Source organism: Neltuma alba, unplaced genomic scaffold (assembly GCF_004799145.2).
Source record: "Neltuma alba isolate B1F8T4 unplaced genomic scaffold, ASM479914v2 tig00007157_pilon, whole genome shotgun sequence".
Classification (NCBI taxonomy): Eukaryota; Viridiplantae; Streptophyta; class Magnoliopsida; order Fabales; family Fabaceae; genus Neltuma; species Neltuma alba.
Window position 1 is genome coordinate 115,557 of NW_021634693.1, and position 72,089 is coordinate 187,645.

General features: G+C 34.1%; 6 protein-coding genes across 6 annotated transcripts in view; 3 read left to right on the plus strand and 3 right to left on the minus strand.

Annotated features, from left to right (window-relative positions):
- Positions 1-3,031: 3,031 nt before the first annotated feature.
- Positions 3,032-6,428, plus strand: LOC114751924 (uncharacterized). Its single transcript, XM_028940624.1, has one exon. It carries the CDS (start codon positions 3,367-3,369, stop codon positions 5,797-5,799), a length of 2,433 nt encoding a protein of 810 aa, XP_028796457.1. The 5' UTR covers positions 3,032-3,366; the 3' UTR covers positions 5,800-6,428.
- A 15,411-nt stretch (positions 6,429-21,839) lies between these two features.
- On the plus strand, positions 21,840-28,488 carry LOC114751906 (nucleolar complex protein 2 homolog). The gene is made up of 11 exons (XM_028940600.1): positions 21,840-22,013; positions 22,249-22,298; positions 23,116-23,196; positions 24,198-24,740; positions 25,602-25,904; positions 26,268-26,597; positions 26,691-26,897; positions 27,016-27,102; positions 27,746-27,840; positions 27,929-28,063; positions 28,200-28,488. The coding sequence occupies exons 1-11, from the start codon at positions 21,932-21,934 to the stop codon at positions 28,441-28,443; spliced, it is 2,157 nt and encodes a 718-aa protein (XP_028796433.1). The 5' UTR covers positions 21,840-21,931; the 3' UTR covers positions 28,444-28,488.
- A 9,710-nt stretch (positions 28,489-38,198) lies between these two features.
- On the plus strand, positions 38,199-38,980 carry LOC114751911 (uncharacterized). The gene is made up of 2 exons (XM_028940605.1): positions 38,199-38,255; positions 38,354-38,980. Exons 1-2 carry the CDS (start codon positions 38,199-38,201, stop codon positions 38,978-38,980), a joined length of 684 nt encoding a protein of 227 aa, XP_028796438.1.
- Positions 38,981-48,175: 9,195 nt separating this feature from the next.
- On the minus strand, positions 48,176-52,161 carry LOC114751922 (leucine-rich repeat receptor protein kinase EMS1-like). Its single transcript, XM_028940621.1, has 4 exons — positions 51,602-52,161; positions 50,552-50,812; positions 49,391-50,272; positions 48,176-48,867 (listed from the first exon to the last, which is right to left on the minus strand). The coding sequence occupies exons 1-4, from the start codon at positions 52,029-52,031 to the stop codon at positions 48,386-48,388; spliced, it is 2,055 nt and encodes a 684-aa protein (XP_028796454.1). The 5' UTR covers positions 52,032-52,161; the 3' UTR covers positions 48,176-48,385.
- An 11,749-nt stretch (positions 52,162-63,910) lies between these two features.
- Positions 63,911-66,299, minus strand: LOC114751923 (chlorophyll a-b binding protein CP26, chloroplastic). The gene is made up of 6 exons (XM_028940623.1): positions 66,077-66,299; positions 65,901-65,985; positions 65,564-65,614; positions 65,326-65,446; positions 64,854-64,988; positions 63,911-64,321 (listed from the first exon to the last, which is right to left on the minus strand). Exons 1-6 carry the CDS (start codon positions 66,282-66,284, stop codon positions 64,061-64,063), a joined length of 861 nt encoding a protein of 286 aa, XP_028796456.1. The 5' UTR covers positions 66,285-66,299; the 3' UTR covers positions 63,911-64,060.
- Positions 66,300-68,610: 2,311 nt separating this feature from the next.
- Positions 68,611-72,089, minus strand: part of LOC114751908 (ATP-dependent RNA helicase glh-2-like) — a 3,733-nt gene continuing 254 nt past the window's right edge. The window contains exons 1-3 of the mRNA XM_028940602.1: positions 72,071-72,089; positions 70,053-70,227; positions 68,611-69,003 (exon numbers count right to left, since the gene is read on the minus strand). The exon at positions 72,071-72,089 is cut by the window's right edge and continues 254 nt beyond it. Coding sequence (XP_028796435.1) covers positions 68,910-69,003; positions 70,053-70,227; positions 72,071-72,089 — 288 coding nt within the window. The 3' untranslated portion in view covers positions 68,611-68,909. The remainder of the gene's footprint in view (positions 69,004-70,052; positions 70,228-72,070) is intronic.

A 72,089-nucleotide genomic window follows, 5' to 3' on the forward strand; every position in this document is an offset into this window, starting at 1 on the left:
CTCCACATATAAGCTCTCAAAAAATCATATATTTTTAATATATATTTTTTATTATAATCGACAACAATTAAGCTAACAACTAACACTGTGTATCTTATGTATCATTTATGCCTCCTTTCATTGAAATTTGAAAGCATTAAAGCATCAAAGGCATAAAAATATATAATGTTATATGTAAATTTGATTAATTAGAGAACATAAATGTGGATTTTTTTAATAGGTATAAAATAGACACATCTGCAATACATTTTATACACTATATATATATATATATATAGGTTAAAAACCCCATCCTTTATATCAATATATTTTATAAATTAGATTTTTTTTCCTCATACAATACATGAAATAAATAATAACTTGAAAAAGTGTGAACTAGTTCAGAGAAAAGTTTAATAAATCGCGAGGTAAAAACATGATGAAAAATCGTAATTAATGTGTGAGATAAAAAGCAAGAAATAAAATTGTTTAAAAATAGGCAAAAAGTGTTTAAAAATAAATAAAAATAAACAAGAATATTTATAGACAACATCAAAAGTGTCCTCCTACTCCCACGACAACATTTTATACTTTTATTTATTTATTAGTTATATAGATATATAGATTTAGAGCAATAGGCCTTTTGTTTTAAGCTTAATTTGTGTGTGGTTGTGTGTTTTTGTCTCATATATAGAAGGAAAAAAAGAAAACAAAGAATCTCAAACGGGCACTATTAATGATTAAATTGTTACTTGTTCTTTTTGAAATTTTTTTGATCCTGGGATTGGGATTATCTTCTGTTCACACACCAATTAAATTGTAGATTAAAACATTTTTATCTTCAAATGTATAAAAAATAAATTTTGAATTATTTATTTACATGACAGTTACATGAGTTAGGTCTAATAATTGACCTACGTAAAATTACCTTCAATTAAACTTGTGGATAGATAAAACCAAGTTGTATTAAAAAGAGAGGGAATTATTGTAAGCTCCCAAGGAAGAAATAAGATTACCAGAAAATAATAAGTAAGTAGTTAAAACCTGTTATCATTTCTTATACTCACAAACTGCTGAGTTGGTATGAAATTTTTTTAATAAATATTTTTCTTATTTTTATGACCTTAGAGTAATTCCCTCTAAAAATAATATAATTCCTTTACAAACACATCCATTTTCGTTCATAGTTAAATTTATGATTTATAAATTATGATTATACAATACAAGTCTTTACACGGGAATTCAATACGATTAAATATAAGAATATGACTTACATGGGAAAAATTTATAACAAAAAATGGGATGAAATATATATATTTATTTATATAAAGGAACAAGTTAAAGACTCACAAACTTAATAAAGAATACATTAAATTCTGAATTGAACATTTTATAAACCTGATGTAAGAGTATATTATATGATACTGCTTATTTACTTTACATCAAATATAAAATTACTTTAAAGCTTAATAAAACTTTTTTCCTAAGATGATAAAAAATAAAGTTGGGGGGGTTGAAAGAACAGGAGCGAAAACGATGGCAAGAATTGTTCGTCAAATTCTATGGAACATTATGGCTGGTTGTTGTGCTACAATCTTATTAATTATCATCCATCACTTCATTATCTGCCTTAATTAAATTAATTAATGAAACTTTTCTTTTCTTCCCCCCCCCCTTCCTTTTAATAAATTATGTCCTTCCACTCTCCTCTAATTTTAGGAAATATTATTTGTGCATGTTTAGTAAAGACTTAACATTAAAAAAAAAAACGTAAACTAGTAGTACTATTTCCGATCTTTAATATAAGATCTCGTTTAACTTTTATTTGATCCTAATTATAAGATCCTAATTCACTTTATGTCTTATATTTATACATTTTTTTTAAGGTAGTATCCCTAATAATAGTAGTTCTAACCAATAAATTTGATTAGCAAATATATTTTAGGAAAGACAACACCTGTTTATTACAAATAACTAACTTAACTTATTTTTTTTAATCTATTCTAATTAGTCAACTAGCTTTTGTAATTAGGACCGGAAGTATAATAGAAAAAAAGTCCAATGAGTTGAATTTAATAATGAATAATTTATAAATAGCTAAACTTCTATTACCACTATAATAAGAAAAAGAATGAACAAAAGAAAAGACCAATCTTATGTACCCACTTACAATAATTATAGGATATGACTTGCTGTGAGCGAATCAAAGAAAGTAGGATGCCATTAAAGAGGTAAAAATATGTTAACCCAAAATAATAAATAAAATAAAGATCAAGGGGGACAAGCAGTGATAATAAAATAAACGTTTTAATATAATTGTTGACTTTTAAGTCTATTAGACTATTACACTTTTTCCTCTTTTTCCTTTCTTTTTTTCTTTTGTGTTTTACTTTGATGCAACACATTGGTATAAAGTGAACATGATAAAATATAGTTCAAATGAAAATTTTCTGCTACTATAATTTACCCTGTAAGGTTATCTTATTTAGGATTTAAGAGTTACCATTTATTCAGTTAAAAAAATAAAAATAATTACCATTTATTCATATAAGTCAGAAAATTATCCATACTTTTAAAATTATTGAACTATTAAAACGTATTTGGTATTATGACTATGAATAATCCTAAATTAAAAGAAAGTTGATCCCTCCTAAATTAGATCTTAAATTTAATATAAGATGTAATAATACGCTGAAATCTAGTTAATCATTAATATTAGGTATCAAATAGATTTTAATAATAAAGTTAATTCCAAGTGTACAAGTGGGGCCAAAAAAATTTGCAACTTTCGAATATTAAAATTAAAAGTAAATAATAAAATGGGTTAAATTAATATCATAATTTTCCCCACCCTAAAATGATGACTGTATTATTGACATGATAATGGTGTCATTTATTTTATTTTTAAATTATAATATATTTTTTTAACCCCTTGAAAAAAAAAAGGAGTTTTTAGTTTTACCTAATCCCCACAGGAGAGAAACAGACACCAATAAACAAAGGTGAACATGACTTTTCTTTGAGTGTGAAATACAAATTTTGACTCATTTCTACTCACTCCTTCTTCACTCACCCCCCCCTGAATGAATATTCCTGAACCATCAACAGACTCCAACACCACCTTGGTCTCCTTCTTCTTCCTCCTCTCGATCTACATGCGTATCTCCTCTCTTTCTTCTCTACTAACTGTCTCTTCAATCTCCTCCGAAGAGTCTGTGAGGAGGTTTCTGTAGCCACCTTTTCCAGCGTCTTGTTTTATACTGTGTTGGCATTTCTTGCCATTGACAATTCCCTTTCGCTTTGCTTCTATCGCCGGTTTTCTGCATGGGACTCCGGCTGAACCCACTAGCTTTGACGCCGTCTTTGGCGGCGACCCTTTATGGTTAGATGCAAGAAAACGAAAGTCACACCTACCATCATGGTTCGAGTACTACTAGCTCGACTCCCGACGGGAGCCCCGTTTTGACGTTGAATCTTAGAGAGCGTGAAGAGCCTGTTTTTTACGCCAATTTGGACCCGCTTTGCCCAATGGCTTCCACGACCTCCACATCCACCGAGCCGCTTCCTTCCATCGACGATATAGCGGTCAAGGCCGTGAACAAACGGTATGAAGGATTGGTCACTGTGCGAACTAAAGCCATAAAGGGCAAAGGAGCTTGGTACTGGGCGCATTTGGAACCCGTTCTGATTCGAAATCCCGATACCGGGGTTCCAAAATCCGTGAAGCTGAAATGCTCTTTGTGTGACTCTGTGTTCTCGGCCTCGAACCCGTCGAGAACTGCTTCGGAGCACTTGAAGAGGGGCACGTGCCCCAATTTTAGCTCCGGTTTGAGGCCCAATTCGTCGCTCTCGCCGATGCCGATATCTTCAGTGGCTTTGCCTGCTTCCAACAATCACAAAAAGAGAAGCTCTCCTCAAACGGTTCCGACTTCTCCTCCTTCAAGTTATCAAAATAATTCCTTGGCAATGGTCGAGTCCTCTCGGTTTTACGGCGAATTGAGTTATTCACAGGTGCAGAACTCAGTTGGGATAAATCAGCAGCATTTGGTGCTTTCTGGTGGGAAGGAGGATTTGAGTGCATTGGCCATGTTTGAAGATAGTGTGAAAAAACTCAAGAGTCCTAAGGCCTCACCAGGTCCTGTTCTAAGCAAGGAACAGATTAACTCTGCTCTGGAGTTGCTCGCGGATTGGTTCTACGAATCATGTGGGTCTGTGTCGTTCTCAGCTCTTGAGCAGGCCAAATTTCAAGCCTTCCTCAGCCAGGTGGGTTTGCCGACAACAACTCTGCGACGTGAAATCTCGGGTTGTCGACTTGATGCTAGGTTCAATGAGGTCAAAGCCGAGTCAGAAGCCAAAATAAGAGATGCTATGTTTTTTCAATTATCTAGTGATGGCTGGAAGAACGAGAACTGGTACAGCTTGTGTTGTGGGGGAGAGAATTTAGTGAAGTTTACTGTTAATCTTCCAAATGGGACTAGTGTGTTCCAAAAGGCAGTGTTTACTGGGGGAGTCACGTCCTCCAAGTATGCGGAGGAGCTTTTATGGGAAACGGTCGCAGGTGTAAGTGGAAATGTTGTGCAGAGATGTGTGGGAATTGTGGCAGACAAATATAAGGCCAAAGCGTTGAGGAACTTGGAGTTTCAGAATCACTGGATGGTAAATATTTATTGTCAGCTTCAGGGGTTCATTAGTTTAATCAAGGATTTTAACAAAGAGCTCCCACTTTTCAGGGTTGTGACTGAGAATTGCCTTAAAGTTGCAAATTATATAAACAATGAATCTCAGGTTAGGAACATTTTTCTCAAGTACCGGATGCAGGAGCTTGAATACACGGGGTTGCTTCGAATTCCATCGCCCAAATGTGATTATTTGAATAACTTTGCATCTGTCTTTCCAATGTTGGAGGACATACTGGGCTGTGCTAGGGTGATCCAAATGGTTATGTTGGAAGACTCGTTTAAAGTAACATGCGTGGAGGATCCACAAGCGAGAGAAGTTGCTGCAATTGTTCAGAGTGAGGGATTCTGGAACGAATTGGAGGCAGTTTATTCTCTTGTAAAGTTGATCAAAGCGACGGTTCAAGATATTGAGGCTGAGAGGCCACTGATTGGTCGATGCCTGCCTCTCTGGGAGGAAACAAGGACCAAAGTGAAGGAGTGGTGTGCAAAGTACAACGTTGCAGAAGGACCTGTGGAGAAAATACTTGAAAAAAGATTCAGAAAGAATTACCACCCTGCTTGGTCGGCTGCATTTATACTCGACCCACTTTACTTGATCAAAGACGCTAGTGGGAAATACCTTCCTCCATTCAAATGCTTGACGCGTGAACAAGAAAAAGATGTAGATAAGTTACTAACAAGGCTAGCTTCAAGAGAAGATGCTCATGTTGTGTTGATGGAGCTCATGAAATGGAGGTCAGAAGGGCTCGACCCACTTTATGCACAGGCTGTTCAGATGAAACAAAAGGACCCTGTGACTGGGAAGATGAAAGTAGCCAACCCACTAAGCAGTAGACTTGTGTGGGAAACTTGCTTGAGTGAGTTTAAGTCTCTAGGGAAGATTGCTGTAAGGCTTATTTTTCTGCATGCGACCTCATGTGCGTTCAAGAGTAATTGGTCTTTCATGAGAAAAGTAACTGCAAATAAGAACTCCCGAGTTGGATTGGAGAGAGTTCAGAAGATGATATACATTGCTGCTCATGCCAAACTTGAAAAGAGAGACATTTCTTGTGAGGAAGAAAAGGATGCAGAACTCTTTGCCATGACGGGTAGTGAGGATGGAATGCTGGCTGAAGTCTTTGCTGAGGCACCCGTAGTGTAATGTGCTCCTTTTCTTTTCAAACTCCTGTAGAATTCTGTAACTGTAGGATTTATCATATTCTTTCCTGAACTTGTTTACTATGGAAAAATTTTCGTGATTGTGACTGAAAAAAAGGAAAAAAAAAAAAAAACCAGATAGTGGAAGGGTCTCAAAAACCCAGTTAGCGGCTGTGGTATCACATTTTATTTTATTAAATCATCAATCTTTTTCCCCGGCTGTTATTTTGGGTTTTTAGAGTTTGTGGAAGAACTTCAGTTCATTTATGAGAAAAATAACCATGCATCCAGGAAGAAAGCCAGAAGAATGTCATAGAAATTTCCTCGAGTGCTTTGTTCTGAGAATTATTCTTATTCTTGTATTTCAAAACGAACTTTTCACTTAAAAGCTGCGGTACATAAGATCTTATGAAATGCAGATAAAGAATTGGCCTCAGTGAACGACGTCGTGTCATTCACTTCCTCGTGTGGGAAATTTGAAGCTTCCGGCTGTTGCTGAGATACCCGATAAAAAATTTAGTCCTCTTCACTTTATGTAAAATGGATGAAATCGGATACTCTCATATAGTATATAGGCAATAGCATAATAATGATGGTCATGTAAGTAAAGACATAGACACTTTCTTTTTCGTTCTTTTGGGATTATTATTTAACGTCTATTTCTCACCTTACATGACCATTATGGCATGGGAGATTATCCAAATCCTTTATGTCCTTTTGGTTTGGATTTATCTTTAAATTTTCATGGTTGATTTTATAAGTCCTTAACACTGATGAGATCTTGGAATCACACACAGGTGCATAATCCAGCAATTAAGACCACACTAATTATATGGCTGTGTGAATTGAGAAAATACTAAAACAGAAGGAAAGTTTATGTTTGGAGCAACAGTTTTTAATTAGAATAAGTTCATTGAAAGGCATCATTATATTGAAAGAAAGGGAGAGGGGTTATCATGATCTCTTCATATAAAAGGCAAAAACGATGCTGCAATAGTTAGTGGCCCTTTGTTTATTCTTCTTCATTGATGGTTCATGTCTTGACATGCCATAACACGATCCTGTTTTCTAAACTCTTCTTGTGATTCATGATATATGGTGTGAATTTAACAAAATGAAATATTTTACTGTTTTGCTGCCTGATCTACCGTCCCATCACCTCATAACACTACAGTGCTCTACTTTTTTCGGGCTCTTTATATCTGATCTTGGTTCTAAACTGAGTTGACAGAAGAACGAAATGTCTCACTGTTTTGAGCAAACTGTGCCTGGTATAGAAGATTTGAGGTACTCCTCGTGATCTATGGTAAAATCTAGATCTCTGAGTTTCCTTATTTGTGAACCACTTGAACATTGACCTGTTACTTGCTGTTAATGGAGCTAACCCGACTATTTTGCTTGACGAAGAAGGGATCAATTATTATTCTTGTTTTGCTTCCGTTGAGAGAATACTTAGTTAACTAATATACGTTGCCCAGTGAAAATAGTTCAAAAGGACGCGATGTGCTGAAGAATATAACAAGTTAAGAGATATCCTAATCCATATGAAAACAAGTAATAAAGCACGAATCCACTCTCAACTGTAGTTATAAGCGCAAGCATCCCTCATATATCTTTTGCCCCTTAATCTAACTTTTTCCTGAGATTCTTGCAAAGAGGAAACTCGCTTTCTGGCCATTGTTCGGCCTAGCTATTCAAGGCTTGAAATTTTTACTTTTTTATATTTCTGTCTCAGCTGTTTGATTCCAACTTAAAAATTGATTTTGATTATCAAAGAACAAATAATTTTTCATGAATAAGGATGCTAAAAAATGACACTGAAGTTTCACTGGCTCCGAAAGTTTGATTGTTTCCTGTTTGCTGCAGAGCTGGAATGGCTTGAATGAGTAGGGTGGGTGGCTAACCAGAGTTGGTGATGACGTGGGTCAACCTTGGAATAACATGAGAGAGAATCTCTATAACCAAAGAAGCAGTTCTAGTAGTAGATGTCACCTGGCAAATCTCGTGTTCGTTTATGAAATTGGAGGGCCCCACCATGGGGAGTGGGGGTCCGTGTTAGTGTCGTGGTCAAAGAAAAGTGAGGTATGAGTGGCTTTCCTTCACATCAATCCATCCGCCCTTTTTCTCTGTTATGTGTGTGTGTCTGTGTTTCTTGTTTTTTTCGCTTAGCCCACAACCTTTGGTAACTTTGGTTTCAAACATAAAATTTTGTGATAATTCACTAGTTCATGGGGCCTTATGCAAACTATTGTCTATCTAATTGTTGAAATTTGGAGGTTTTCTGAATGAACCGTTTGAGTTGTCATGATTGCTAATAAAAGTCTTGATGAAAGTGGAAGCAAGGAGGGCTGTCGGCATAAGAAGATACATGATATGGTTGAAAGGGTATATTGTAACGTCATGGAGCTGTTTTTGCATGTAAATTAAACGGGTTTAGTCTTAACCATGGCCATGTTCAACTGGTTTGAGTTCTTAATTCTGATGGTGTTAACATCTCTTTTTGCCTCTTCCTATCATGCAGTTCTTTTTTCCCTTTTCTTGGTGCCCATACTTCTGGAGAATATAGAAACTGATAGATTTATGTTCTCGAATTGGACATAGGCTATCAAACTAGAGCAAGGCAAGCATTGTCCTCTTTACTTGTAAATAATTGCATGAACGTTTCCTTCGTGAGGTGGTTGAAATCTATCTCTGCCTCTTCATGTTTATTTGCATGTATGATTTTATTTTGAGTTTTGAGGTGGAACATTTAAATCCTTAGTTGTTATATATCACTTGGATCTTGGTTGTTAAATAATTTTCTATCGTGCTATGGCTGTCTGTTGCCCACAGAATATTATACTACCTTTTTCTTGCAACTTCTGTGCTTAATAAAAATCAGACCCCATGGGGTCCTTTTACTGTAATCTGATAAAGCAGCTTGAATCTAGCATTAACCACCCTATCTCCCTCCTTTCTTCATGTTCTCTAGCTATGGATTTATATTTCTTCACCTACTTCCAGGAAAGGAATAATGGAAGTGTCCCTTCTTGACCCCCGTTGATGACCAGCAGTAAGTCAAATAATTATGTGAATAACTGATAAACAAACAAAGTTTTAAATTTAAGTGTTGCGTGAATAGGGGGGGAAAATTACTTCAATAAATTTTTCCCTTATTTGGAGCCAACACAGCTTGAATACCGATTATTCAATAATATCTGAGATTGAATAACTCGCCCATTAAGGAAAACAAAGAAAAAGATAAAAATAATCATGAACCAAATTTACCTAAAAATTTCTTAGTGATGGAATGAATAACCAGCGTGGGATGAAGTCATTAGAAGAGTAGAATGCTGTATTGCTGATATCATATATATATATATATATATATTTATATATGTTTAAATTGTTCATGATACTACATAATTTGGTGTAATGAAAGTGGATGATGTCGGCAAGGGCAAGCAATTCTGACTGCTTACCAATGAAAAAGAAAACCTATATTACTGGTTTTTGCATTGGTTGTATGGTATAATTTCATTGTTCATTCCAGTCTGGTTCTAGGAGAGGGAGAGAGGGAGGATAGTGATGATTGGGGCACAGGACAAGACCATCTTTTTACAAGAATCTTCATACTTTCGATGTCTCCTCATCATTAATCTCCTTTATTCATAATGTCTCTGCTTTTTCCTTCCCACTCACTTTAAAATTGTAGATCATGTATCTGCCTATATATGTGTATACGTACATAGCAGCTGTGAGATGATCGTCTATTACAAAATTATTTTCACACTCAGCCCTTTGTTTCTTCTCATAAACCTGCCGGTTTTTTCTTGAAGCTGTCACTGCCTTTTCATTTCCAAAGTAACAAACCTCTTCCCTCATCCTGTATCAGTATGAGGATTGAATGATTGATTGATTACCTGAAGTTACCAAAGGTAAAAATTAATAAAAGTGGGATTCATTTATATGGGGACTTAAAAAAGGTGATGTGGGTCCCATCTATGTCTTGAAAACATTCTCTATTTCTCTTTTCTTGTTTTCACCTGAAAGTTAAATTCAGGTAACTCACAACAGCATCTATTTATCTTGAGTTAGGTGGGTTAATGATTTTGGTTTTAAATTTCTTTCAATCATGCAGAGAGGGGGGCATAAAGTGAAAGGGTAGAATCTTGAAGAAGAAGGAACATGTTTGATTGTGGTAGTGGTAAGTGATTGTATTGTAGACAGGAAATATTGCTTTACCAAGTACTTTGGCTTTTTTTGATGTCAATGGGGTAACCGACTACTCTAAACCTTTGAGAGCTTTTTGGTATTTTGTTTGATTTTAAAATTTTTAAGAGTCTTAAATGTGTCATGATGGCAATCATTACTTTACATTGTCATCAATTCCTTTTAATTTATTATCCTAATTAGTCCTGGGAGGTTTGAATTTGAGGTTATTCTTGTCATGTCAAATGGGGTGCTCTCCTTGCTCAGAAATATTTCAGGTTAATAAGTTAAAAAAAGATTAAAAAATTATTTTAAAAAACTGTTATTTGTAAGGATCAAAGTTGGTGTGAAAATTTAACCGATTTAGTACCAAATAAGGTTATCATACTCTCTGTCTGCATGAGATTTTAAAAATGTAAAAGAAAGTTGCACTTGAACAGTAAATAATAGTTGAGGAGATCTTAAAAACCATTTTTTCATTGGTGATCAAGAGAATATAAGATAAGTGTGTGAGAAGGGTTTTGTCTTGCTTAACACGAAAATGCTTATAAACACTTAAAAGAAGCTTTTTTTTTTAAAAAAAAAGCCTTAAAGTTGGGAAGGATGAGCATCTCATGCATATTTTTGTGAGGTTGGATATCTTACGTTGGTATAGTATTCAACATAAAATGGTAATGTTATGTGACTTGAGTGACGGCAAAATCAATAATGTAAAGGAATATTATAAGTCTACAACAGTATGATTCGTTCAGCCAAAGTTATGCAGTAGGGATTATCTGATTTATTACTACTATAATCTATTAAAATCCTGACCATATTAGATTATTTTACTGTACTAACTAAACACCTAAATCGGCAAAATGTAATAAGACAAATAATAAGAAAAAACAAAATTAAGGAAAGTGATACTTTAGTTCAGTTAACAAATGTCTTGTGACTAATATCAAAATGAAGAAAATATCTCAGAGCCTGAGGCTCATATTTAAAACTTTATTGTGGATATTTTGATTATCGATAAATGTGCAGGTCTTTTTTTTTTTTCCCCCTTTTGGAAAATGATAATACGGTGGCACTATGGTTTCAAAGAGTTCAAACATCATTCTCTCACAATATATACTATCAAAGACAAATGAAATCTACAAAGATCCAGCGGGGAAGTGTTGGAAAAGTCTATTTTTCAATTTGTTCTATTTAGCCAATTTAATTAGTGTCCTACCGAATTAAATAGCTTAAAATTTTTACTTTATTTCTTTCTTTTTATATATATATTTTACCAAATAGAAAGTTTTTTTTCCCTTGTAAAGATATATCCAATACCTAAAATATTTAATGGTTCATCCAGCACTCTAACTTATTTTTTTAAATGCTTTTAGCATTATAAAATATTTTGTGATTCATCTAGTATTTTAAATTATTTTTTGAAATGCATTCAATATTCTAAATACCTTAACTCTGAAACCCAAAATTTGAGTGATTAACATACCTTGAAAAATATTTCATGGCGCTAGAAGAACCACCATCTAAAAAAATACTTAGTGTTCGATGAATCCTAAAATACTTTAAGATGTTGAGTATATTTAGAAAAATATTTGAAGTTACTAGATAAACCTTAACCTTTTTTTTGGGTAAGGGATGCGAAGTATTTTTCATCAATTACCTAAGGAAAAATTAGTATACAAAACCTTGATATTTTTATTTCTTTTTTAAATTAAGTTTTTATTTTTTTTTTCTTTTTCTGAATCTTTGCAATTTCCTCAGTCATATGCATTGGTCTTTATTATACTCATAATTTGTTAATTTGTAAGAGAAATGACATTATCAGCTAATAACGTAGCTCTCACTCAATATGCATCCTGATTAATTTTGTCACATGAATCTAACTAAAATCAAAATTAACCATAATGACTTTTCTTATAATTTTAATAACTTCTGAATTTGAATTTTAAATTTTCATTTCGGTCTTAACTTTTTGATAGTGTTTTAGAATGATCCATTTGGAAGCCCTTATCAATGTGAATTTGACAAAACATGAATTTGGAGCGTTTGAAACTAAACATTAAATGGGATTGTAATGGTACTGCCTAAATTTGGAAGACATATAACTTTTTGAGTACAATCCATTGTTTGCTATCTGTATCGCATGAAATGAAACTTTACAGCTTCCTCTTCTTAGTGCTTGACCCTACAAATTGTGTACTCATTTTTCCACACTATTTCATCATATCTAATCATATATAAAGAAAAAAAATGAAAGATTTTTTTTTTTTTTCCTTTTCTATCAATCTGTTCTATGGAAGGTAATATACACTTGCAAGCACATATAGCTTCTCCCCTCTCTTACTATTTCCCCTTTTCTTTAATTATTCTGTTTAATTTCTCATGTTAATTTCTTTAATTATTTTAAGAGATATCTGGTGTTGGGATTTGATTTGAATGATAAACAAAATTAGAAAGATAAGAGAGTAGTGTCATTATTTGCTCTTGTATATATGAATGGCTCAAATGTGAAGAGAGAAGCATAGAAATCATCAATAAAAGTTGATCCCGTTCATTAAAAAACTTATCCTACATCTCATAAAAATGTATGTTCAAATTTTAGTAATGATTTTATTAGTGGGTGATCTATGAGTATATCAATAAACATTCTTTGAGTAATAAAATTTAGGAGAAAATTAGTCAAAACAACCATAATTAAATAGAAAATTAATTGTACAAATATCCGTGAAATTTGTTTAAGGACCTAGGCATAACATATCTTCAGTGGGTAAAACTCTTCCTCGGTTATATACAATCTATCATCAATTACATATAAAACAGAAGATATTTATATATAGTTAAAAATGCATTGCACACAACTATATCAGAATTGCACTTGTTAAAGAAAAGTTGCACCCCAGGATGTTAATTACCTTGGCACAATTATTTTTTAAAAAAATTTATTGCAATCTTAATAACTTCTCAAAACTGGATTAATTTTTAATTTTTATCATGTAGAAAAGAAGATAAAAAAGAATAAGGTAATAATATTGGTACTATTAGTCACTCATGGAGGCTCATAATTGAGATTGATTAAAAGAGGGAGATGGGTCCTAGCATAGGAGAATGGAGAACAAGAGCATAAATAGTTGTTTGATAATTGGCATATGAAGGAAAGAGAAGCTATTCAAATAGTAACACATAATAGCATCAATCACCAACGTTTTTAGTACTCAATTGGATTACCACTACTTTAGAAAAAAAAAGTGGCCTACCATTTTAATCATTCACTCTCTCTCAAAAACCCTATTATATCCTTATTCTCAAAGCAATGCCATCTCTCTCCATTCAACTTTCTTCCCAAAATTGCTTATTCAATTGTCCAATAATAAACACACATTTGATTGAGGCCCAAAAAAAAAAACATTGTTGACAAAAATCATATCAAATCAATCAATTTATTACACTAAAAAAGGTAATGAATTAATCATGGCACAAAGCTAGCCAAATTAATACAACATTATACTAAAAGATGTTCACAATGTTTATGCATACGGATTTAGCTTTTTAATGTGCAAATGGTTATTAAAATTAGTATACAACATTATAATTAGGCTATACAAATTGCAACATGTTGCTTCTAAGTAACGATTTAACATTACCACAATGGCATTTTTGTCTATGTCATGGAGATTTGGCATAATTTAATGTTAATTGTCGAAAGCTTAACACAATTTTTTTCCCTTAATATGAGCCTGAGATCAATTACAAAAACAAGTATAAATCAAATTTGCGTCCGCATGACTTTCTGATGTATGATCCTATGTGTTAGGATTTGAGCAACATCTCAATGAAATGAGGCACAAACTAAGCAATTTGTTATTAAATGGGCCAACGAGTGTTATTGGGCCATTTCAATGGGCCTGAGTTTTGAAAGGCTTCGCTTAACAATGTGTTGGGCTTCCCTTGGGCTTTTGGGCTCTAGTGGTCTGCAGATTTTTCATCCATCTTTGGATTCCACTATGAGCTATGCTTTCGCTCTGATATGATTATCAGAAGTGTTTGATATATGCCAAGAAAATTTGGTCCAATTAATAAAGAATTGGCTTATAACTTATAAAGTCAAGACTTTGAATCCTACTAGTGATATGAAGACTTTGTTAGTATGTGACTTGTAAGTACTTTTGCAAACGTTCTGAAGATATGCTCTGGCCCTGGTAAGCATTAGAATCCAACTCACCTAAATTTTATATATATATATATATAAAAATTTTATACTATTCTATTCCTTTTTATAAGTCACTTGTAGGAAAAGTTTTATTTTTAAATATAAGTCACTTGCAGGGTAGTTAATGAGTTTTTTTCCAATTTTACCCTTGCTGATTTCATAAATGCAAAGAAAGATAAAGTAAATATGTGAGAGAAAATACAAAACATATTTTTAATACACTTTCTTTAATAAAGACAAATATGAAAAAAAATTATCAATTTGATGCATTTCTTAGTTTGTGGGGCTAGAGGTACAAATGACTTGTAAATAATAACAGAATGGGAAAATATCATGCATGCAACTATTTCAATTGGGAAAAGAAATATTGTCACAAATTACACGCCTTTTCATATAATTTCACACTTCATATTGATAAATTTCTTTTTTAAAAGTAAATACTTTGAAAACATCCTAATTATTTATTTTCTGCTTATAATTGTAGAGGAGAGGGATTACTTAAATTTCACGCTTGTCATTTATTTGATGATCGATTTTTTCCTTTCTATTACATTGAAATAAAATGAACACGTCTCGCATTAAAGAAGCATTTGAAGCGTGATTTGACAAGGAACATACTCTTCTATTGACTTGTTTTCAAGAGTAACATGTATGCTTAACTACTTTCTGGAGTTAACGTAATCGAAAATGGATAAATAAATATTACTTAGAATCATCAACGGTCTTGTAACCTAATAACATACTTCTCTAGTCCTATTTATAAGACAGAGAGAGAAGATATTTTTTGGTTCTATTTATAGAATACTGAGAGAAATTTGTTTGTATAGATTTACAATTTTAACCCTAATTTATTATTGTGTTGACTTTATTTACATGAGATATAATGAAGATTAAATAGCAATAAAGTTGGAAAGTTATTAAATTTTAAATGAGAGTTAATGAAGTTTAAGGTTTTTCTTAGTATGTGTGAAACATGCTGTAAGTACCTTATAAATAAGACCTGAAGAGTATTAAATCTTCTTATAAGTGGGATGTTGTGGGTTTTAATCTCGAATCATTAATGCATATCCCTTCTAGGGGTGCACATGGGTAGGGCAGGACCCCTGTCCGATGCCCGGCACAAAATATGAATGGGCTGCATTTTGTAGCCCGCTGTCCGGCCCTGCCCATAGAAGCCCTGACCATTTTGGACTAGGTATGGGCGGGCTGGGCAGGGCGGGCTTCGTTGCCCAAATAGTGATGACTTGCCGATATCACATGTAAAAAAACTTGCGTCCATAACTAAAAATTACATTTCACAATTTTACATTTTCGCACATTGAAATTATCCAGAAATAATTTAAAACAAGTCTTAGCAAATATCTAAATAAATAATATTCATAATCCATTTAGAACAAAACAACTTTCAAGATTGTAATTAAAACCTTGAAATTCAAACGGTTTGCGTCAATCTTCATAAAGTTGAGAAAAGAATAAAACATTTTAAAAAATTGAAGAGGGGTTGAAGCACATTGAGATATTCTATTGAGGGTTGGAGATGGCGATGTAATAGAAGCTTGATTATCCATTCAAGTCGCAAAAATTAAATGTTACCTAAAAGATTGTAAAAAGATATTAAAACTGAAGCAATGGGTTAAAAGGAATAATATAGACCATATAAAAATATGGTGAAATAATTGTAAAAAGATAAATAAAAAAATCTTAAAATCTTATAATAATTTAATATAACCACTTTTAATATGCAAACATTTATTATGTGATACAATGCAGTTAGTAGTCCATACAACTAAAAGACTTCTTTCCATCATATGATTTGTTCATAAAAATTAATACCAAATAACTAAATATAAATTAAATAAAAAAATAATACATATAATTCAGATAATTAAAACCTAATTTTCTTTCTCTGCTCCTACCCCAATCTTGTTTTCTATCTTGTATAAATATTCAAAATTGTTGATTTATATAAATATGTAATGTATGAACTTCATTCTCTAACAAAATAAGTTGTTAATGGCATATAAGGGAAGACGGACTTATAAATAGCCAATATTACAACAGCAACACACAATAAGATGTACTCAATAAAACTCATGAAGAACAAGTTAAAAGCAAGATACTATTGCTTTTTTAGAAAAATTAGATCCTTAAGATGGAAAACTAATAGACATATAACAATAATAAATTAAATTGCAAAGAGGAGGGAATAACTTTTTTTTGGGGTAAAGAAATGTAATATATTAATATTATTTTATAAATTATAATATATATAAATATAATCTGGGCAGGGCCAAATGGGCAGGGCAGCATGTCCTGCCCGATGCCCAACCCTGCCCATGAAATGCCCAGCCCAAAGATGTCCAATTTTTTATGGCTTCTTTTTTTCAAGCTGGGCAGGGCAATTTTTTATTCGGGCTTGGGCAGCTTAGCTGGCATTTGGGCTTCATACACACCCCTAATCCCTTCAACCAAAAAAAAGAAGAAAGAAAGAATCATGACACTTACGCTATGTTTGGTACGGGGTTTTCGGAGGGAAGGGGAGGGAAGTTGCTCCCCTCCCCTTGTTTGGCTGGTATAATTTTTTAGGAGGGGAGGGGAGCTCTTCCCCTCCCCTCGTTTGGTTAAGATGTTTTTTAAAGAGGGGAGGGGTTCTTCTCCCCTCCCCTTCCCTTCTAGCCTCCCCTCCAAAAGTGGGGTTTTTTGGAGGGGAGGTGAGAGATGATATTTTAATTCCTTATATGCTCTTTCGATTTGTTAACCTCTAATCAGTCATAAACATTTCTACATAAGAGAGTTCTTTTGAGCATCTAATAAGAGGTTATTAAGATAATTATTTCCAAATTAGTGAGCATTTGTAACTTTTTTTCTCTTCTTCTAATTCTAAGAGGCCGTTGATATTTTCTTTCACCTTCAGGTCTTTTCTAAGATTGAAATCTATCACTTGTGACTTTTTGTCTTGATATTCTATAAGTGTATGACTGTATCTTGTAAATCAAAATTAGTGAATTGTATTATATATATATAGTTATATCTTAACAAAATAAAAAGTGAGAAAATTCATTTAAATTTTATGAGGCTAAAATAGTCAATTTTTTTATTAGAACAAAATAAAGTATTATTAAAATTGCTCCCTCCCCTCCCCTCCAATCAATCCAAACAGGAGATCATTAAAATCCCTCCCCTCCCTTCCCTCCTCCCTCCCCTCCCCTTTGTAGCTACCCTCCCCTTTCCTCCCCTCCCCTTCCCTTGACTAAAATCCCTCCCCTCCCCTCCGTCGAGCCAAACATAGCGTTAGAGTGTGTTTGGTTGGAGGGGAGGGGGGGAGGGGAGGGGAGGGAAAATGAGCCCCTCCCCCCATTTGGTTAAAAATTTTGGAGGGGAGGGGAGCTAAAATGTCCCCTCCCCTCCCCCATTTTGGCTCCCCTCCAAATTGGGGGTTTTTGGAGGGGAGCCAAAATTTTGGACTATTATGCCCTTATGGTTTTTTTTAATATTCCACTTCTACCCATAAAATATATTATAATATTTATTTTAAATAAAAAATATATTATCCTAAGTAAAAAAATAAAAAATAAATACATTATTATAATTAAAATATATTATAAAAATTATTTAAAAATAAAAATTATTTAAATAAAAATTATAAATATAAAATTAATTTTTTTTATAAATATATTATTTATTAAATATATTTTAAAGTTGGAAAAAAAGATAGCCTAAAGAAATAAAATTTCATTTTTCTTAGAGCATATAAAATTTGTTAATTTGATTATTTTAAATATATTATTATATTAATTAGAATAAAAAATTACTATACCAATTTTTTAATACACATATTAACATGATAAGACTGAATTTATTAAATTATATAATTTAAATTAAGATGTAATTAATTTATATAATATATCAATAAAAACCATAAACTAATATATAAGGGTAAAATGGTAAATTGATTATTACTATCCCTCCCCTCCCCTCCTTGAACCAAACAAGGGATCGTTAAATACCCTCCCTCCCCTCCTTTTTAATCAAACCAAACAAGGTGAGGATAAAACCTCCCCTCCCTTCCCCTCCTTCCCTCCCCTCAAACCAAACAGGCCCTTAAGGAATGCATGTGAATCAATTTCATGAAACCAAACTGGACTGAGCACTTCTGAATTTTTTGGCTCTTTCAACTCGTGGACGTAGGGATATTTTCATTACTAATATATGAATTGATCTTGTTCTATAATACGGATGTTTAAAGGTATGGACTGAGTTTAATGAGCTGGTTGAGTTCTGTTTGTAACAATTTGCCTCACCTTTGAAAAAGGGGTCAATTACTCAATTAGGCTTGATCACTTGATCTAAGTGAAATCAGGATGCCCCTTTATGGTTGAAAAAGAAAATTGAGGTCAGTAAACGTATTTTTGGTTTTAATTATTTTACTTGGATTTAATTGAAATTTTTCTCAATAAAAAGCAATGACCAGTCCTAATGTGATTTGCGAATTCATACCATTAATCTTGACAGATATTCTACTAATTTTTGAGTTCTTAATCTGTTTTTTTTTTTAATTAAAAAATCTTTGATCCAGATAATCTTTGATATTCGAAATTTTAAACATCTTTTAATGTGCCTAAGGTTTTTTGTAACTGCATGAATCTCTAGAAATCATAGTGTGTATTAAAATTTTCACGATCTATTAAGAAAAGGGAAAATGACAATAAAATACCACATGAATTCCAAAAAGACAAATAAGGGACCTGAATAAGCAAAATGACATATAGGGGACTGGGTACCAATCTGGAATTCAGATTTTTGGCCAAAAGACCAAAATGCCCTGTCTGAAAGTGAGAGAAAGGAGAGAGGAAGAAAGCGACGCAGTGAGAGAAAGGAGAGAGGAAGACCGACGGTGATGAAATGCGGGAAGAAGGAAAGAAGAATGTTGGAAATGCTATTATCTTACTCCTTCGCATCACCATTCTGTAGAGATTGTTGATTTGGTGGGTTTTGGTTGTGGGAAAGAGGATTTGTAGTGAGAGAGGGAGTGAACCTGCGGGGAAGATGAAGTGGAAATCAGAAAACAATGACAAGCAATTACGTTACGTAACTGCTGTCATATGCCTGCTGGTTTTTGGTAAATCCCACTACGTGAATGGTAAATCCCACTATGTGAATGGTAAATTTTACTATACATGTAGTTAATTATGAATTTTACAAAATACATATTGTGATTTACAACTTTTGTAGTGAAAGTGACTACTTTGTTAATGGGTTTTGCAACCTGTTTTCAGGAGATAAATAACTTATTTGTAAAAACTAATAAAATTTCACGCTAAATTTGACAAAACGTATAGTGGGATTTACAACTTCCGTAGTAAAAATGACCACTTATTCAATGGGTTTTGTAACTTGTTTTCAGGAGATGGGCAGCTTGTTTCTAAAAACTAATAAAATTTCATACTAAATTTGACAAAACACATAGTGAGATTTACAACTTTCGTAGTGAAAATGATCACTTCTTCAATGGGTTTTGTAACATGTTTTCAAGGGATTGGCAACTTGTTTCTAAAAACCAATAAAATTCTATGCTGAATTTTACAAAACATAGAGTAATATTTACAACTTTTGTAGTGAAAATTACCACTTCTTAAATGAATTTTGCAACTTCTTTTCAGGGATGAGCAACTTGTTTCTAAAAATCAATAAAATTTCACGCTGAATTTGACAAAACACATAGTGAGATTTACAACTTTCATAATGAAAATGATCACTTCTTCAATGGGTTTTGCAACATATTTTCAAGGGATTGGCAACTTGTTTATAAAAACCAATAAAATTATATGTTGAATTTTACAAAACATATAGTGAGATTTACAACTTTCTTAGTGAAAATGATCACTTCTTAAATGGGTTTTGCAACCTCTTTTTAGGGGATGAGCAACTTGTTTCTAAAAACCAATAAAATTTCACATTGAATTTTACAAAACACACAGTGAGATTTACAACTTTTATAGTGAAAATGACTACTTCTTAAATGGCTTTTGTAACTTGTTTTCAGGGGATAGGTAACTTGTTTCTAAAAACCAATAAAATTTCACGTTGAATTTTATAAAACATATGCTGGGATTTACAACTTTTGTGATAAAAGTGACCGCTTTGTTAATAGATTTTGCAATATATTTTCGGGGATGAGTAACTTACTTTTTACCACCAATAAAATTTCACGCTGAATTTTACAAAACACATAATGGGATTTACAACTTTTATAGTGAAAGTGACCACTTTTTCAATAGGTTTTGTAAACCTGTTTTCACCGGAAGAGCAACTTGTAAGCATAAATAAATCATTCAGTGAACGTGCACCTGAAGTACATCACAATAAACATTGAACTATTAAGTTTCATAATTAACTACATGTATATTAAAATTTACCATTCACGGAATGGGATTTACCATTCACGGAATGGGATTTACCAAAAACCAGCAAACATATGACAGCAATTACATTACGTAATTGCTTGCGACTATTTTCTGATTTCTGCTTCATCATTCACCAAATACTGAATATGAACCCTCAAATGCAATAATCCTGTTCCTATTTCACCATGAAACAGCCACAAAAATGAATAATCCAAATCCCGCCATCAACTTCTACTCACTCATGAATAATTCAAATACTTCAGCGACCTCTTCGACGACGACAATTTCAGGGGGTACAAGTTATTTCAGACAGGGCAATGTATTTTAGCGATGGTAACCAAATTCAGCGATGGCAATCTACTCCTACAATGACGGCAACGTGATTTCGAAAAAATCCTTTTTGGTGACTGCAGGAACTTGGATTTAGTTTCGTAGAAGGAAATCAGTTTCTCCCTTTCTCTATCGCATGAATACACTGCTCAATGTTCAGAGACAATCAGGGCAATTCGGTCTTTTGGCCGAAAATCTATATTCCAAATTGGTACCCAGTGCCCTATTTGTCATTTTGCTTATTCAGGTCCCTTATTTATCTTTTTGGAATTCAGGTGGTATTTTATTGTCATTTTCCCTTAAGAAAATTATAGGGGATTATGTGAGTTAGACGAAATAACTTGCCAAATTTGGATTAATAAAATCTAAACCTACCAGAAAGTGAGATAGTCATATGGCATAATTATGTTTTAGATCATCGTCATTTATTTATTTTTACTAGGTATCAGTATCTTTTTATTGGAGACAATTCTGTTTGAGACACTATCGGGTGTTAAATATTTTTTAGCAAGAATTTAAATATTGATTTGTTACATTATGAGGACTAGTTGTTTTTTTATATCCATACAGAATGAAATGAACTTAATAAAAAGTTAAGATTAAAAAAAATGTTTTATGCACACGCACACAGCACCGCAGTGAGATTCCAACTCGGAAAAGGAAATAAAACAAGAAGTTTTGGGCCCTTGTTCTGTTTCCCTCCCTCCCTGGCCTTTTCATTTTCCTTACGATTTGTCGCCAAAAAAAAAACCACTTTCAGTTTCAGTTAAACCCTGGAGAAGTCCTTTTTTCTCCCTCGGCTGCCTCCTCCATCTGACTCTCTTTCCCCGGCTTCATTTTTCCGTGGTATGTATTAGTGAGCGGGGCTCTATCACTTATTCCGTCACTTCCTCCAGTCGAGAAGTTCCCATAGTAGGATTCATTGTCCTCGATTCATCCCCGTTATCTGGGACCCTTGGATTTGTTCTTCCTCTGCTCCCCTTTATTGCGGTGTCACGCTTGTTGCCATGGACGTTGAAGGTTCTCGCAAGAGAGGAAGGCCTGAAGCTGCCTCTAGTGGCAATGGCAGCCTTAAGAAATCCAAGACAGGTTTGTGCTTACCTCGGACCTCTTGTATTTTGGTTATTGCCGGAAAATTTCTCCATGTTATGTTCATAATAATGCTTGGATTGCGTTTTCCTTTCGTATGCCTTATGATTGACACGGCTCTGAGTTATGTTGCAAGTAACTGTACGCCATTTTATCTAAATTTATATTTACTGGTGATTATCTTGTTTTGGTGATGCAATCAAGCTTGAAGATTTTTTCCCCCCCTAATTTGTAGATAATCAAGCAAGGGAGCATATTGAACAATTGCAGAGACTTCAGCAAAAGGTTAGAAATTTATATGTCTTCCTTTCAAACTAACACCAGTTATATCATCCCATCATTTCCAGATAGTGCTTGCAGTAATGGTTTAATTTTCATGATTTTACTATTTCTTATTTGATCTCAAGTTTCGTCTAAAGACGTTTACTGGTCTTGTATTTGTGGTTGAAGACATAAATTTCTTGAACTTTAGACAGATAAGAAGAATGGCTCTGGTGTTGTTTCCATGCAAACCATTTGGTTAAGAAATTACCTGTCATTCTATGTTTTTACTGGCGTTACTTGTGCCCTGCGGAAGCAAGTACCGTTCTTGCAGATTCTCTTTCGGAAGTATAGTCTGAAGTGCGAGTAAGTTGTCTATGTTGTAACTGAGTCTGGGATATTTGACGAGTTTAGAAATTTCTGCTTCTTTGTCTCATTGCTGTTGATATGGTGGTTCCAGGATTTGTCCTTTAGCAGTCATCCGTATTGTGCACCTATAGCATAATATACAGTTTAAGTTTTCTAGTTTGCCCGTCCAACTTTAGGCATAATGCTGATCGTGTATTGTTGTAAAACCTTTGTGGGGAGTGGGGAATTCACAAACAATACTGATATTTTTTCTAGTAGGAATAGATTCATCTGTGGGAGAACTTAGGCTATAGGCTGACAGCTGCTTTAGATTTTGTAATTTCTCTTTTGTCTTATCGAGGTAAGGTAATGCTGAATGGGTTGAATTGCTTTTTCTTTCTTTCCTTATGATAAGATGAATCATATTATTAGCCATTCTGTATCTCTATGATAAACTTTTAGGGTGATGTTACTAATGAATTTTTCATCACAGGACCCAGAATTTTATGAGTTCTTGAAAGAGCATGACAAGGAGCTTCTACAATTTGATGATGATGATGGTGCTGATATTGATGTGAGTATGCAAAATATTTCCTCTTTTGTATATCATTATCTGCTTGACCCATGAATTGTAACACATGAGCCTGTGACATGTTTTCTAATTTAAATTTTAAAACTATTTATATCTGAGTTTTAGTGTCTTTTTATATGCTCGTGGTTCAGTGTTTTCTGGTTTTGTTTTGTCTTAGGATTTTCCACCTTGAAAGTAATCTATAATAGTTCTAGTACGCCCCTGACAACTACTAGGACCAAACACAGAAAGTGCGATTTCAAAGAACAGAGAGGGAAGGACGTCTGTGGACACCTACTGAAAAGTTTATGAAAAACCTTAGAAATTGAGATGCAAATTGAATGTAAGCTGATATTGACTCGAATTCAATTTCAAAGTTAAGCAAAAGCAGAGGAAAGATGGCATTCAATATATGCTTATTCATGTTCAAACTTTAGTTCTTTTTCAAATTCAACTAATCAATTTAAAAATTTTTCAATTAAAGCAATAAATAGCAAATGAAATTTGAAATGTGAAAATTAATAATTAATAATTCTGAAAGACATTATGACTGGTTGAATTACAGCATATTTGGTTATTGCAAATGAAAATAATTATTGAAATTGGAGTGATTCCAAGTACAAATGCTTTTTTCTAAAAGGGCCATTTAATACGCATTTAATTAGGTAGATAATTCCAAATGATTGCATGGAGTGGAACTTAAACTATGGCATCAATGTCAGAGTAGAATCTGGCAATCTGCCCCATCGGTTTTCCCACGTGTAGGCTTGAAATTGGGACAACTGAGCTCTATTACAAGCCCTAAGTTGATTCACTTTTATATATATAACTGATTATATAAGGTTAAACGAAAAATAAAAGAAATGAAAAAAAAAAAAAAAAAAGAGCCTACAATGGAATGGCTGATTGGCCAAAGTTGTTAATCACGTGATTCTCAGCTGTGTATTGATTATTTATGGGGTCTTATTGTTGGAATTATATCAAACCTTTCCTTATTTTTTCAGGAAGAATTTGATACTGATCTGGAAGATGGAGGTCTACAGCTAGATGAGAAAGCCAAGAAGCTTGATTTTTCAGAAAAGGAACAAGGACTTAAGAAAGCCTTAACCACTGCTGAGGTTGATTCATGGTGCAAATCGATCCAAGATAATGGGAGCTTAAGTGCAGTTCGATCCCTGATGAAAGCTTTTAGGACTGCATGCCACTGTGGTGATGACGGAGGGGGAGAGTCTACAACAAAACTTAGCATCATGTCCAGTAGTGTGTTCAACAAAATAATGCTATTTGTACTGAATGAAATGGATGGGATACTACGAAATTTGTTGAAGCTTCCTTCTTCTGGTGGAAAGAAAGAAACTATACAAGATCTAATGGCAACAAAGTTATGGAAGAACCGTAACCATTTAGTGAAGTCCTACCTCGGAAATGCCCTCCATGTTTTGAACCAGATGACTGACACAGAAATGATATCCTTTACTTTACGCCGGCTTAAATATTCTTCCTTGTTTTTGGCTGCTTTTCCTACCCTCTTAAGGAAATACATTAAGGTATGAACTAAGCACTGTTTGTCTGCTTAATGTTCTTTATAGTATTCTTTCACATAACCATCCAGCATCATTGCACTGTTTCTGTGAAGTTACATTGCATATGTTTTGCACAGTAATTAACTATATTCTAAAGTAAATTAAATTAATGATGTAGTTTTTCAAAGATTACTTTCAATTTGGTCCTCGAGATTTTCTCCTTATCAAAACGGTCCCTTCATCAAGCAATCACTTAATGCATGGGATCCTAAGTTGTTAACTCATAACCTAGATTTCGTTTGTGCAAAACTGCTTCCCTAAATGGCACAGTTTTTATAGTCGTTTTACTTTGTGGTATTTAGTTAAATGAAATCATCCTGGGGGAAATTGCCACTAGAGCAAGTCCATGTGAATTATTGACTACATCTGCTCCAACAGAGGGACCATTTTGATTGTGGTGAAATTTTTTGACTACTCGGCTTTATCTCTGGAGGGCTATGTTGAGAAGAGAGAGGTTTTTAGTTACTAAATCACTGATGTTCTCTTATATTATATACATCATATGCACAAAATCAACCCCCTAAACTGATCTTAATAATTTTGAGAAAGTCCCTCCTTTTGATTATACATATAATTTTCATACACTGGAATTTTTTGGGGGATATGAGCCTGGGATTTTATGGCACATTGTTTCCCTGCATAAGCAAGATCGAAAATGATAGTATCATCATGATTACACTGTTACATATGATTCTTTTTCCAATAAGTATGTGCTTCTCTTATGTTGCATGTGATGGCAATGTGACAATAATTACCTTGGGCATTTGGCATTATATTTCTCACCCATTATTGATGTAATGACTTGTTTTCCGGATGATCTACCAGGTAGCCCTTCATTTCTGGGGGACAGGGGGTGGCGCCCTTCCAATTGTTTCATTTCTATTTTTGAGGGATTTATGCATCCGTATTGGATCTGATTGCATAGATGATTGCTTCAAAGGAATGTACAAAGCCTATGTTTTGAACTGCCAATTTGTAAATGCAGTGAAACTTCAACACATCCATTTTCTTCGGAATTGCGTCATTGAACTTTTAGGTGTGGACCTTGCAGCTGCTTATCAACATGCCTTTGTTTTTATCCGGCAGTTGGCTATGATTTTAAGAGACGCTCTAAACACAAAAACTAAGGTACTGTAAACATTTAGTTACATACGTCATGTTATTCACTGTATGACTAGTCTTGTGATGCTTCATTTATGGAATTCCTTGAACTAGTCAGTTTTTGATTGAGTAGTGCCATTTCATCTCTTCTTGATATCATTTTTCATGTATTGCCTGCTATGCTCCCTTCAGCACCTTTTAATTTTTGAATCTTGATTGGTACTTGTGTCAAGGCTGCAATCTTTTGCCATGTCTCTTCATCAAAACATGATAATTTTTCTTGAGTACCTAACTGTGATAAGTAATTTGTGATCAAAATGATTGTACATGTTTTTATCTTGATATATTAGTAGTACTCATTTAGCTCATCACCTGAAATTTATTCTTTAGGAAGCATTCCGCAAAGTGTATGAATGGAAATTTATGAACTGTCTTGAACTCTGGACTGGTGCTATTTGTGCCTACAACTCAGAGTCTGACTTAAAGCAACTCGCGTACCCTTTGACCCAAATAATATCTGGGGTGGCCCGTCTAGTCCCCACAGCCAGATATTTTCCCCTTAGATTGAGATGCATCAGCATGCTAAACCGTATTGCAGCTTCGACAAATTCCTTTATCCCAGTGTCCATTCTTCTTTTGGACATGTTGGAGATGAAAGAATTGAATAGGCCCCCAACAGGAGGCGTTGGCAAAGCTATTGACTTGCGAAGTATACTGAAGGTAACGATGAGCACTAGGTTTTCGTTGAACAACTTTTTTCTCAGTCTGATCCTTGTCATCTCCATCAAACTTTTGAGATCTCTAATGTATCAGGTTAGCAAGCCAAGCCTGAAGACTAGAGCATTTCAAGAGGCATGTGTTTCTTCTGTAGTTGAAGAGCTTGCTGAACACTTAGCACAATGGAGTTATTCTGTTGCATTTATGGAATTGTCTTTTATTCCTCTCGTGAGGTTGCGCAGTTTTTGTAAATTGACAAAAGTTGAGAGGTTTCGGAAAGAAATGAGGTTGCTTATTCGCCAGGTATCTATGTGAAAAACTGTCATAAAATGCAACGATACTTTTCAGATGTGCTTACATAAATTTGCATTCGTCTAAGCCCGAGTAATATGTCTCTAATTTTGCATTTCCCTACCTCCAGATTGAGGCTAATTCTGACTTTGTGAATGCAAAGCGCATGTCAGTTTCCTTTTTACCTAATGACCTTGCAGCAGCATCCTTTCTTCAGGTTTGCATTCCTTAACTTTTGTGGCCCTTGAGTTTCATTTGTTTTCTTGGTGAGTGCTTTTTTACTTCTCTAGTTCATTAACTTGTTTAGTATTTCCAGTTTCTAATATAGGAGCTAGCTGACTAATTTGAGTAGATTAAGGGAATTAATTAAGTTAGTTATTTGTAATAAATAGGTGTTATTTTTCTTAGAATACTCTTGCTAACCATGTTTATTAGTTAGAACTATCATTTGATTGAATCTTTAACATATGCAATTATTACAAGGACTAACTTGGGAAAAATAGATAGATATGAGAGATAAAGTGGATTGAGGTCTTATATTTAGGATTAAATTAAAAGTCAAACTAACTGTATATTAAGTAGCAGAGGTAGTATTTTTTAGCTGTTTTTCACTCGGTTATTCTTCAGTGTTCTATATTCTATTTGCTCTTGAAATTGCATGCGCAAAAATATAACAGAACTTTTTTCAATCTGGCAAAATTTTCATCTACCACAGCCATTACCCTGCATCCCTTTTTTAAATTTGGTAACTGCATCCCTTTTTCTCTGAACGCTCAATTTTAGTGTACTTAAAGTAAGACAGCTCTTTGGGTGGTTTATGCAATCTCTGGTAGATGATTGAAAAGTGTAAATTTTCATAGGATGAGAAGGAGACTGCTGTCAGCCCTCTGTCCAAGTATGTTGTAACTCTCCGCCAGAGAGCAGAGAAAAAGAATGCTTCATTGACAGATTACAGGTTCACAATCCCGTTCGGTCTCATGTATTACGGTATTCAACATGTAATTCTGTTTATAATAGCTCGCTAACATGATGAGAATTTCCAGTGTTCTTGTTGGGGAAGAGTCCGCTGTTTTTGGTCGTAACATACCAGAAAGTGATGAAGATGATGATGATGCCAGAAAGAATGAGGAAGGTGCTTCTGTCTTCAATTCGTCTTGGTTACCTGGAAAAGGCTCCAAGTATGACTCTCAATTTTGCCTCAACTCTCTGACTAATGAACATGGCTGCACTAACAACAAGCATTTACATATTTCAAGAATTTTTCACGTACCTTGTACAGTTGTACTTTTGTCTCAGAATTGCTTTTGCTTGCAGGGTAAAAAATCCTACAGAAACAAAGAAAAAGAAGAAGCAGAAGCAAAAACAGGTAGCAACTGATGAAGATGTGGTTGAGGACTTGGTACTCAGTTCTGATGAGGATGATGATTTTCCTAATGAGAGCCTTTCTGAGGGAGAAAATGATGATGCAGACGAAGTACCTCCAAAGCAGAAAAGCAAGAAGCAGAGAACAAAAAGATCAAAACAAAAGAAATCTCCTGGCAAGACTAGAAACAGGTAGAGATCTATTTGGAGACATCGCTTTTCTTTACTCAGTCGGCTTTGGGAAAAATGAGAGTTGCTTAACAATTTTGTAGTTTCAGTAGTCTCTTCAGATTTATGACCAATACAAAGAATAGGCTTCTGTTTGAGACATGGGGCTCCTGTATATTTAAATTTATGCCGCGGTTACATGTACAAGTAAATGTAATTCTGGAATCCTGGGAATAAACCTGAAATATGAATTTGTGTTTGTAGTAAAATATATTTATTTTTACGTATTAAATTGTTTTCTATTGCTAATTATAAATTTAATTTAATTTAATTTTGAAAAGGTGCTTATTTCTAGTCTAGTCGGATATAGGATATTTTTTTTATTATCACTGTCAGTATATAATATAAATCTGTTCATAGTTATGAATGATGGGTCTCATTTTAACGAGGAACAAAAAACTGGACCAAAAACGGGTCAAGGGTTAATGGGTCGGATCATGATCAAGTTGGGATCAAACTAGTTGTATTAAAATAATATAATTAATTAACAATAACAAAATAAAATAATACTAAAAATAATAATCACTAACAAAACATAAAAACGAAAAAAATAGCTTCAATATTCAGACATTATAGTTTTTTGTTTTCTCTCTTTCTATAGTCGGATTGCACTTTCAAAGGTTTGTGAAAATGAAATTAGTTGAGTTCTATTATGTTCTTCAACAAGCTATTACAAACACCCTCTGTTTAAAAAAAAAAAAAGATAGGAAATATCGTACTAACTGATATGCTAACTAGTCTGATACTTTTGTGCTTGAAGAATTTGTTGAGATAAAGGATAACAGCGAAAACCTCTTAGAATTTTCTTCGTTGGCTTGCTTCATTCGAACTTATCCCTACTATTCTGCACCTAATCCATATATCTATAGAACAAAGCCTATTATTCTCTCTCATGAGCAAGAACATATACTTGTTGCTGAAATCTTACAAAAATGGCACCTGAAAGCACCAAAATCGCAGAGATGGTTTGCTATTTCACAAGTAGGAGAAAGTGGAATCTGAGCCTGCAACCGTGAAGAATGTCCGAACTTGTGACTGGGATTAAAGAACAGAACAGCCGAGTTGTGAGTTGCAACTGTGAAGATTGAAGGTTGAAGATTGCCACTGACAAAGCAGAAATATCCGGCCAGCAATTGAAGGATTGAGGCAACGAAGTGAAGTTTGATGATTGAAGACGAGAGGTTGCCGCCAAGATGCTAGGGATTTCAAATTTTGGGAGGGAAAGAGAACACATCGAACAACTGAATGAACAGTTGAGGAGAGGCTGCCATTCGACTTTGACTGTTTTTTTATTGAAATTGCACGACGTCGTTTTTGTGATGTGAAAGATTAAAAAAATTAAACGGGTAACCTCCTTCAACCAACAGGTGACCCGGCTTATACTAGTTTTTTATCAGTTTGATCCTGTGCTGGTTTAGGATTTAAACCAAACCGAACTACAGACTGGTTCATTAGTTTTTCAGTTAAACTGGTTGGTTCGGTTTGGTTTTTTTTTTTTCATTGCAAATTAATAAGTATATTAATATGTAGTTAAATTTTGTCTCAGAAAAAAGTTGGTGGACCAATATGGTTTTGAAGATTAAATTTTTATTAGTGGCTTTGGTGATTTCATGTTTGAGGAGATTTCCCATTTTTCCCCTCAGTGAAACGTGAGAGATTAACGTAGTTGATCAAAACTGGTCGCTGGCAAAAGTTAAAAAAAAAAGGTTGATCAAAATTGATGATTCGGGCTTGTTGGAGTGGTTTATGCCACCTCAAGTGCTTAATAGCTTTTATTTAAAACCTAATTAACTAATTTGGATAGATTAAAGTTAGTTAAGTTAGTTATTTGTAATAAATAGGTATTATTTTTTTAAAATATTATTTTTAATTATATGTATTAGTTAGAACTAATTTATGCAACTATTATAATGACTATTTTTTTAAAAAGAAGATAAATATGAAATACAAAGTAAATTGAGATTTTATATTTAGAATTAAATTGAATGTTAAAATAACTCGTATTAAAGACCAGAAGTAATTGAAGGTAGTATTAAGTGCTTATAAGCATGTACACATATGGAAGTGTTTGAGTGAAAATTAAATCATGGTTTTAAAAGTAATTTTACAATATACAAAATAAGTACGTGAAAAGAGTTTTATTTTCATTTATGTGAAAATACTTTTTAAAAGTGTTTTTTAGGTTAGCCAAACACTTTCTAAGTCAAGATTTATTATTTTGTAAATGATGAAAATAACAATGATCAGGGTTTAAATTTACGAGAATATGGATTATAAATGTAAAGGGGCATTTGATTCAAAATTGTATAATTATCTGCAAAGAGATTATATTTATCCAGTTTGGTAATCCGGCAATAAAAATGTGGAAGTTACGTGAATATTGATTTTTTTTTCCTCTTGAAAAATGAAAAACGACGGAAGGAGTGGCGTCCAAGAGTGAGAAGCCTGCACTTTCTTGTGGGAAAATGACAATTTAATGCTCTCTAAACTTCGAAATTAACACTTTCGCCGCAAGGTATTTACACGTGTTTGTGTAGAAGCAGTTGACCAAAATATCCTCATGCCTTTAATATATAATGGAAGGCTCGAATGGAGATTATTTAAAAATAAAATTTGATATTATATTCCTTCTTAATTCAAATCAATAATAAAATAAATTGAACGTTGCAATTATTTTTAGTTAAAAAATTTATTTTTTAAAATTACTATAGATCTATAAAAAAATATTAATAAACCTAAAAAATTATAGATCAATTGTGAAATTTGAAAGCCATATTAGAAGGATCTGTTGAAAACAATTGAAAATCTCATTTGGGAGACATTTAAAAATTAAAAATGTAATTTAGTGCTGTAGTTATTCTTAATTAGATCAATGTGTAAAGAAATTTAATGTTGTAATTTATTTTTAATTAAAATTCATATTCAATTTAAAAAATTATTATTAATATTTGAGAAAATTACTGTTAATTTCTTAACAATTCTAGTTAATGAATTATGAAATTGGGAGGAGTCATAAGTATCATAATAATTAATTAGAAATGATGAGATACTCGATATCATTTAAAATTTAATGTTAGTATTATAATTATTTTTAATTAAAATCAATATAATATTTTAAAATTATTATTAGTTATAAAAGTTGGAGAAAAAAAGGATGGAGAAAAACTAGTGTATTGTATTAATTAATTAGATACGGAACCTATACAACTCTATTTTGTCATACTTTCATCCAACACGGTAGCTATTTCCTTGCCCATCTCAATGCTTTCTTCCCAGTGATTATTTTTTTTTTTTGTGATGAATTTTAGAAAGGGGTTAGGTTCATCCATGATCTAAGAGTAGGAAAACTAACTCCTAACCTAGCCCTACCTACCAAGAAAAGACTTATACGAGGAATCACCACATGTTATGAACTGAGGGCTTGACTTTGAATATGTCTCTGCAACCGTCATAAGGATCTCAGGAATTGAGTCCCCTCTCTTTAATGAGAGCATCTAACCCTTTGACTGCTAAACCCATGATTCCATGGTTCCCAGTGATCGATGTTTTGTATGTGTAAACACACACAAACGTACAAAATCTATAGATTCAAATAGTATTATTTATAAATTATGAACAATGCAACTTATTTTGAAGTCCGCTCAAATTTAAATTAAAGCATGAGCGATCACAAATGTAATTCAATTTCTGGGCATAAGATGGCCATTATTGTGCTATTAATTAGTTAATTAGGCTTGATGGCCAAGAAAAAAGGAAATTAGTTAATTAGGCTGAGAAAACTATCTAAAAAGTTGCTGGGCATGCTAACAAATTAATTAAATTAGTAGGCATCAAGAGAGTTAGACAATAAATGTTATGATGCTGCCCATTTAGAAAACACCAAGGCAATCAGTGAATTTTCTTTAATTCGGATCAAAGGTTCTATGTGTGTCTGTGTATTGTTGACATGCAGCTTAATATTCTTAATGCATTTCATTGGAGTCTAATCCAATACCTTAACTAAAACCAACGTTAATTTCAGTCATTCATGCATGTGTATGTGATGTGTCTCCTATCCTGTATGAAATTATCAAGGTTTATATATATATATATATATATATATATATATATATATATTAATATTATTGAGTTGTTGTAGTGTTTGGTTTATTTCGGTTTGGGCCTAGGAGTTACTTAGTTGAGCCCATCTGATGTGTAGGTCTATATATATGGACAAGGCCTGTTGTTATATGATGAATTTTTTCAGTGAATGAGAATATATTTCAGCATGCTGTGTGTAACTCTGATAGCTAATATGGCATCAGAGCTCGGGTCAGTCAAGATCCGTTAATACCAGTTGAGAAGGGCCCAGCAACCGGAACCCGTATTCTTCCAAATCCCTCATCTTTGACTGCGATTCAAGAATGAATTGGTAAACCACAGACGAAGACACCCACGCAATCTTTCAGTCATCCCTGATCCAAGAATCATATCACGATTAGAGTCCCGTGAGTTCTGATTTGACGATGACGAGAACCGTGGGAGAAGCGAAAGGCTCCGATGACGAAACAATTGATTTCGGGAGCCCGCTCTACCTCCATCCTTCGGATACGCAGGGCGCGTCGATCATTACCCAAGTGTTAATGGGAAGTGAGAATTATGCGATTTGGAGTAAGGCAATGTTAATTGCACTTCGAGGTAAGAACAAGACCGGCTTCATAGATGGATCTTGCAAAAAGATTGAACAAGATTCGCGTCTCAAAGAACACTGGGAGAGGTGTAATGCCGTGGTGTTCTCCTAGATTTTAAACTCGGTTTCCAAAGACCTTGCGAACAGTCTCATATATCTACAAGATGCACGGACGGCTTGGGAGGACTTGCGAGAGCGATTCAACAAGGTATCTGGGTCAAGGATATTTTCTTTGCACTGTGAGATTAATTCCTTACGTCAAGGCAATCTTTCGGTATCTGCATATTATTCGTGCCTCAAAGAGCTATGGGAAGAACAAAGTAACCTCATAGCAATTCCTTCCTGTACGTGCAACACTTCTAAACTGTATAGTGAAGCTATGCAAAGGCAAAAAATGTTACAATTTCTGATGGGACCTGAACTTGAGATGCTTCTGTGATTCAAATTGGGGATCATGCAAGACCACGCGTAGGTCAGTCACTGGTTATCTTCTCAAGTTAGGAGACACCCTCATTATCTGGAAAACCAAGAAGCAGGCAACAGTCTCAAGGTCCTTGGCTGAAGCTGAGTATAGGGCCCTTGGTTCAGCCGTGTCAGAAGTTGTTTGGGTTAGAGGTCTGTTATCTGATTTAAGGATTCCTATAGAAGGTCCAGTTGATGTGTATTGTGACAGCAAATCAGCCATCCACATTGCCACAAATCCAATGTTCCACGAGAGAACAAAACATATAGAGATCGATTACCACTTTGTTCGTGAGAAAGTGACAGAAGGGATAGTGAAGCTTCAGCATGTTTGTTCTGCTGATCAAGAAGCAGACATATTAACAAAGCCAGTAGGAAAAGAGACTCAATTACGTTTGCTTAGCAAGTTAGGAGCTTCCAATGTATTTAGCCCCAAACTTGAGGGGGAGTATTGAGTTGTTGTAGTGTTTGGTTTATTTCGGTTTGGGCCTAGGAGTTACTTAGTTGAGCCCATCTGATGTGTAGGTCTATATATATGGACAAGGCCTGTTGTTATATGATGAATTTTTTCAGTGAATAAGAATATAATTCAGCATGCTGCGTGTAACTCTGATAGCTAATATAGATAACGAGGGTATATAACTATGAGACACTTGCAATAGCAAGAAAACATTCACAGAAATTCAATCTCATAAGTGGTAGAAAACCACCCCACCATGTATATTTATATATATGTTTAATGCATAATGTGTTAAATGAGTCTTATATTAAAGATCGGAGGAGTATATGTTTAATGCATAATGTGTTACATTGTCCGAAACGAATCTGAGATAGATAGATGCATGCATGAACAGCGCTCACTTTTAGAACGACCACTCTTTAATTTGTGTCATAATGTATCTAGACGAACATCATGGATTCACCATGCTAAAGTACTATCTTTATTTTTATTGTTTTCTAAACTATGTATATAAGTTCATATATAGTACAGAATATGGTACTACCATACGTATATAAGACCCGTCCAAAAGACACCACCCCCTAAGAAAGCAATAAACCAGAATAATTTATTTATATATAGAACCCTAAAGAAGATCGTCATACTATATTGTATTGAGATTTGGTTGGGGCCGGCCATTTCTCATTAGCTTCGCAGAACCACACGCACGTTGTCTGCTTTCATTTTGTAATGTAAGATTCTGGCACAGATCGATCTTAGTGAGGAAGCAAGAAGAGAGAGAGAGAGTTATTGTATGTTATGATTAATTTGAGAATATTGTTCACAGAGAAATCACATGGACACTTGCATGGAGGTGCCGTAGCAGAGAGAGACAAATGGGGCAATATGAGAGAGACCAGGTGACACATTATTAACTCATATGTTTGTGCTTCAGCAAGCAAACCTGGATCCCATTTACGCCCCTGTTAGGGTTTCCATGTGCACCCAGAAATAAACTACATATGTATCAGCAATATATTTATATATATGTATATATATTTATTTATATATATATCATTGGCCAGCTATGTTGATGTGCTTTTTTAAGGTAATGATCAAAGGGTTTGAATTAGGGGGGATGAAGATGCTGTTTGGTGTTGGCATGTCTCGAGGGTCTACCTCTCTAGCTATGATGTGTCTGTGTTTACACACACACACACGGAGATTTTTTTTTTTTTAATTTGGTCAAAAAAAGTTGGTTTTCGGATGGACAAAACTAAATAAATAAATGGATATATATGGTGAGCTCACGGACAAATTCTTGTATGACTGTTTGATTAGAAACTTTGGTTTTTTTATTTTCGAGTCAACTTTTGTACAATTATATATATATATGTATATATATATATATAACGTGAGAAATAGAAAAGTGAACTAAATGAGAGATATATTATACTCTTCCGGTCCTAAATATAAGACCCTTATACACACTTATATAAGGGTCTTATATTTAGGACCTGAGAAGTACTTATTGAAGGACTAGTGAAGCTTTATCTTTGACAAATCCAAATCGTTCATTAATTAATTAACTGGTACAGTGTTATACTTAATTAGTTTTCATAAAAGTAAAATATTATAAGGTTGTCACACATTCTCAGACACAAATATATATATTCAACCAACAAGGTTGGTGTAAAGATTGTAATCGATTTTATTGAAATATCCTCCAGGAATAATCAAAATAAAATCATGCATTTTTTTGGGTCAAAATTAATGAAAATAAAATATATTTTTAATTCTTGTATATATAAATAAAGAAAAGAACTTGTTGCAAAGTGAGCCTGGGTGTGTGTGTGTGTAGGTAGCCAAGTAAGATTGATATGCTTCTGTCTGAGCTAACATGGGAAATGTTTCTATAGTTTTGTTCTCTTTTTTTCTTTTTTGGATTATGAATTAACTAGTGATTAATTGCACATCCAATCACAGGACATTATAGCGGGAATTAAGTATACAGATGATTACTCTTATTTAGAGCCAGTAATATGGGCCAACCCGCTGATTATGGGTTGACCCGTGGCGGGCCTGAAGCTTGGCGGGCTAGGTTTTTTAGGATCACTTTCTGATGGGTTGGAATTTTTTCAACCCAGCCTGCCAGGGTGCCAACCCGCCAACCCGCCAAATTTTGTAATTTTTTTTACTTTCTTTTTTTTTAATAAAACCTATTCAAAGTTCCAAATTCCTAAATACTTAAAATAAAACATGCAAATAAAAATTATCATAAATAAAACATGGAATCCATCCAAAGTTTCAAGTTTCAAATATATCAAAATATTAAACATATGATTAAATGAACATGATATGTCCTTAATAATTTAACAAACATCTCAAATTAAAACATAAATCCAAATTAACACTACCACAAAGTCACAAACACAATATCACTACATAAATCACTATCAAGTGCTCAATCATCACTCATGAGCTAGGGCAAAGGCGCAAAGCAGAGACAGAGAGCGGAGAGAGAGCTTGGGGCTTGGGAGTTAGGACTGGCCGAGGGCGACTAGGAGACTGGGTCTGGGAGAGTTGGGAGTTTGGGAGGAGTGCGACACGCAAGCAAAATGTGAAAATGGGACCATGTTGGTGTTGCCGTGTTGGACTGTTGGACATGGACTGCTCACTGTTGGACTGTGGACTGGGCCGAGAGTGTAGAGACTAAGAGGCAAAGGGAAAAATTTGCAAATAAAAAAAAAAAGGTTAAACGGGTTGGCCCGCCAACCCTGCGGGTTAGCCCGCCGCTGGTTTGGGCTTGGCGGTTATGGGCTTAAAACTTCCATTTTAAAACGGTCCTAATTTTTATCAACCCAACCCGCCACTTATTGGGGGGTTGGCGGGTTGAGCCCGCGGGCTCAACCCATATTACCGGCTCTACTCTTATTATATATTTTGTTAAGGGCAAGGAAAGTACGCTTTTTCTAACATTATAGGCTTCACAAACACTAAATTTGGCAATTTATTGTGTTAATATGTTTTGTCAATAGTTTTTTTTTTTAGCATTCTTTTCATTGGAGTTAAAATCGATCTGATTTTCTAAAATCCATTCCGACCGGATTGATCCAGTGTAATTTTTTCAGGTTACTACTCAACAGCAGTTTAACTGCAGCCTCCAGTTTAATCCGAGTCAACCGTAAATTTGGCATGGTTTTTAAAACACCGCTCCTAAGACAAAAGGTGAATTAAAAGAGTGAATAATCATTCTGGGTTTGTTTGCTACAGACAATAATAACAATGCTATCTCTGGTCTTTAGTATAAGAGTTAGTTAAATAATTTGAGTAGATTCAAAAAATTAGTTAATTATTTGTAATAAATAGATACTGTCCTCCCTAAAATATCATTTCTAATCGTATGTATTAGGTAGAACTACTATCTGATGAAACTTTTAACATGTATAACCACTATAAGGACTAACTTGAGAAAAATAGATAAATATGAAAGATAAAATGAAGTAGAGTCTTATATTTAAGACCAACTTAAATATCAAACTAGCTTTTACATTAAGAATCGAAAATAGTATATAATTATATAAATCCAGTATGAAAGCAATATATTTAATTATATAATTGCTTTGTAAATCTCCAGGAAAAAGCTTACCTAAAATATCCATATGGCCAACAAATATAAGATTAGATGCAATCTATTAGAATATGTATTCTATTTTGTTTCTTTCAACCCATCACCTTCATACGATGGATCCATGTGTCTTTGCTTCTTCTTCTTCTTTTCCAAATTCTCATTTCTCTTTGAAAAAACCAAAGGAAGCCAGTTAACAAACAAAAAATGACACGAAGAACATAACGACATTAATTATAATTAGCCTGGGGAACGATATGTGGCCATGTTCATGTCCCAATAATTAATAAATCATTTTGATTGGATTGTCACATATTATCATATTATTTTTAGTGCACAGAGCCAGTTGGAACGACACATGACCCACCATGCTCCAGCCAGCTTCCTTTGATTCCCCCTTTAGTTTCCTATATAAACGCAGAGATCTCAGCCAAGCAATTCATCTTCATCAGTTTCATTTCATTCATACCAAAACCAAAATCTTCTCAACTTTCAAAACATCCTTAAAGTCTCGGACGATCACCAATGGCTTTCTGGTCTGCAGAAAACGCCACAAAGGCCTATCTCACTACTCTGAAAATGGTAAGCACACACATGTATATTCATATTCTTTTACTTTTATACATATGATTAATCGATCCACGTTTCTGATATGATGTTGGTTTTGTCTTATCTCTCAGGGACAAAGAGCCAAAGAGCCAGACGTGGCTGAGTTCATATCAGCATTAGCCGCCGGCAACAACGCACAACTAATGGTGGTGGCGTGCGGCGGCGCGTTGGGCTCCACGACGCAGGCCTTAGTGGCGGCCAGCCACCAAACGGGAGGTCGTGTAATCTGCACTGTTCGAAACCTCGAACACCTAAACGCCTGCAAGAAATCAATGGGCATCTCAGAATTACGTCAAGTTGAGTTCGTGATCGGAGAGCCTCAAGAACTGTTAACAACCGAATACGACGCGGCAGATTTCGTACTCGTAGATTGTAAGATGGAGAACTACGAGGAGGTTCTGAGAGCTGTGGATAGAGTGAGAGGGAGGAAACAAAACGGCACGGTGGTTGTGGGGTATAATGCGTTTAGGAGCAGAGGGTCGTTTGGGTTCAAAACGCAGTTTCTTCCAATAGGAGAAGGCTTGTTGGTGACTAAATTTACAGGGAGAAATAATAATAATAACAGTAACAATAATAATATGGGGATGAAGGTGAGAAGAAGCAGGTGGATAGTGAAGGTGGATAAATGCACTGGGGAAGAACATGTGTTTAGGGTTAGGTTTCCCCAAAAAAGTCATTCACGCTTGATTTTTCATTAAATTAAGTTAGGGTTTTTGGGTCAATTATATTCATTTTGGTGTTGTTTAGGGGATGATATAGCTTAGAGTTGTTAGTAGCTTTGCTTGTGATGAGAAACACTAGGTAGGAGCCCCTTTCTTCTGCAAGATGTATATATAGCAAGCAATACGTATATATATAAGATCTTGGTGTATTGCGTACTTGGAGCGGAATTAGCAAGTTCAATTTTTTTTTTTTCCTTTGAGCGGAATTAGATTTTAAGCTGACAAAGATCTGATCTTTGTCAGCCTAAAATCTAATTTATGTATTTTTTTTTAAAAAAAGAAATGTTAGTAAAGAAAGAGATGCAAATTAAATTTTAGGATTAATTTTTGTATGGCTTATGATGGAAAAAAGTGCAAAAAGATGTGGGAAGATCGAAAGCATTAGTTTTGAAAAAAAATTAATTTTTTTTATCTTTATAATTTTGATTTAGTTATAACTCGATCCCTCCGCTTATACTTGGTGTAACTCATTTTTTATGTATGGTTTTTACTCAAGTTTAATTGAATTCTTGAATGTCGGTTTCAAACGCTTTTGAGTCAGAATTTGAAGAAATTATAAGGATTAAAAGATTAATCTCATTCAACTAAAAAAAAAGATTAATTTGATATAAATTTTAAGATTGAGTTCATAATGAAATCAATGAAGAAACTAGCGAAAGAAATCAATGATATTTGTGAATACGAATTCTAACTTTCGAGTTTAATACTGTAATTTCTACATTCCATGAGCATAGTAATAGCCAGGTATGTGCCAGATGATTTCAAAGTAAGAGAATGATCATAAAATAGCACTTTTTTTTGCCTGACCAAACGCAGAAAGCTCCTTAAAGTAACAAGCGAAGGTGGCTGCATGTATATATTATGAATCAGCTTGGGCATATTCATATAATACTATCTCTGCTCCTTAATATAAGATCCTGTTTGATTTTTATTTTGGTCCTAAATATAAGATCCCAATTCACTTTGTTTTTCATATTTACTTAATTTTTTCCAAGATAGTCCTTCTAATAATTATAGTTCTAGTTAATACACTTGATTAGCAAGGATATTTTAGAAAAAACAACACCTATTTAGGACAAATAACTAACTCAACTTACTTCTTTAATCTCTTTAAATTAGTCAACTGGCTCTTATAATTAAGAGTAGAGGTAGAAATAACGAAGAAAGAAGAAGAGTAGTGATACTGATAATGCGATTCAAAATGCGGATCAATTGAGACTTGACCAGTTGCACAAAATGATAGCATTGGATTCCCGCTTCAGTGGGAAACATCAAGTTAAAAAGCTGTGCAAGGAAACAGTGAGTGAGGTACAGAGGCCAGGCTGTGATATGTAAAATAAATTAGTACTAAGGTAGACAGTATGTACTACGTGAGGTCCAAGGTTTGTTGTTTGGTTAGTTAGAGAGCTCCGATCCATTATTAATGAATTAAAACATGGCTTCATGTGATTTTGTCTCCAAGATTATTTATACCAAATCCTTCCATATAAAGCTGCCCAACCCACATTGTTATATCATACTATCATACTATAATGCTAACGTTAATCATAATAATGGCCAGCTTCATGAGCATTAGGCTACAGAGCGAGCGACGTTGGTGGTGCATATAAATCAATCACACTCACTCACTTTCATTAACATGTGACTTTCATCAAAATAGCTTTCCAGATTTCAGCAAATCATGTGTTTTCCGATTCTTAATAGAAGAAATAGGGAACTAATATATGAATATTAAGAAAATTAATTAAAATCATAGACGCATTGCCTTGCAAGTTTATTTTCATGCCATTATTCTTCATTAAGTTTAATCGTTGAATTATGTGGTTTGACTAATACTTTTACTGGTCAAACTTCTAGGGCATCTAAGAGTAAGGGGGAAAAAAATTTTCAAATGCTGGGTATTCTTTCATGTATACTTTAAAAATATTTAAATACCTTATCTCATTTAGTAATGATGATTGGTTTGAGGAGTTCATGCAATAGAGCTAACAACTTTCAAAGCAAGGCCCAAACGCTTTTTTTCCGACCACGTGAAACATTCATTCCAAGTAGATTTTTTTTTTTAACGAAAAAAGTCAATTTTATTGATCAACAAAAAACCAATTACACTCACTAATAGGGAAAGCAGTAAAGAAAACCATAAACCTAAATACAACCTATAAAAAAACGGAAAGAGAACAAATAAACCTAGCATACAACCTACAGGAAATAAAGGACACACAAAAACTACAAAAGAGATCAACCAACACCAATACGAGCAGTCCTCCTTTCAGTGGCAAGATGAGTATTTATTCTACCATCAGAAGAGTCGGCCATCAAGACATCAATCAGAGGGGTTGGTGCTGTTTCCAGCCACCCATTGGGTGCCACTCCCCTACTTCCAGCAGCTGCTAAAAAATCAGCAGCACTATTCCATTGGCGAGCTACCAAAGAAAACTTCACTCTTGGCCTATCCTCTAATAGCAGAAAAACTTCCTTTAAGATATCCACAGATTGCCATTCCACACCATCCAACGAATTAGCAGTCAAACACTTAAACACTGCTTCACAATCAATCTCAATGCAGCAATTGTATGACTGAAATTTGTCACAGGCCAATAATGCTTCCTTCACAGCAAAACATTCGGCACCAAAGGCTGAACGAGCTTCCACTCTTTTCCCAAGTCCTCCTAGGAATAATCCATCATTGTTTCTGCAAACTACACCTACCCCAGCACACTTCAGACCTTCAGCAAAAGCTCCATCAGCATTAATCTTTACAGTGCCTTCTTCAGGTGCCACCCAATTCAACATTCTCTCCACACCTCTTCTTCTGCTGACAATCCTCCCATTACTAGCATCCTTAGCACTCCATACCTCTCTAACCAGCATAGATGCAATGTCGATAGTTCTTCCAGCATCCACATTGATTTCATTGAACACCCAGTCGCACCTTCCCTTCCATATACCCCCAACAAATGCTAGCAATGAGAGCTTTCCCTTCCTCTGAGATTTGTTTATTAGACACAAACAAATCCTCACACCACTTCCTTATACTTGACACCTGATCTCTATCAATATGCAAGGCCAAAGAGCAACCAAACCAACAACGACGTGCCCAAGGACACAGGAGCAGCATGTGTTCTACAGTTTCATCCTCACTATCACAAATAGGACATATACTATCCTGACTACACTTCTTGCGAAATAAAGCATGTCTAGTGGCTAAAGCACCATGTAACACACGCCACATAAAATGCTTAATTTTTGGGGGCACATGTAGAGACCAAATGCATTTCCACAGTTGATTAGTGACCTGACCAGAGCTGCTCGGTCTTTGATCAACCTCTGATCCTTCCATCAATTTAGCAAATCGATATCCCATTTTTACACTATATTTACCATCTCTGCTACCCAGCCACACAGCCTTATCCTTCCCCCTATCAAATAGGAATCTGGTCTGCAAAATTGCTCTCCTCTCTTCTTCAGTAATCTTTCCTTCAATATAGTTTAAATTCCAAAACCCATCTCTGATTAGCTCTGCCACTTTTAACTCCTTCTCAGCATCAGAATCAGGAGTGTAGCTCAACTTCTTTTCAGGCAAATCCAGAATCCATTTATCTCCCCATACCCTAACCTCGCTTCCATTCCCAATCTGCCAGAACATGTCTTTGTTCAATAAATCTCTTCCTTCAATAATACTCATCCAACACCAAGAAGCTTTACCACCTTTTTTTGCTTCCATGAAAGTACAGTTCGGAAAATAAATTCCTTTCAGTATTTTACACCACAATTCATTAGGATTCTGCAAAATCCTCCAAGCTGTTTTAGCCAAGAGAGCCTTATTGAAAACGTGAAAACTTCTGAATCCCATACCACCATCCTTCTTCACATCTGTCAGAGCCTCCCATTTCCTCCATTGGATCCTCTTGCCATTTTGTTCATTCTGGCCCCACCAAAAATCAGAGATCAAGCAATCTATCTCTTTACAACTCTTTTTTGGAAATAAAAAGCTGGACATGGGGTAGACCGGAATGGAATTTGCCACTGCCTTAATCAGAATTTCTCTTCCAGCAAAGGTCAATATTTTCTGCTTCCACCCTTGCAACTTTTTACTAATTTTGTTTTTGACGAACCCAAGTGCAGCTGCTTTGGATCTACTCCAAACTAGAGGCAGTCCCAGATACTTCCCCGGCTCCACCACAGCTTTAATGCCCAAAGCATTCTCAATTTCACTTCTGGAATCAGGACTAGTGTTTGTTGAGAAGAATATGCAAGATTTATCAAGATTCATCTCTTACCCAGATGCTGCACTAAAGGTCTCAAGGATCTTCTTCATCACCATACAATTTTCTTTTTGAGCTCTAAGGAAAAACAAAGCATCATCAGCAAAAAAAACAGTGAGAAAGAATGGGCCCCCCTCTTGATAAGCGAATACCCTTCAGATCCCCACAGGCTACATGCTTCTGCACCATCAACGATAATACATCAGCTACTATGATGAACAGATACGGGGACAATGGATCTCCTTGCCTAATTCCTCTCCCATGTTTTATTTTTGCCACTTTCTTCCCAGAAACTAGCAACTCAAAGTCAACAGAAGTTACACACTCCATTATCCACCTAACCCACTAAATGGAAAAGCCCATTTTCAGCATAGCTTCCATTAAAAATATCCAATCAACACGGTCATAAGCTTTGCTAAGGTCTATCTTCAAAGCCAAGTCATTCCTCCTTCCTTTCTTCCTTCTCTTAAGAAATTGGAAGGCTTCATGAGCTATAATCACATTATCTTGAATCAATCTCCCCGGGATAAAGGCGCATTGCTGTTCAGAGATGTATTTACACATCAAAGGCCTCATTCTTGAAGTTAGGATTTTTGCAATGATCTTATAAGATACATTGCAGAGGCTTATTGGTCAAAAATGGCTAACCACTTCAGGCTCATCAACTTTTGGAGCAAGGACAATGTGAGTCAAATTAATCTTCCTTAGATCAGAATGACCATCAAAGAGAGATCTCACTATGCTACAGGCTTCCTTTTTTATTTCCATCCAAGAAGACTGATAGAACAAGGTAGTAAAGCCATCAGGCCCAGGAGCTTTTGTTGCCCCTAGATCAAAAACTGCTTCCTCAATTTCAAGATCTGAGACTTGTTTAGTCAGGGATTCATTCTCTTCCTTAGATATTACAGTAGGTACATATTCCAAAACCTCTTCCATCTGCACAGCTACCTTACAAGAGAACAGGTCGTTATAGAAAGCATTAAACATATCATTAATCTTCTCAGAATCCTCCACCCATTCCCCCTCATCAGATTTCAACTTAAGGACTTTATTCCTCAAACGACGCTGGATCACAGTACTATGAAAGAAGCTAGTATTTCTATCACCATATCTGATCCAATTTAATCTAGACTTCTGCCACCAAAAAACTTCCTCACGATTCCACGCCTCTTCAATACATTTCAAGACCTGGCTAACCTCAGCTGCTTTATTCTCTGTCCACTCACCTTCATAACAAACCTCCAACTTACTCCTCAGATCTTCAATGACTTTTTTATTATTCAAAAATTCTCTTCTACTCCATTCTAAGAGAATCCTTTTGCATCTGGTCAATCTTTGAGTAAAATCATCGATTCCATTACCAAAGAAAGCAACATCATTCGGCCAGCCACTAGCAATAGTATTAGAGAATTGATTATGCTCTATCCACATAGCATTAAATTTGAACATTCTTGGCACTCTTTCCTCCTGATAACAGCAGTTAACTATCAAGAGGTGATGATCAGAGCCTATAGGTTCAGTGTGAAGGACAAGTGCTTTGCTAAAGGAGGTTCGAAACTCGACATTTCCGAATCCTTTATCAATTCTCTCTCGAATATTATCTCCTCCCATCCTCTTATTATTCCAAGTAAACCTTGCACCTTTAAATTCAAGGTCAATCAAACCACAATCATCCAATACCTTTTGAAAATTGAGAATTTTCCTGAGAGAAACCGGCTTACCTCCCTCCTTTTCAGACTGGGATCCAAGCTCATTAAAATCACCAACACAAATCCATGATCCCACCACACCCCTTGCCAAAGATCTCAGTCTCCTCCATACAATCTCTCGATCACTTTCTCTAGGTGCACCATAGACAAAAGTGGCATAGTCTGGTACACTAAGAATAGTATAGGGCAGTTTAACATGGATCAAATTCTTTGATTGAAGTACCTCTAGCTTAACACCTTCCTGCCACCATAAAGCCAAGCCTCCTGACCTTCCTACAGGATCCACAAAGAATTCATTATCAAGCCCACAAGCTCTTTTTATTCTCTTCATTCTTCTTCCAAACATTCTTGTTTCCATTAAGAAAACAATTGAGGGTTTATATTTATTGTTACATTCTTTTAAATTCTTGACTGTCAAGGCAACCCCCAAACCTTGACAGTTCCAGGATAGCATCCTCATGGCTCCATGGGGGCTGTTAAAGGCCAGCCACCCATGCCTTCAACAATAATTCTCTTCCTACCTCTCCTCTTCCCACCTCCTTCATTACCTTGCTTCACAAGAGCCAACTGACTTTTCATCTTAGCATTCCTTCTGACTCTAGCTTTGGTCTTCCTTAGATTCTCAGAATATAGGGATATAGGATTCAGGATCTCGCTCTGTTCACTGTCTATTCTTTGGTTTTTCTATATACTTGCCACTAAAGCTTCTTCAGCATCACGCTTTAGTTTCAAGTTAAAAAAACTTTCAGTAACCTCTTCTGTAACCTCCACAATATTCCTTCCATTAAACACCACTAGTGCCTGGTTATCAGGCTCTTCTTCTGAGGGTAGATCCACTCTATAACCACACTCTGCAGCAACCGTAGGATCCGTTTCTTCAACTACAATATCAACATTATTACTCTTGAGTCCACTTGGCCCAGCATCATTAATATTCACCTTTACTGGACTCGTGTGCTCTGCCTTAGAGTTTAAACTTTCCTCATTCAAGGCTACTTCCTCAAATTCCTCTTTTTTATTCTTCAGCTCCTTATCTTCCCTCCAACTACGTTCATTGTTTATTCTTCTACTATTGCTCTTCCTTACAAATTCAATAGCAAAAATGTCATTGCTATCAATTTGTTCAGAGCTTCTCCTCACCCTACCTTCCTCCTTCATCCTCCGCCACCTCTCATTAACTTCTTTCCACCCTTCTCTTATCACAACGACAGATTCCTCCCATGTTTTGACCTGTTCAGTAGAAATCCAATTGCCATATCGTGGCAATCCTGGATTCTTGATTGCTATTAGTCGAGGATGCACACAGGTACGAAAATTATGCCCAACCAAGCCACATTTATAGCAGAAGTCCTGCAGCTTCTCGTAGCGTACTAATATCCAGGCCTGTTCACTATCAGGTTTAGTAATCCAAAAACCCAAAACCAAAGGCTTCCTTAGATCCAGAACTATCCGACACGGACAAAGCTTCGAAGCATACAGTTGTTATACTTTGGATCCTCCGCCATCACAACATCGCCAATTTTACTTCCCATGCTAGTCGCATTAGCTAAACAGATCGCCTCAAGAGGAACACCATGTAACTGAATCCAAATCGGACATCTACTGAAATCGCATTCCTCAATCGCCATGAATTTCTTCCATTCCAGCAAATTCAGCATCTGTCCATTGATCGACCATGGCCAACCTCGCAAGATCCTATTAAACTCCTCTTCTTCATCAAACTTAAACAAGAAGGCATTCTTCGCAATAGCAGTAACATCTAAACCAGTTTGAAGATTCCAAGCCTTACGAACAACAGTCACAACTGCAGCTCTGCTACTCTCCTTCTCTGCTAGAATTTTTCCTACCATCACCAACATACCTTCATCCTTATTCCAAACAAGAGGATCGTTGAAACAATGGTCACTACTATCGCCGTCAGCCGACGTACATTCCAAGTAGATTTAGGAGATATGATCACAAGTTGGGATTTGTAAAAAGGACCAACGAATCAAAATTTAAATGCTTGTTGAAAGAATTGTTTACATTTAATACCAACAGTACTTTGAATAAAATTGTTTTGTGGTTAAAAAAAAAAAAGATATATAGTCACATTTTCACACCATCTCTATCACTAACTCAATGTCTTGTTTATATAGCAAAGCCAGTCCTAGCTACAGAATAACAGACCCAAAAAGATTATTTCCTCTTTTTTTTTAACAAAAAACTTTAGGTAAGTTGGGTCATGGGGCTCATTAGGATTAAGATATGCCTCCAAGCTTAAAATGTATTTACAGAGGTACTTACAGATCACCTATCAACAATCAAACTCAACCTTGTAGGTATGAACCTACTCGTTACCAATTGAACTAAATCTTATTGGTAAAAAGATTATTTCCTAACAATACACTCATAGTCTTAAATACAAGATTTCAATGTACTTTGTCTCCAAATTTTATAATTTCCCCTCAAGATATTTCTATTAATTATAAGGGTTCCCATCAAAAGTTGTTTCAATGCATATAATTAAGTAGAATAGTTTAAGAAGACAAACATACACTATTACAAATAATCATCTTAACTGAATTTTTTTTTTTAATATTTCCAAATTGGTTTCCTAGCTAAGTGCTAGAAGTAGTAATGCACTTCATTCTAGTCTCACAATCTCTTTTTGTCAAAATCCCAACACTAACTTCTCAAAAATTTGAAAGTTTCTATCAGTTTTAGTGCTATAATAACGAGATTTCTAATTTATTTAGCAAAGATCATAATTATCGCAAAATCTCAGTTGTCATTTCATTATGTCAATTTTGCATGCTTCGTCATTCACGTGGATTTCCACTGTTAACTAGCTCTGCCTCTGCCAAATTTGCATTTGACATCCTAGATCTAATTGAATAAGTACAAACAAGCATGACTCAAGATTTAGATTTCAATAATGGTACGGTACTGGTTTATTTGTTTAGTTTCCCAGAGCACTTATTTATTAAATAAAGAAAAAAATCAATCATTTAATTCTTCAACTTTTGACTAAGTTATAATTCAATTTCTTAATTATAACTTGCGATGACTCAGTTTTTCAACTTTTAACCCATTTATAACTTAATTACTCATTAATTTCAAGTCTGTAAACAAATAATCACTCAGTCCAAAAAAAAACAAACAAACAAAGAAAAATAATAATCAACTAATCTGATTGAAAAGCGATAGATTGAAAATTGAAAGAAGCTTCACCTTAGAGAGAATATATTCAACAAAATTACAGTTGATCAGAGACGAAGAAGCTCGTGACAACGCTTATCTAAAGCTTACGACATACTTTCCTACAGATCAACATGAAAGCTAAGAGCCAAATTGAGCTCAAAATGGTCATCCACCATTGGCAGTTAGTGGCAGTTAAATTCGGTGAATACTGAGTTAAACTGAAATCACAGACAGCTACTACACTTGCTCAGTTCTTGAACAATAGCTTCCATGGATGGCCTCTCAAAAGGAGACTCGTGGGAGCAAACCAGAGCCATCTTCAACAATTTAGCCGCCTCGAATTCAAAGAACTTGCCATGCAGATTTGGGTCCATAACTTCTAAGAACCTTGACGATTCTGCTAAGAGGCGCATTGTGTTTGTGATCTTCCGCTTTCCAGAGAGGATCTGGAATAGAAGCACCCCAAAAGCATACACATCACTTTTCTCAGTGAACCGGCCAGTGGTTGTGTACTCCGGAGCTAGATAGCCCTTTGCCGCGCTAGCCTTGAGCGCCGAAAAGACAATGTCATTGGTGAGAATCTTGCAGAGGCCGGAATCCAAAAGCAATGGACTGAATCTCTGATCAATGAGCACTTTCTCAGCTGAGATGTTTTGGTGAACAAGAGCAGGTTTGTTGGCTTTGTGTGCATGTAAATGTGCAATACCTGCGCAGCAGAGACATCATCAAGATTCAAAAGCATGAGAATGCATCTCTTTACTCAAATTCAGTGTCAAAATGGTCACTTCAACGTCAAGATGATTATATTGATAGGGTTTAAGGTGTAAATCTATCATGAACTGTTTTCCCATGTGCATTTGATATCATAAAGTTATTTTTTTTAATACAACAATACACATGAACGTTAGCAAATGAAGCAAAAATGCCACATCTATTACCGATACATGCATCTGTTACTTTAGTGTGATCGGCCCACTTGGTGTCCGGGTATCATAAAATAACGGATGTTAGCTATACTTAACAGATATGGCATTTATGCTCCATTTGGAAACACTCATGAGTACTGCTGCATATAAGGAAATTTTATGATGTTAGATTTGAATGGGGAAATACTTCACGAGTAGATTTCCACCTTAACCCAATATGATACAAAGAAGCGAGTTGAACATTAATGTTGCAGAAATCACAGAAAAGCAGTTAAGATTGAGAGGTAGAGGAAGAAGGCTGACCTTTAGCAATCCCTTTCACAATGGAAACTCTGGTTGACCATTCAAGGACTTCTCCATCACCTTCTTTTACATCGAGGTATCGGGAAAGATTTCCATTAGGAACAAAATCATAAACAAGAAAGCATTCGCCTCGTCCCCTAGAACAACAAAAACCCCTGAGCCTCACTAGATTCTCATTCCTAAGTGATGTCAAAATGTTCAATCCCTTCAGAAACTCGGCTTCATCAGACTTGCAGCTACTTTTGCTGATGCTCTTCACTGCAACTACAGACCCGTCTCTTAACACTCCTTTATAAGTTGCACTGAAGTTACTCTTACCTAACAGATTTGAGTCTGAGAAATATTGAGTTGCAGTTTCGACCTCTTCCAGGTTGAACCTGAAACTTTGGAACATGTCTTGGCTATCCCCATTGAAGTTCCTGCTATCAGCCAAAGGGTCCCATCCATTGGAGTACTCAAGGCTGATTAGAGGAGAACCATTTTTTCTGTATGTGATAGCCTTAGCTTGATCAGTACTTAGACGGCTGTCAGAGACATCATAGGAGTTTCCAAGCTTCTGTTTTCTCCGACGATAATGTACAAAGGTTAGAACGCCAACTGCTGACACTGCTATGGCAATCACAACTATGCCAACAGTTACAGATGTTGTCTGTTTCGATTTCGATGACTTCTGGCACCGAGTTCCATCGCAGGGCAACCGAACATTTGCAGTTTCTGGAATGTCCCTTGTCGGGTGACCGTTAATACCAGCTCCATACGGTTGATCAGGCTTACTAGGATCAACATGATCAGTTTCAGTGCAAGTCTTCAGGGATGAAAACCCAGTTCCACATAATCCCAGATTGTATTCATACAAGAATTTATCTTCAAGCCTCTTCAGAACTTCAATCAACCAGTGAAAAGCAAATAATAGAATTTAGATTGATTATTTGAAATGAACAAAGACCGAAAAGGAAGGAAAAAAACAAAACTAAGTGCAGTTTTTTGCCATTATCTACCACCACTGTGTTAAGTTAATTGTAAAAGCTGTTCACGTGATGTATTTTTATAGGAAAGATCACAGGCAAACCGGTGAAAGATCTTTAGGAAAGTCTTCTCCAAGGATAAATGAAAGCATCAAAGGGATAAAATCTTGACAATGCTATAGAATATCATTATTACCAGGCGGCACATTCCCAGAGAGAGTATTGTTGCGAACATCAAGAACTTGCAGAGACGGGGCATCGGCTAATTTTGAGGGGATGGAACCGAATAGGCCATTAGAGCTCAGGTCCAGCCTCGTTAACATTCCCAAGTTGCCTAGGCTAGCTGGGATAGCACCAGTTAATTGATTTGACTGCAGGGCAAGAACACTAAGCTTCTTCAAACCACCAAGCTGAGTTGGTATGCTTCCCTTCAATTGATTATAGCATAGCTGCAAAACTGCGAAGCAAAGGGAAAGAAAAATTAAGCATGACCCAAAATTGAATCACCATCAAGTAACAGTTATTTTCCTGAAAAAAGTTTATGCTTTCAATGAATATTGGAGTTCAAGAACTTTGATTACAAGAAGTCAAGAACAAACACTGAACCTGAATAGAGCAGGTTCGTGATCGTTATCTTCGGATTTTAAGTGTTTAGGTTCTAGTAGAAAGCAAAATTTCTGCATGTCACTTACCTATCTTGCTGAATCCAGTCTTAATTTGGCCAAAAAAAAAAAATTATTGATCTTAAGAAAAGATACAAAATAATTAAAAATAAACACCAAAGTGAAAACTTGCTGTTAGGTTCACTACTTTATACCTCCCTCTTGCAGCCAGACCCAACCCAAAAAAAAAAAAAAAAGAACAAGACTTTTATAATCTTGTTTAATTTAGAAGCGTTAACTAACATGATTAGAGGCATTAATTTCTGATCCGTAGTATCAACCGCAATAATTATCTTCCTTTATTCACCTTTCCTTCTATGAACTCTAACCATCTTTGGAAAACTCCAGGGCAAGAGTTTAATGTACCAATCAAAAGTACATAAAACAATAGAAGTTAGAAAGCAATCACATGATTAGAAACTTTATGATTCAATAAATACCCAGGACCAAGCCCAAATCTTTCGTGAAACCCAGACGAAAAGAGAAACACTTGAATACATTCACCGAAAAAAAAGCTTTCAACAACAAAACAAACATTTGAAAGAAGTTCAACCCCTTTTAACAAAAAACACATCCTCTTTTACCTTGCAAGTTCTCCATATTGCCGATCTCAGTTGGGATTTCCCCAGTGAAGTGATTCACATTCAAATACAAGTCAGAGAGCTCAGCCAAGTTGGCGATTTCTTTTGGTATCTCACCGTAGAGAGAGTTATAATGCAAGTATAGCCCTGTCAAGTGTTTGAGGCCATCAATGGCGGGCGACAGCTTCCCAGAGAGGCCCTTCCCCTGCAAGGAAATGTTGGCAACTTGACCCTTCTCGTTGCAAGCCACTCCTTCAAAAGAACCGCCGCATGGATTCCCATGGGAAGTCCAAGAAGAAAGAAAACGGCTTTCTGGGTCAAGAGCAGCTTTCATGTCCATGAGAGCTCTGAGCTCTGCATTCCCACAGACCCGTGCTGGGTGAGAGAGAAAGAACAGGAGAGAGAAGAGAAGGACAAGAGCTGAAAAACCCATTAATGGATTTGGATTGAAACGGCCGAAGATAAGCAACAAGCTCTGTTTTTCAGCTCAGAAAACAATTCTGTTTCCGGGTTTTCTTGGTTTCTCTCTCACTCTTGTGGGCAAAAAACCAGGGGATGGGAAGTGGAAGTTGCAGAGGTAGATAGGTAGTAAAGAGCAGTCTCATAAAGCGAAGGAATAATATTGATCATGCAACTTCTGATGGAACGGTGACCGTTGGATCGTTTTTTGCGAATGTTTGAGAGGTTTTTTGAAGGACTCAACTGCCAAACTGCTTCTAATGAGATTTGAGATCTCTGTTCTGGGCTAAGTAGAGAGCTGTGCTTCGGAACTTGAATGGGCATAAAAATTTTTGAAAAATGTTTAGTTTCAGGTGAAAAATGAGAGCAAAATATTTTATAAAGTATATGAAAACTTTTAAGAGATTTAAAAAAATAACACTAATTATTAAAAAAAATTTCCAGAACTAATTATTAAACTTAAACTCTGAACTATAATTTTTATAGCAGTATGCAACGTAAATTGATGCTTTAAAATTGAGAAATAATTAGTATGTCTGTTTATAAAAAAATTATATCGCTACCAGGTAATAACTATTTTATTATTTGATGAAAATAAAAATAAAAAAGTAAAAATTAAATATTTTAAACCCAAAAGATTAAAAATTATAAGTCCCGACAGTCAAAGAAAATCATCAATAGAATGCATTATTTCTTTAAGAAACACAAAGTGATTTGGTGCAAATTTAACTTCTGAACAAAAAGTCTTGAATCTTTGAGCTTATCATCAAAAATTATAAATTTTAGAATAATAAATAAAAAACCAGGTAATAATTTAAGTTTATTAAGTGTGTAATTGAGAGTATTAACCCCATTAACCTATACAGAATTTGCAACAAAAATGAGTAGGAGTTATGATGGGAAGCATTTACCACAGTGGAAATTAAATTGCCTGAAACGCAGGGTTCCAATCGGTAACATCCATCCTATGTCAGCCACGTGGTTGTCGGGATCAGATGAACGAGCGCCGAGCGCGTGGGGAAGTCCGCACTGTACAAAACCCTCGCATCTCGAAGACTTTTTCAAATTCAAATGGTAAGTAAACATCACATGTCTCGCAGTGCACGGTAAAGACGTACTGCACCGAGATGTCTTTTATTCAATATATTCATCATTGGGGAATATCAAAACAAGCATGAGACAAAAAGTAAAGGCTATTCAGAAAATTCAGTCCTTGTTTTTATGTTTGAATTTAACAAACCACATGGCCTTTTTTGGGAAAAAAAAATCTTGAAGTTTTAATCTGATATTGTTTTATTCTGCAAAATTCAAAATATAAACCAGGAATCTTTGGAATTAATATTCACACTAACTTTTTATAATAAGATGTTATAGATAAAATCTTTATGCATTAATGTTGATCCAAAATTCTAAAATATTTTTTAGGCCTGTCCAACAATCTAAAGAATTTCATGATTCATTTATAATTGTAAATTATTTTTTCAAATGTGTCTAACTTCTAAATATTTTAAGGAAAAAATTACACTACAAATACTTTCGGGTGCTAATCGTATCTGAAAAAAAAAATTAAAATACTAAATGAGTCACAAAATAGTTTAGAATGTTGAATAGATCTTAAAATTATCTTAAAATACTGGATAAATAATTTTTATTTGTTTTTAACAAGTAAGCATGAATTAAAAAAAAAAAAGATAGGTCTGCGGAATAATAGTAGAGCTGAGCAGAGTATACTAAATGTAAGAGAATATGTGAAGATCAGTAGAACGGTGAAGCGGTCAAAATGAGGCTTGACAATGAACCAATAACTATTTGTGATGCACGTGCCTAAGATGGTCCCAACCACATTCAAGGACCACAAATTCAAAATTGAACCATTGATTATTATTACTACTACTACTAGTGTTACTATGTTACAATTTATGGACTATGAAGGTTAAATATTATTTTTATGATTTTTCCCTCGTAAATATTTTTTCTTACTCTTTTATTCTCTGTCTTATTTTTAGGAATAATCAAAATTTTTATTAAAAAAAGGAATAATCAAATTTTTTACATGTAACCAAAGGATTGTTATTAATTGTTTCAAGAAAAAAGAAGAAGCATTGTTATTAACTAGTGGTAGTCCATTCGATGTTAAATATAAAACTTAATCAAAAGAATTATTTTAGTAATAGTAAAATTCCGTTTCACTTTGTTTCTCAAAATTATAATTTTTATTAATTATATATTAAGATATTTTTATTAAGAAATAGTTGAATCGAAATGATTAAAAAAACAGCATCAAAAAAAAAAAAAAAGTTTGATACTAGTGCATCTTGAATGATAAAAATGTATTATTATTTGTAAACTTAATGTTGTCAAAACTTGTTAAAATATTAATTTAAAATTTAATAATTTCAAAGTTATCTTTGTGCTATTCTTACATGATTAAATTGCTTGTATGTTTTGACCCAAAAAAATTGCTTGTATATTTTTCTTAGTCAGGATAGAAGGTAGTGTTATTTTACTCCATTATTATTTTACTTTAAATTTAAGGGTGCTCTGATCCATGTAGTACAATTAGTTTTGTAAAAATAAATTACTTTCTTTTTTCCTCAATAATCTTATATTTTAAATTTTTAATGGTATGAAACTGAAAATTTTATGGTATAGTGATACGGAAAAAAAAATTTCTGTAACTGTCTACTCCTATGGTCCTGTTATAAGGTAAGTGAAGATTGTTTTTTTAGTTTTATTTAAGTCATCCTATTAAATTTTTAATATGAATGTATTATATTATTTTTTATTTATTATAATATAAATATTTATTTTTTTAAAGACATATATAACAATTAGAAATAAATTTTAAAAAATTTTATATTTTAAATAAAATTGAATGTAGTTAAAATTTTTTTTAACATATATGAAATATGTTGAAAATATTTTATAAATAGAATTTAAAAAATACATTATAATTAAAAAGAAAATTTTCAGTAAAAAAATGGTTGCAGAAACTCTTTTTTGTGCTTTTTAGGGAGCTCTCTTTCTCTGCATCTGTGGGATGTCAGAATCTCTGACACTTCTGCTCCTCCCACTCTTCCCGCTCATTGTCCCAAGTCCTAACTGCTTCTCTTTTTCCTTTTCTATTATTCTTCCGATTAAAAAGTTCATTTTTAAATTTTTTTTAAATGTCGTTTCAAATTTGTTTACAAATATCTTCAACAGTCAATATAGATCCTAATTAATCTATGTTAAGATTTGAAAATTATTGCACTATTTTTCACAATTAAAAACTGATAAAACGTTTCTATTTTTATACAATTTATAGTATATAAAAAAAAACTAGTGTTCTCATGCAAAATAACACAAAAAATATACTTATTCTTATAATGATATTCAAGATTTTATTGCTTCAAATGTTTTGCTTAACTTGTTCGAAACTGTTTTTTTTTTTGGAGCCAAGTTATTCAGAGGTAATAGTAATATTTAAGCAGTAAAATTGATTGATTCTTACCTTTACTTTAGGATCAATTTTAAAATTCCTGCTGCTTAATCATCTGATTAGGTGTCCGCTTTACTTGGCATTTGTTAAGGGCTTATAAGCACAGATAAAATTCTCTTCATATATTTATTTCATATTTTATAAGTCACGATTGAAAAACTACTTATTACTATTCCAAACAAGTTCTATATCCTAAAATTCATTAGGAAAAAACTTATTGGTAATTTGCTCCAGGATTTATATGAGTTGAAGACTTTACAAGTGTGTTTGGTACGAAGAAAATGGAGGCAAGGAAAAAACAATAAAAATTTTAATGAATTTAATTAAAAAAATTGATTAAAAGCTTTTAAATATTTTTTACTCTTTCATCCAACACCTTATTTTTATTAAAACTTTATAACGTCAATTCTCTAACTTTTTAAATCGAATTCATTAAATTCTTCTTTGGCTCTTCCCTCCTTCATTTTCCACGTGTCCATAGGCCTTAGGGCATGTAAAGGATGAAGACACGTGGTAGTAATATCATGAACTCAATACACATATAATAAAAATCTGCATTATTCATAAATTATAAACAGTATACTAGTTTTGCAAAAGTTGGCAAAAAGGCTAGTTTTATTTTTTTAAAAAAAAAAAGTAATTTATTTTCTCTCAGACCTCACCATATATTGGTACTTGATGCAATGGAGACCCTGAGAAGTTAGTTGAAATGTTAATTTGCCAGGGAGAGCCGGCCAATGCACAGTAAAGGCAAATAAATTTTGGGATAAGGTGCAGAAATCCTTTTGACGTGAAAAGACTTAAATACCCTTAGCTGATTGGGCAATATCGGAATTTCACAATGGCTTCGGAAAATAAGTTATTTATAAAGCGCTGTCAGCCACTTCCCTAAAATTAAGGAAAAAAATTTCAAAATTCTACTTATTCAAAACTACGGATTACATTTTAAGGAGTGCCCTCTCTTTCCAGGCAAGGGTATGTTAAATTGTCTAAATAAAAAAAAAATACATTTTAAGGAGAAAAAGGAAAAATAATATTACCAAATTTTAAATGATGACTAATGGTAATGACTAATCATTCATTTTAAAAAAATGCCTTCTAATAAGAAGATGAAATGATACTAATTTCCGTCTTTAATATAAAAGCTAGTTAATAAGTTAAATTTAATTTTAAATATAAGATCGCAATCCTTTGTATTCTATGTTTCTTCAAAATATTCCCATTTATTGCAAAGAGTTCTCTCTACGGAATTATTCTAATAATGTAATACACATAATTGAACATTATAATTTAGAAAGACTACCATATATTTATTATGATAAATAATCAACTTAATTAATTTTTTTTATATTCTTAAACTAATATTAAAAATCAAAGATATTACCTCGGATCCAATTTCACGAGGGATAAGATATTAGCATGCGCATCACTGGTGGGTGCGAAGCTGTGCGAAAGCAACAAAACAATTAAATTCGAGTGGCAATTAGGGACCACGTTTTTTCCTCTCTCTCTCTCTGTTTTTTTTTTTTTTATATGGACCACATTAATTCTCACTCTTATTTATTTCAGATTTACGTGGAAATGATGGCCAAAAAAAATTTTAGGCGGAAATATGATTTTTTTAATTCAATTTGGCCTGCAAACAATGGCCGAAAAGAAAAATGTTTTGCCTACAATGAAACATAGTTTTCACTCATTACTGGAACGATACTTTCTAATACAAATAATGTTGTTTTCTTTGTTTTTTTTTTAAATAGTTAAAGTCTACTAATCAATAAATTGACCTTTCAATTTTTTCTCCCATCGGTTTGCAGTTGCATTATGCATTTTAAAAACTTGCGTGCATTCAATTTAAGTACTGTAGTAAAGAAGCATTATTAGACAATGTTGTTTGTAATATATATATTCTTGATGTCCTTTTTATTTATTTTGACTTTATTTTTTTATTTTTTTGGAATTTTTATTTTATTAAAAATGATTAAATTTACTTTATGTTTTATTTTTGTCCGTTATTTTTATTTTAATTGGATTTTTAAATTACTAATATCTTTTAGTTCTCTCTTATATCTGAAGTTATTTATTAAAAATTAATAGTAAATTATTAACCCTAATCTTATCTCTCAGTACAACTTTACCCTTGATCTCTAGGTGCAATTTTTCCCCTTATGGTTAAAATTGTATAAAAAAAAAAAAGAAGGTGGTAAAATTGCATATGAGAAATAACATTACCTAAAAATAAATTAATAATTGTTTTATACCCAGAATATAAAATTTCAATGTGGGGGAGCTAGAGTAATGGAGAAGCAAAACTCAAAGTTAATAAAACAAACAATAATTAGTACTTAGAAAGATTTGTGATTAAAGGAGGATGGTAAAGTAGTATCATGTCATTAGCATGAAATTATTACCAAAAAGGTAAAGAAAATCTCATTCTTAGAGCTTCTTAGATTTGTCATGTAGAACAGCACAGATTCTGCTGCAAATAGATAAAGTTATAATCTGTGAGTTGTCCAATTTATTCCAAAAAGTCTTATGGAGATTGGAAACTTCCTTAATTTTAATTTCTAATGCACAATTACCCACAAAGTGCGTTTTTATTTTATTTATTTATTTTCACGGAGTTTAATATTAATATTAATATATTCTTTGTGCTCCTTTTGAGGGTTTTGGAATTATTATGGTTTTGCGAGCTACACCCATCCATGGCTGTTTCCTGTTTGTACCTGTGCTTGCAAGCTTTAGTGCCCCCCAAGAGGCAACTATTAAATAAATTAAAAAAATTCAAATGTAATATATTTAAAATGATAATATTATATATATAGATATATTGAATTATGGTCTCGATGTGATCTTAGGGCGAGAAATTTACACTTTACCCATTTTATTTTATTTTTTCGAACAAACCACTTAGTATGTGATGTTTTTTTTATTGTCAAAGTGTTTTGGATTTAAGCTAGATTACCCTTTAACTAAAATAAAACTCTCTGAAATTACAAGGCTTGAATTCAAATTTTATTAAAGAGGAATTAAATTTCTTGTCAACAAAATAAATTTTTGCTACCCAAATTTGGAAAGTGTACAAGAAGTTCAGTGCTTGGGGAGGGTGGTGAAAGTATCCTCTTTTTTCATGCTTAAAAAGTAATATATTTGTGTAATATTTATTGCATTATAATTAAATAATGATTTCTTTTTGTTATGTATAAGCAGGAACAAAACTTTTTTTTAAAAAAAAAAATTTCATTCCCTTTATATTTTTCTCTCTAGCATTCTGTATGGAAAAGAGCACTTTCTCACGGAATCGGAATCACTATCGGTTAAAGAGATAATATTATTTGGTAAAAAGTAAAACAATAATTGTGAAGGCTTCATGAAATTCGAAGGGCATTGATTCCTCAGAGCCTTTATGCTTTTTTTGCTTTTAAACTTTAGAGGCCATAAATGCAAAATGAATGTATAATGATATCCATACTTTTATTCTTATATACTCCTCTGATCTTATTTATAAAGTAAAAAGAAAAAGTATTTTTTTTGTTCTATTTATAGAGCACTAAAAGAAATTTTTTGCACAAATATACAATTTTATCTCTCATTTATTATTGTGTTGGCTTTGTTTATATGATGTATAATATATATTAAATAGGAATAAAATTGAAAAGTAATTAAGTTTTAAATGAAAGTTAATAAAATTTAAAGTTTTTTTTGGTTTGTATGAAACATGCTAGAAGTACCTTATAAATAGAACAAAAGAAATATATATAAATATACACTCAATCCTTAGTGTGGGACTTGATTTAAGAATTTATGTTAGTTATATATTTAAGACTTATTTTATATATTTTTTTCTAAATTAATCCTATTGATATTACCTTAATAATAATTAGTAAGTAGGAGAGGGAGTGAGAAAATTAAAAAAGATGTCTATGGTGTTTTAAAAAGAACACATCATATTATCTAATTTAATTATCATTTTTAATCTATTTAAGTTAGTTATTTAGGTCATATATTAAAAACTGATGAAAAATTTTCTTAATAAGAGGACAATTTTATTCAATATAAATAAAATGATTACATAAAAAGACTCGTGTGTGTGTATTCAGTTGCCCCAATTTTTTTTTTTTTGGACAGAACAGTTGCCCCATTGGCTACCAACATTTCAACTACCGTTATTGAGTGCAAGTAGCCTTCAAGAATACAACTTTCAAATACTTTTCTTTTTGAAAAAAAAAACTACTTTATTAATAAAGATTCTACTTTGTGCCTTTTAATTTTTTTTTTCAAAGTTAAATTGCGATGTTACATGAAAATAAATCTCTTTAAAATTTTAAATTATATATTGATAATTCACTTATAAACAATTGGTTCTTTCTTTTTTTAACGAATCATTATCTGGCAAGAATAATAAAACCCTATAATATTTTTTCCCACGCAAACATTTTTTTTACCTGAGTATACGTAACATGCTTTTAAACTTCGAATTTTGTAGAAATGAATTTTTTTAAACTTCAAATCATATAAAATAAATAAATAACTTGACACATACCATTCTTCAGAAATGAAATGATGAATTAACTAGCAAGCAATTATTTGCTAGGAGATTTCGCTATTGAATTTTGCATGTCATATGGGACCATCTGAAAAAAGCCAAACATAAAAAGTAAAAACTCAACATCCAAAAATATATTTATTTCATTTCATTTCATCTTAAAGAAAAATGTAATTCTCAACTCCAATAAATATCAAAATGAAGATTTTTTTTTTAAAAAATAATTCAACGACCCTCAAATTCCAATCTAAGCATTTATATTTAATAAGGGGAAAAAAACCCGCGGAGGCTAAATCCAACTTTGTGGGGGGTAAAGTGGCCATAATCTTTTGTAGTATAGTTGAAATATGACAAATAGCATACGAATGAGTTGTCTTAGTTGGAAAAAGAAAAAGGCCATTTTGTTGGAAATTTTGCTTTCAGAGTGTGAACTATAAAGGCCTTTTGCAAATGTCAAGTGGATGCTAGGGGTGGGGGAAAATTAACTTTTTAGATAAATCATTTACTACACATGATATTATGAGAGAACATAGTAGAAAAAATTAAAATGCACACAAAATAATGCATACAAATAAACGTAAAAAAATAAAATGTGTGCAAATAAATGGTATGAGTATGTTCCTCTCTCTCTCACAATATTACAAGAAAATCAGTAACAATCTAAATCTGAGCCCGGGAAATGGAAATCATGAAAGTGAAATTTGTGTTTGTTTGGAATGGTAGTAAAGTTATTTAAAAGCATCTTTTTAATCGTAATTTACAGAATAAAATATATGAGAGGAGTTTTGTTTTAAATTACATGCAAACAACCGATAAGCTATTGGTAGAGATAGTAGCAGACTCACCCCATAAGAAAGAGAATACAAGTTCCAATCTCAAAAAATATACTTATTGAGAGGACTATTTCTTCGCCGCTCTAAGCTCGAGAAAGATTAGTTTCAAGTTTAATTTCACTCGGGGTAACCTTGCCTCATCTAAAAAAATTGCATGCAAACAAGCATGAACCCCCTCCTCACAAATCATAAAACTACTCAATCCTCCCTCATTTATCCTTTCATTTTTGACAACTTTACCCTCAAGCTTTTCTCATGCCTTCTTCGACTCAGGTGCTCGTTGATGGCACCGTCATCGAGGACCTCTCTCCGACGCCGTCACCGACTTCTATCGCTATCGTAGAGGGGCCTTAAACTTTTTTAAGGGAAGGGGTATGGGCAGAGTGGTGGGGTGAAGGAGTCAACGTCCACGTGAAGAGCATCTTGCTTTTCATAGAATATGCATAAAGCTTCTAAGTTACAAACCACAACTGCCACCAAAGATAATATTATTTTTTGCCTCTTGGAGTAAAAAGTTTTACGATAAGGAGAAGAAAAAAAGATGCATGGGGACATATAATAGTAAAAGAAAGATAAAGCAGAAGTTTCTTTTTTCTTACAAAAAAAATTTTAGGTGAGTTGAGTCGTAATGGCTCACTAAGGTCAGGGTATGTTTCCAAGTTCAGAAATCACTTACAGAGGTATTTACAAATCGTCTACTAACAAAGTTTTCATATTAGCAATAGAATTTAAACTCACGACATTGTGAATTATAAACTGACTCCTTATCAACTGAACAAATTCCGGTTGATAAAGCAGAAGCTAAAAAGCTTTGGTTTGAGAATACAACGAAAAAGATGTTATTGATGCCTTTGTGGCCCAACAATGGATAAATCTACTTGAGGTTGAGCCTACCCCACTCTGTCTTCCCAATTGCCCCATTTCAGTTCACGAAACACTTTCCCAGGAAAACTGAATTTGGAATGGGAAAAAAAGTTTGTTTTAGATGTCAGGAAAATAAATAATTAAATGAATGTTTGTATCTTTTTAACTTTTTCAAGTCGTTTTTATAAGCTCTAATTAACTGTTTTATGTCAGTTAGGAAAGTTGGTTAAAATTAGTTTTTTGTTGTTGTAAAATCTCAAATTATTCCCAATAAGAGTGATTAGTTAGATGTGCTTGGTTAATTAGTTTAGAAGATTTATAGTTAGTTAGAGTAGAAATGGCCAAAAACAAAAGAAAATAATATATACAAGGGTGTTTGGTAACCTCCAAACCATGGTTTCAGAAGCACTTTTCTGCAAAACGAGATAAATTCATGCACATATTTATTTCGTAAACCGTAAAAGTACTTTTAAAACCATGGTTTGGTTTCTACCCAAACACCTATGTAGTTTTGCCAAGGCCTAGCCACTTTCTTAGGCCTCGAATTGAGTTGTGGGGATTTCAATGAAATAAGGGAGAATGATATTTACGTTTTTTTTAAAAAAAAATGAATTAACGGTTATTAGATTTTCAGAAAAAAATATTGAAAAATAAATTTCATATATCAATGCAAACAACCATAAACAGGAATTCTAATTATAAACTAAGAGTTATATTTGAAAATCTTAGTCAGTTATACTTGAGATTTAAATGTGTTATACTATTAAGATTTTTGGATTTGTAATTATGCAAAATTAATACTCAGAATTCATTTCTTTTTAAAAATTTTGTGGAGATTCTAACCATGATTAATTCAATCATTTGGAACTTTACTATCATCCTCCCAAAACGAATAAAGGCCATAGATAGGCCGACTCATGGATGCCACTTTTTTACTTCACTCCTCTTTGCTTTACACACAATCCATGTGCCGCTGGCGGCAATATTGTCAATCTATCCCCTGATTTTTTTTCTTTAATACAAAAAGAGACGTTCATCCTAACTAGTAAGTAGTATTACCTTATATTCTTAATATAAGAGCTAGTTTGATTTTTAATTTAATCTTAAATATGAGATCCCAATATACTAACTTAACAAATTTTTTTAATCTACTTAAATTAGTTATCGCTTAGTTCTTATATCAAGAATCAGTAGTAATAATAGCTACTAATAAGGCTAAGTGCCTGAGCTACAGACCAATTCTTATAAATTATGAGCCGACTTCTTATTAGTTAGACTAACTTTTGTTGGCTGGATTATATATGTATATTGTTCTGCTTATTGAACTGTACACTGGCTTCTCTTGGGAAAAAATGTGTTGTGTTTTAAATTTCCAACCCACTTTTAAGTTTGAACTAATGCACTATTTTCTCAAACCACATTTATATATTTAGCTAAAAATTAAAAACGGGAATGAAAAATTCCATATAAATATTTGATAAATCTTTATGATAGTTTTTTGAGAGTGAGATTTTCCCCAGCAATACGAAGATAAGATGAAAATTCATCATGGGCCTGCTGATTATAAATTTTGGGCCTTCGAATTGGGCTTTCTTTCTGCTGATATACCGTTTTGATGTCATAGTTTTTATAGCTGGGGGAACAAGAAGGGCTTATAAGCCCAAAGCAGAAAGCAACATGGAAACAGTAGAATAGGCAAAAGATATTCAGAAATTGGACCTTTGAGACCCAAGATATAATTTTACAAAAAAAGTTATATTCTTTTATCTGTAGGGTTTAAATTTTCAATATTCTATTTATTAAATTTTCCATTGTGCTAAAATATCTTAATTCTGGTTGGATTCATGATATCCTTAATTTACTCACTAAATATTAACCATCGAGTTTGTTTAAGGCGTTAGATTCAGCAGTGATATCACCATCCGCTGTTATGATATGATCACTAATAATATGCACTAAAATTATGAACCTGCTATATGGACTAAATTAAAATATTCAAGAACAAAATCTGTAATTTTGTATTGTGCCATTTCATTGGTTGTACGGGGCAGAAAATTGCATAGCAAAGCCAAGTTTGAAATTTTAAGTACTGCTTGCATTTAGGAACCATTATGTAACCAATGAGAACCTGGTTGCAGAAAAATTGCAAGAAGGTGAAGATGATATATATAAGCGAATGTACTAAGGCTTTACAAAAATTAGAGATGATTTGGCTGAAGGGATGTCTAAGTGAGAGATGTATTTTTACATAGAAAAAGATTGAAAAAAAAGGATTTGACTGTTCAGAGAGTAGGAGCTCTCTCAGCAGAGCCAGCAATGACAGTGAGCAAGTTGTTGCCAAAAGGGTCACTGAGATGCTTGGCAAGGTTCTCAACAGGACCTTCTCCTGTTACGTAAGCTTGGAAGTAAAACCCTAACATTGCAAACATGGCCAACCTTCCATTCTTGATCTCCTTAACCTTCAGCAGTGCAGCCTGGTCCGGGTCGTTCGCAAGCCCCAACGGGTCAAATGGACCGCCCGGATGAAGCTTGTCCTCCAAATCCTGCCACCAATCAATTAATCAAATCATTCTCTTTTGCTGCTACAGGTTAACTCATTCCTAGTCTCACACTGGTCTTATCTGATATAAAATGGAATGTCCAGTTCATAGGCTGCTTTATGGGGTACTTAATTAGGCTGGTTACGTCATTTCAATAAGTAGCTTTCAAGGTAGAGATTCTTCAAGGACCTAATGTGTTTGGTTTCACATTGGAGACTATCAGAACCACGATTTTGGTAGAAGTACGTAGTTATACTTCTACCAAGATCATTACTTCCAACAAAACCATGGTTTTAGTGATTTTTTTTTTTGTGTGTGAAAACATACTCTCAATGTCACCTAAGAATAAGATAATGTTTTAGAAGACTTGTTATCTGAATCACCCATTTTGACAAGTTATTATAAACTCACAGTACAGCCAGATGCCTTTAAACTTTCTTGTTTCAGACTTTCAGTTTAGATGTTAGCTTTCATTGTGTAATATATTTATGGATGTAAGAATGATTGCTTAAGGTAAGTTGAGAACGGTACATACAAGGCCATTAATAATTCTGTAGTACTCTGCACCACCAACAAGAACAATCTCAGCAATGACAGCAGCAATAAGATTGATGGGGATGGGCTTTCCAAAGTAGTTCAATGTGTTCCCATCAAGAAGCAGAGCTCCAGTCTGTGATTGGTCACACACACAAAAGTGTCATCATCTCATTTCAGAACAATAAGAGCCACAAAAATTCAACAAAGGCCACTTGAAGAGTGACTACGCTGAAGTAGATATATTGCCAACAGTGAGTATAGAGAATAAGGGCTATACTCAAAACAATCAAATTCTGCAGTACAGCTTCAAGAAATTTGGCATCAACTCAAGATAATTAAAGTTTCTTTGCTCAGACTCAGAGATCCTAGAGGGCTTTTAATTGCCCTATGTATGAGGCAGATCTATTGAATTAGAGAGTTATAAAACTAAGAATTGTAGAATAACTTTGACACAGTGAGAGCAAGCAAACCTTGAACCAAACGGCCTCAGGACCACAGTTAGCCCCAAACTTGTTGAAGGCCTCAGGAATGATGAATCCAGCAGCACCAAGCATTGCCCATCTGGCGTGGATCAATTCATATGCCTGATATCTGCATTCAAAGATCAAGAATCACACAACGTTATAAATCAAGTAATGTAACACATAAATATATTCAGCAATTCTAACATGTGCTTGATTATGTATAGATTGCTAGTGTTTAACATACTTGGCGAAGTCCTCTGGCTTCTTGCTGAGACCAAACGGGTCATAACCATAGCTGCAAGCACACAGATTAACACAAATTAAGCAACGCAAGAACCAAAGTTTCACAATTAATTCAAAGATAAACCCATTTCCAGTTTGTTTCCTCAATTAAGTAACCATATCTCTCAATTGTCTGTTACACATTTCATCATGAAGCATCGTATCATTTGGAGTAACTAGAATGCCAGATGGAGTCAAAATATGATTTCTCATGACAAAAATGTTAATCAGACTATAACGTGATGAGTCACATAGAATGTAAGAAAAGGACTAGAGCTTTTACAAGGGAAGACACATACTCTCCGGGAACTTCTCCGTTCAAGTACTCTGGGATCTCAGATCGGTCCAAGAGACCCTCAGGCAAGAAGATCCTTCTGTCAGGACCTATATGCACCCCACGACATGCAAACACAAGTTAATTATCAAGTATAAGCCACTAGTTTCAAGCGAAAAGGAGAAGGAGCTGAAGACTCACCGTACCACTTGGCGAGCTCATCGTTGGCCGGAGCGACGGCGGCGGGCTTTGCCTTGGAAGGAGGAGGAGGGGCAGCCTTTTTCCTGGAGAAAAGAGCGACGGTCTTGAAAGTGGCAGGGCTAGAAGGTGATGGTGGCGGAGCCGACCTGGTGGCGCCATTGAAGGTAAGAGGGTTTCCGAGCATCTCAGAGACGACGAGGGATGCCATGGTCGGAAAGCCTCTGAGAGAATCTGGAAAGGTGAAGCTGAAGATGAAGAAGGAATGTGGAAGGCAGAGGGAGGAGCAGGTGATAATAGTATACGCATGGTTCTGGTGGATGTGGACGTGCCACGTAGGATTCAGGTTCGTGGGATCTGATTGGTTGTTGAACATGAGTAATCCAATGCAGGGATTTCATAGGTTGATGTCTGATACAACGAAGATGATGGTGATGACGTGGAATGCTTTCTCAAGAGGTGGATTCTTCAGGCGTGGATTTGGATAACATGTTTTATCTCATTGGTTTCTGTATCATTCATCCTCGTCGGTTTTGTTTTACCTATGAATTTAGGCAAATTTCTTCATCAGTTAATGCTTCTGTAAATTTCTTCCACGCAGGTGAAGCAATCTCCACCACAAACGCTGCTGGCCCACACTGTTGCCAAATGAGACCATTGATATCGTAAATTATTGGGTTTTAACTTTTAGAAAGATTCTTTTTTGGTTGTTTAGATTTAAAGCCGGAACGACGAACCGAGCCTGTCGGGCCAACCCGTGTAAGTCTATTTAAATCAAAGATAAGCTTATATTTTGAAACTTTAAAAGAAAAATTGCTTAAAAAGACCAGTCATGTAAGGTCAAAAATAAACGAGCCAATCCTATAAGGCGTAGGCTGGCCTGTTTAAACCCGCTAATATTTTTTTTAAAATTTCTATATTTTTTTCTTAACTTAAAAAAGAAAACCTTAACATTTTACACATAATACACTTTTAGTTTCACTCACACCAACAGCTCACACAGACAGAATTCATGAAAAAAAAAATAGAATTACTATAGTTGTTGGAAAAATAATCAAAAAAACATGAAAATTACAAAGTTTAAAACTAGGTATATTTAAAAAAAAGTATTGTTAATTATAAGTTGTCAAAACCTATTAAAATATTGTATGTGTAATTTTTACGGTTTTTATTTGTCATTCTCTCATATTTTTTATGCTTGAAATAGAATTAATTGAAGAATCTTTTGAATTAAAATAAAGATCTACATCATTTTTATAGTTAGAAACGAATTTAGAACTAGGGATGATCGATTCTTTTCTTTTTTGCTGATAGGACGAATAATTATTCTTTATGTATACTATGTTTGTTATTTAAACTTTTTTGTTAATTATTTATAATTAAACTAAATCATCCACATTGTAATTATTTACTGAACTTAGTGCTTATTTAGTTGTTTATGTCCGTTTTACATTTAGTTTGTTTATTCAATAGACTCTATTATACTGTGATAGATGTTTAGACATGATGATATTTATATTTATACCTTTTATTAGTAATTTTATTGTTTCATTGTTATTATTTTGATAAAATAAGCAAAAAAATAAATAATTGTATTTTAGTTAAACGGGCTAAAAACCCTGAGCCGGCCCAAACTCGTCATCTCATGAGCCAGGCTTGAAAAATTGTTTATTTCTAAAACTAAGGTTTAAACAGCCAAACTTGTGACGAGCCGACCTATTTTCCAGTATCATTTAGGTTCGCCATTTCAATTTGCTTGCGAATAAACATTCAAATTTGTTGCAAATATAAAAAAAAAATCACCTTTATTATTACTACTACAACTATCTCGTCTTTAGTATAAAAACTAATTTGATTTTTAATTTGATAATATTAGGATCCTCTTTGTCAAGATAGTCTTTATAATAGTTACACATGTTAAAAATTTCATTAAATATTTAAAGCTAATATACTTGATTAACAAGGATATTTTAGAAAAAAAAAAAAAACAGCATCTGTTTATTACAAATAACAAACTTAACAAATTTTCATAATCTACTCAAATTAACTAACCAACTCTTATATTAAAAAGAGTAAGTAGTATTAATTTACATTCAATTTTTTTAATCCGATAGAGATAATTTGCGCCTTTTTTGGTGTAAGATTGAAGGAAATAATCAATATATGAAACAGTTTTTTTTCCCTCCAACAAAGTCACAATTTTTATTCAAATCCTGAAAGCCAAGTCAATTAAAGAAGTTGTTATTTTATAATATCAATTGTTACTTTACGCTTATTAATCAATATTTTTTTAAAACTTCATTGCTTATTAATCAACAATATTCTAATAAACATAGGAGGGAGTGCATTAAGAAAACACTTATATAATTCGATTCACACATCCACCCTTTTTTTGGTTATTCCTATTGTAACAGACGAGGCCTTATTCAGCCTGTTCTCTAAAAATTTCTGATATAAATCAGAGACGACTTAAGAGAATTTGTTAAGTAGCACAACCACGGAGGACAGAGGACTACAGTTGAAGTGAGGCCAGATGATAACACAAAAGAACATTCATTATATATCTGAGCATCTCATCTACCATCATACCAGACTACACATGCTATATTGTAGTTGCTGTGAATTGACATTCCTTATATATTTGAGCATCTCATCTACTATCATACCAGACTACACATGCTATATTGTAGTTGCTGTGAATTGACATTCCTTATATATTTGAGCATCTCATCTACTATCATACCAGACTACACATGCTATATTGTAGTTGCTATGAATTGCTATATCACTAGTTTTAACAATTATACCTAAAACAAATCAGCAAATTCAATTCCATTCATCTTCTCCACTTCTCAATTTCTCTGGTTGTCGTTCTAATAAGCTTTTTGGTATTGATGACGAGTTCATCCACAAGTGCAGCAATATCGTCCCTGTCAACAGCCAGGAAAATATTTATAAACCACAAGAAAAAGGATGACGAGATGAAATTGAGACCAATGCCAGATCATTTCGTACACAGACAACTTCCACGGTATGAATCTGAGTGTACAGTGCAGGTATAACCTCTTGTTACCACTTTTTTTATTAATTGAAGTAATCCCAACAGTGGGACCAAGTTTCGTAGTCCTATGCAAATATTTTACCAGACCGTTCTAATATTTGAACTTTCAGCGTTTCTAATTCTCTCTCTTGGATGAGATGAAGAGCTGTAAGCAACATCAAGGTTCAACAGCATTTTTAGCCCCTTTAATTTGCTCAAACTTGAAAATAAGCGATCTTAGTTTTCATTGCAGCAGTTCCATCGTACTAGTTTTCAAGTTGGAGTAATTTAGATCCAGTGTGTTAACTTTCAATCAATACTATTTAAAAAGAAAATTTGTTGCATTGTTTTTCCTTAAACTATATATCCATTCATCTACTACTTCTCAACATATAAGTTCTTTCAAACAGATTGAATATCTTGCGCAGATGAATGGAGGACTTTTCTAGTTAATGTACCCACATCATATGTAAAACAAATTTTGGTAAACTGGAGGGACCGAAACTGGAATTAAGCCTAACACATTTTTAGAGTTCAGATCGTCCTATCTGCCTCATAATATGATGATATGGTCCCAACACTATGCTCCAATGAAATACTCATGTCCTTAAAGTAATGAATATTAACAGAAATGAGTACGTACATTTTTGGATAATAACGGAAATTAGATTAAAGAGCAGAAATCTTCTTATATGAACATTTTTCTGATTTTACGCATGACTATTTATCGGTTTTACCTTATCCACATCTTTCTTTAACTTTATAACAAGAAACGACACATCAAACCAAAGATTAGTTTTAGCTTTTATATAGGAAAACAAATGGAACGATTTATCCAAATAATTATTGGTAGTTAAATGGAGCAGACAAATACATAAAGTGCTTAACAAAATGACAGCATTTACATCAACAGAGGCGTAAAAGAGAAAATGTACTTACTGAGAAGGAATATTTCCTGAGTTACGGAACGGATTTCCAACATTTGAGTGCCTTTTGTTCTCATCTTGAGCAATTCCCCTCCCCACTCCATACCCAAACCCAAGTCCAACCCCACAGCCAGCACCAAATCCATAACCAATTTGCAATCCAGGTATTCCAGGACCAAGCCCCACCCCTGAAGTCAGAAACCCATTAAGCCTTGAGGGAGCTATAAAAAGGGTGAAGAATACATTCTAAAAAAAAAACAAAATCAGCAATATAAGCTCCATTTCCCTCATAGCATAAAATGCATGACGATGCCAATAAAAAGTTGCAGAACTATATAAGGTCATCAGCTAAAGTCACATGGAAAAGAGAATAGTATAAAAAGAAATATGAGAATGAGCACAATTCTTCTCACTTAAGCTATTAGCGATACATTATCCCCAAGCCTCAATTGGGATTAACTCTCATTAGAAAAAAGTTCTCAAAGATTTATAGGAAAGCCAAAAAAAGCAAATCTTGCTCTGAACTTCAACGAAGTTAAACAGTTAGGGAAAGCTTCAAATGACAAAACTCCTCAGGAATGCTTGTCAAAGTCTTGATTAGATCATGAATTCAAACTGTATCCATCACCCAGAAGCCAAACAATTCAAAAATTGCCCAAAACCAGCACAAGGTTTATTTCTAAATGGTGAAATAGAGATGCACAATAATACCAAATCAATAATACATCATAATTAAAAAAAGTATCGTTTGAAAGTGTTCTGCACGGCTTTTGAACTTTGCCATCCAGTCCCATTTAGGCCTGGTGAGCCCAAAATAAGTTGAACATAAAAGGAATAACACTAAACCCATATAAAGAAAAATAAGAATGCCATAAGACGCCGCAACAAATTACCATGTAGAGCTATTCAGCATTGAGGTGCATCCACTCAATTATTCAATATATCAAAGCTTATAAGAGATTACAATTACAAGTCCTAACAGTCATTCCATATTTCTGTTGAAAGCAATAACCTTAGTACCAGCATGACAAATTAATGAAGACCAAAGTAGTATGAGATTCCTAGTCCTACATTGAATACTATGGATTGCTTTGTGAGATAATTAAGTGGATTGGTTCTTCCACCTTAAAATTTAGAAGCTTCTCCACCCACTTTGATGCTCATTAATGACATCAGAATTGTACCAGACTTCAATCACTAATGTTAAGTTCATCCTTTTTGCCCCAGCTCATCATCCAGACTTCAATCTCTCAGCAGTGGCCCCGTCCTCTGTATCCATTTTTTACATGATCATAACACCAGCCCTCTCCTAATTTCAGCTTTTCAACCGGTAAGCATTGGCCTCAATCCCTCTTTTCTCTCTGGTGCGTGGACGAATGGCACATAAATTATTAGGAAAATGAAACTTCTTTTCAAAAAAACCAATTAGATATGTCACTAAATGTTATGCAGCCCAGAAAGCTACTCCAGCCATCTTTGTGATTTCCAGGACAACATTTGAGTAAAACTAAGGCAGCAGAGCAGCTAACAAGTTACAAAATAAATATTGATATGTACATTCCTCAGGTCTTTCAGCTTCCTACACCGCTCAAACAACTGAACAAGTGCGACGAAAAGGGAACAATTAAGAACATTTCCGACAATTAATCAATTGAAGAAAAACAAAAATTGCATGATAAAATGAGATGACATGCAAAAGCGCTTTCAAAAGCCATGAATCTCTCCAAGACAGGAACAACGGCAGAAATAGACACTCATCAGGTGAATCAATTCATATACAGAATAAACAGATATTCAACCACTCGGAACTTAAAGAAAGGAGCCAACTTCGCGTAAATCATCTCACTAACAGCAGGCGAGTGAAAACCTTAACGGCAACCGATGAATTGAACTTCGCAACTCAAAATTGGTTCATAGAAGGGGTGATGGGATGTAGATATCAAGGAAAATAGTAAAGAAAGTGACCGATCAATCCGCAACGAGTATGGACTAAAAATGAAACCTGAATTGAAGAAAAATAAGAAAATGTACCTCCGAGAAGGCCAACTCC

Coding starts and splice junctions, on each gene's coding strand:
- LOC114751924 (XM_028940624.1), top strand. CDS start 3,367: ATGCAAGAAAACGAAAGTCACACCTACCATCATGGTTCGAGTACTACT.
- LOC114751906 (XM_028940600.1), top strand. CDS start 21,932: ATGGACGTTGAAGGTTCTCGCAAGAGAGGAAGGCCTGAAGCTGCCTCT. Junction 26,898..27,015: donor TGAGGTTGCTTATTCGCCAG/GTATCTATGTGA, acceptor CCCTACCTCCAG/ATTGAGGCTAATTCTGACTT. Junction 28,064..28,199: donor TTACCTGGAAAAGGCTCCAA/GTATGACTCTCA, acceptor TTTTGCTTGCAG/GGTAAAAAATCCTACAGAAA.
- LOC114751911 (XM_028940605.1), top strand. CDS start 38,199: ATGGCTTTCTGGTCTGCAGAAAACGCCACAAAGGCCTATCTCACTACT. Junction 38,256..38,353: donor ATCTCACTACTCTGAAAATG/GTAAGCACACAC, acceptor CTTATCTCTCAG/GGACAAAGAGCCAAAGAGCC.
- LOC114751922 (XM_028940621.1), bottom strand. CDS start 52,031: ATGGGTTTTTCAGCTCTTGTCCTTCTCTTCTCTCTCCTGTTCTTTCTC. Junction 50,273..50,551: donor CTCTGGGAATGTGCCGCCTG/GTAATAATGATA, acceptor GGTTGATTGAAG/TTCTGAAGAGGCTTGAAGAT. Junction 48,868..49,390: donor TGTGAAAGGGATTGCTAAAG/GTCAGCCTTCTT, acceptor TCTGCTGCGCAG/GTATTGCACATTTACATGCA.
- LOC114751923 (XM_028940623.1), bottom strand. CDS start 66,284: ATGGCATCCCTCGTCGTCTCTGAGATGCTCGGAAACCCTCTTACCTTC. Junction 65,986..66,076: donor TGAGCTCGCCAAGTGGTACG/GTGAGTCTTCAG, acceptor GGGTGCATATAG/GTCCTGACAGAAGGATCTTC. Junction 64,322..64,853: donor ACAGAATTATTAATGGCCTT/GTATGTACCGTT, acceptor GATTGGTGGCAG/GATTTGGAGGACAAGCTTCA.